This window comes from Carassius auratus, unplaced genomic scaffold (genome assembly GCF_003368295.1).
Source record: "Carassius auratus strain Wakin unplaced genomic scaffold, ASM336829v1 scaf_tig00215499, whole genome shotgun sequence".
NCBI lineage: Eukaryota > Metazoa > Chordata > Actinopteri > Cypriniformes > Cyprinidae > Carassius > Carassius auratus.
This window is the reverse complement of record NW_020528113.1, coordinates 1-56219: the sequence shown is the minus strand read 5'-3', so window position 1 is coordinate 56219 and position 56219 is coordinate 1. Positions and strand designations below refer to the sequence as shown.

At 40.3% G+C, this 56219-nt stretch overlaps 2 long non-coding RNA genes across 2 annotated transcripts; both read right to left on the bottom strand.

The window, feature by feature from the left end:
- Positions 1-14699: 14699 nt before the first annotated feature.
- Positions 14700-19005, bottom strand: LOC113094912 (uncharacterized). The gene is made up of 3 exons (XR_003288226.1): positions 18333-19005; positions 17829-18135; positions 14700-17748 (listed from the first exon to the last, which is right to left on the bottom strand). It is a non-coding gene; the product is annotated as an uncharacterized LOC113094912 (long non-coding RNA).
- Positions 19006-20001: 996 nt separating this feature from the next.
- Positions 20002-32750, bottom strand: LOC113094913 (uncharacterized). Its single transcript, XR_003288227.1, has 5 exons — positions 30299-32750; positions 28190-28278; positions 27380-28085; positions 26707-26865; positions 20002-23234 (listed from the first exon to the last, which is right to left on the bottom strand). It is a non-coding gene; the product is annotated as an uncharacterized LOC113094913 (long non-coding RNA).
- Positions 32751-56219: the final 23469 nt, after the last annotated feature.

Here is a 56219-nt window from a genome sequence, read left to right as displayed (position 1 = left end):
TATGTTAGGACTTCCAATGATCAAGATTATGTCAGCTTTTACAGCTTTCTGAGTCCAGTAATGTTGAAATAGTGCTTTGTTCAAATGAAGTGAAATCAAGCCCAAATCTGCTCAAAAGCTTTTCTCTCTATTAGAGTAACTGTTTCATTCAGTATTCAGTGCAAGATCTTGCCAAACTGAAAGAATGCTTATGCCTTATGAAATACAATGTTTCTGCAATGCTGTAAAAGACAGTTTTTAATGTGTTAAGAAGTTATATGCACAAAAACTATGTTAGGACTTCAATGATCAAGATTGTCAGTTTACAGCTTTCTGAGTCCAGTAATGTTGAAATAGTGCTTCTGTTCAAATGAAGTGAAATCAAGCCCAAATCTGCTCAAAAGCTTTTCTCTCTATTAGAGAAAGCTGTTTCATTCAGTATTCAGTGCAAATCTTGCAAACTGAAAGATGTTTATGCCTTATGAAATATAATGTTTTCTGCAATGCTGTAAGACAGTTTTTAATGTGTTAGAAGTTATATGCACAAAAACTTATGTTAGGACTTCAATGATCAAGATTGTCAGTTTACAGCTTTCTGAGTCCAGTAATGTTGAAATAGTGCTGCTGTTCAAATGAAGTGAAATCAAGCCAAAATCTGCTCAAAAGCTTTTCTCTCTATCAGAGTAAGCTGTTTCATTCAGTATTAAGTGCAAATCTTGCCAAACTGATAGATGCTTATGCCTTATGAAAATACAATGTTTTCTGCAATGCTGTAAGACACTTTTTAATGTGTTAGAAGTTATATGCACAAAACTAATGTTAGGACTTCAATGATCAAGATTGTCAGTTTACAGCTTTCTGAGTCCAGTAATGTTGAAATAGTGATTCTGTTCAAATGAAGTGAAATCAAGCCCAAATCTGCTCAAAAGCTTTTCTCTCTATCAGAGTAAGCTGTTTCATTCAGTATTAAGTGCAAATCTTGCCAAACTGATAGATGCTTATGCCTTATGAAATACAATGTTTTCTGCAATGCTGTAAGACAGTTTTTAATGTGTTAGAAGTTATATGCACAAAAACTAATGTTAGGACTTCAATGATCAAGATTCTCAGTTTACAGCTTTCTGAGTCCAGTAATGTTGAAATAGTGATTCTGTTCAAATGAAGTGAAACCAAGTCCAAATCTGCTCAAAAGCTTTTCTCTCTATTAGAGAAAACTGTTTCATTCAGTATTCAGTGCAAATCTTGCCAAACTGAAAGATGTTTATGCCTTATGAAATACAATGTTTTCTGCAATGCTGTAAGACAGTTTTTAATGTGTTAGAAGTTATATGCACAAAAACGTCCCAAGGTTACATATGTAACCCTAGTTCCTTGAGGGAATGAGACGCTGCGTCGATATCGCTTTGGGGAACGTCCCTGACGAGACCGGCTCTGAACATCGTGTGCAATCTGTCCAATGACGTCACGGAGCGGGGTGACGTAGCGACCAGGAAGCTATATAAGCACGTGCCGTGCAGCTGGCTTCAGCTTCGAGTAGGGAAGCAAGCGCCGGCAGGGGTGCCGGGAGTATGGCTCTGAGACGCAGCGTCTCGTTCCCTCAAGGAACTAGGGTTACATACGTAACCTTGGGACGTTCCTTTTCGGGAACTCGAGCTGCGTCGATATCGCTTTGGGGAACGAGGTGCCCACGCTGCCAGACTACCAAATCCCTGCCTAGTGTGTATCCGAAGAGCACAGCTGAGGCGAGAGAACAGAAGAGCCCGGAGCGGCTCGCATATCAAGATCGTAGAATCTGAAAAAATGTAGAAGGCGTGGACCACCCCGCAGCGTTGCAGATGTCCACTAGGGACACACCTGCTGAGAAGGCCTTGGAGGCCGCCATACCCCGAGTAGAGTGAGCCTTGGCCCCCAAAGGAGGGGGTAGACCAGAGGACTCATAAGAGACGTTGATAGCCTCGACTATCCAACGGCTAAGGGTCTGCTTGGTGGCAGGAGACCCCTTGTTAGTAGGACCGTAGCAAACAAGCAATTGGTCGGATTTTCTCCACAGGGCAGCTCTGTGGACGTATGCGTCGAGTGCTCGCACTGGACACATACAGTTTAGCTTCTCTTGGTCTGGCTCCCGAAAGGGAGGAGGACAGAAGGCCTGCAGTACGATAGGCTGTGGTGTAACAGAGGGAACCTTTGGAACATAACCCGCTCGAGGGTATAAGAATGCTTTGGCCATACCAGGGGCAAAGTCTAAATAAGTAGGGGCCACCGAAAGGGCCTGGAGATCTCCAACTCGTTTTAGCGAGGTGATTGCCAGTAGCAGGGCAGTTTTCAGTGTCAGATGTCTATCTGAGATATCTTGTATTGGCTCGAATGGAGCTTTACAAAGAGCCTCTAGAACCACAACCAAATCCCATGGGGGAATACGGGACCGTACTGGAGGTCTCAGCCTCAGTGCACCTCGGAGGAAACGTGTAACTAGGGGGTGTCTACCCACTGACTGATCATTGAAAGGGACATGGAAAGCAGCTATGGCCGCCACGTACACCTTTAAGGTGGAGTGGGATAACCCCGCAGAGAGCCTAGCTTGTAAAAACTCCAGAACTGTACCAACTGGGCAGTTAACAGGGTCAAGGTGGCGATCTCTGCACCATGAAGTAAAGAATGACCACTTCAGGGCGTACAGTTTCCTCGTAGAGGGAGCTCTGGACTGGAGGAGGGTCTCAACAACCTCGGTTGAGAGACCAGCTGCTAACAGTTGTGCCCCCTCAGGGGCCACACCCACAGCTTGAACACCTCCGGGCGAGGGTGGATTATCGTGCCCTGCGCTTGTGAGAGTAGGTCTTTCCTGATCGGTATCTCCCACGGAGAGCCGTCGAGGAGCGAGACTAGATCTGAGAACCATATTCGGCCCGGCCAGAACGGGGCTACTAACAACAGACGGACCCCGTCCTGGCGTACTCTCGCCAGAACTCCCGGGAGCAGAGCGATAGGGGGAAAAGCGTACAGACGAAGCCTCGGCCAGGTCTGTACCATAGCGTCCAGTCCCAGAGGAGCTGGATGAACTAGAGAGAACCAGAGGGGACATTGCGATGTCTCTTGAGTCGCAAAGAGGTCCACCTGAGCTTTGCCAAACACTCTCCATATCTGCTTCACCACCTCGGGGTGAAGCATCCATTCCCCGGGCCTCGGCCCCTGCCTCGACAGTATGTCTGCTCCCACATTCAATCTCCCAGGAATATACACTGCTCTGATCGAGAGGAGTTTGCCCTGGGACCAGAGAAGGATCTGGTATGCCAGCTTGTACAAGGGGCGTGAGCGCAGACCCCCCTGGTGATTGATATAAGAGACCACTGATGTGTTGTCGGTGCGCACCAACACATGGTGACCTCTCAGGTCTGGGAGGAAATATTTTAATGCTCGATAGACTGCTAACATCTCTAGGCAATTGATGTGCCACTTCAGATGGCGCCCACTCCACAGACCGCGGGCAGGGTGGCCACTCATGACCGCACCCCAACCGGTGAGGGACGCGTCTGTCGCTAGCGTTACACGGCGACGAAGAGCTCCCAGCACCGGGCCCTGATTCAAGAACCAAGGTTTCTTCCACATGTCTAAGGCACGAAGGCATCGCCGCGTGACCTTGATAACTCGAAGTCGATTTCCCCTCGGGGAAAACCCCTTGGACTTGAGCCACCACTGTAGGGGTCTCATGTGCAGCAGGCCAAAAGGTATCACGTTGGACGCAGCTGCCATGAGCCCTAGCAATCTCTGGAATTATTTGACAGTGAGTGACTGGCCTTCTTTGACTCTCTCGACTGAAGTGAGGATCGACTCGATCCGAGCAGGAGACATACGTGCCTGCATCGTGGTCGAATCCCACACTACGCCTAGATAGGTGGTTCTCTGAACTGGAGAAAGTACACTCTTCTTGGCATTTAGTCTCAAACCCAGCTCCCCCATGTGTGCGAGAACGACATCTCGATGTCGAACCGCCATCTGCTCTGATCGAGCTAAGATCAACCAATCGTCGATATAATTCAGAATGCGGATGCCCTGCATACGGAGGGATACCAGAGCCGCATCTACACATTTCGTGAACGTGCGGGGTGAGAGTGCAAGGCCGAAGGGAAGTACTCGATATTGATAAGCTTTGCCCCCGAAAGCGAACCTCAGATACTTCCTGTGTTGTGGAAGGATGGATATGTGGAAGTATGCGTCTTTGAGATCTATGGTGACAAACCAGTCCTCGGATCTGATTTGAGCTACAACCTGCTTGACAGTGAGCATTTTGAACTTCAGTGACATAACTGAGCGGTTCAGGTGACGTAAGTCTATGATCGGACGCAACCCCCCATCCTTCTTTGGAACTATGAAATACCGGCTGTAAAATCCGGATTCCCTGTCTAGAGGAGGGACCACCTCGATGGCCTCCTTCCTTAATAGGGTATTCACTTCTTGTTCCATAACCAGAGCCTGCCGGGGGCCGACCACAGTCGGTGTAACCCCGTTGAACTTCGGTGGTGGACGACCGAACTGAATGCAATAGCCTTTTTCTATTGTACGCAGGACCCAACGAGATACATTTGGCAGTAGCTTCCACGCTGCTAAATAATCTACTAAGGGAATCAGTCTCTCGAGACTGACCTCTGGTGTAAGAGGCCCCCGAAGGGGCGGCGAGCCTCCTAGCTCCGCTGCGCTCACGGGCGGAAATAACTGGGAGTAGTGCTCGCGGGAGGCCACTGCGCCCTGAAACTCTGGCAGGGTTGGCAGACCGACCTCCTGAGGGCACTGAGGTGAGGCGGGCACCGTATACTGAGGTGGACTGTGCTCTACCCCAGTGGGGGCTACCCTCTGGACCCTGATGTCAGGATCTTTTCGTCGAGGACTTCCGGGCCTCGATAACTGTTCTTAAATCGGGTTTTTTAGCTCTGGAAGTCCCCGACTCAGCGCGTCGCTGGGGCCCTCGGTCCCGACGTGGGGGAACACGAGCGGCGACACTCTCCCGCCCAGATGCACCACGAGAGCGACGAGGGAGGAAATTCTGGAACGCCGCCGCCTGTTTGCGTGCCTCCTGGAACCTGTCGACGACAGTGTTGACTGTGTCGCCAAACAGGCCCGAGGCTTGAAGCGGGGCGTCCAGGAGGCAGACCCTGTCTCGTTCTTTTATCTCCGACAGGGTCAGCCACAAATGCCTCTCCGCGGCCACTAAGGCTGCCATAGACCGCCCAATCGCGCGAGCGGTCTCTTTAGTGGCGCGGAGGGAGAGATCAGCGGTCTTTCTAAGCTCTTCGATATCTTCAGACTTAATCCCCTCTCCCTCATCGATATCTCCCAGCAGGTCGGCCTGATAACCCCAGCCTGACCTGCAGCCACATAACCTTTGCCCACAAGCGATGATGTAACTCGCAGCGGCTTAGTGGGCAATGCCGGAGCCTTTAGGGACGATGCCGAGCCAGGTGACAGATAGCCCGCGAGCGTCTGTTCAACCCGTGGCAACGTCCTATAACCCCGCTCTCCCAGCCCCATCACGTTGCCATAATATAGTGAATCGGGGCCAAAGAGGCGTGTCGAATACGGGTGTTTCCACGATCTCGATAACTCATCATGGAGATCGGGAAAAAATGGTAGACTCCGGCGTGGAGGTGGTTGCCTCGGCCGCAGAAAGCGTTCATCTAGCTTGCTTTTCTGCGGCTCAGTGTGTTTTTCTGCAGGCCATTCGATTTTTAATCTATCAACTGCGCGTGTAACCACCTCCAAAAGCTCCTCATACTGGGGCGACAGGGGTGGCGAATCCCCAGCAACAGTCTCCACGTCAACCTCCTCGGAGGAAGAGAGGCGGAGAGCTGATCCCTCACCCTGGGGGGAAGAAACCGACGAGCGTGCTTCCGAACCCAGGGTTTGGGCGCCTGATCTGGCAGATGAGGAAGGAGATAAGGACTGGCCCGTCTCCATTCCCTCTGACAGATCCACCTGCGAACCCCACGAGTGCAGCAGCCGCTCTGCCTCGGCAGAAGCGGGGCCAGCACCGCGAGGAACGCTGGTGAAGGCTCCCTCCTCGAAGAGAGCCCTCCAGGATCGAAGCGCCCGCATTGGCAATCGCTCGCAATGCGGACAGCCGCCTCGAGAGCCGACTCAGCGTGCTTCGATCCCAGGCAAGCCACGCACAGATTGTGTGTATCCCCGCTCGTGATGTAGCGAGGGCAGAGAGGAACACACAATCTGTAACGTGGCTTGGAATCGCCCTTTAAATACTTGGTCTTTTGCTTTGCTTTTGGCATTATTGAGCTGTATTAGCGATCTTTTAATGGCTAAGAGACAGACAACAATAAATAGGACCAACGGGAAAGACTTTTTAACATGCACACACAGAGCGCTTGCTGACAGAGCGAAGCTGAAGCCAGCTGCACGGCACGTGCTTATATAGCTTCCTGGTCGCTACGTCACCCTGCTCCGTGACGTCACGCCCGTCTATTGGACAGATTGCACACGATGTTCAGAGCCGGTCTCGTCAGGGACGTTCCCCAAAGCGATATCGACGCAGCTCGAGTTCCCGAAAAGGAACTAATGTTAGGACTTCAATGATCAAGATTGTCAGTTTACAGCTTTCTGAGTCCAGTAATGTTGAAATAGTGCTTCTGTTCAAATGAAGTGAAATCTAGCCCAAATCTGCTCAAAAGCTTGTCTCTCTATTAGAGAAAGCTGTTTCATTCAATATTCAGTGCAAATCTTGCCAAACTGAAACATGCTTATGTCTTATGAAATAAAATGTTTTCTGCAATGCTGTAAGACAGTTTCTAATGTGTTAAAAGTTATATACACAAAAACTTATGTTAGGTCTTCAATGATCAAGATTGTCAGTTTACAGCTTTCTGAGTCCAGTAATGTTGAAATAGTGCTTCTGTTCAAATGAAGTGAAATCTAGCCCAAATCTGCTCAAAAGCATGTCTCTCTAATAGAGAAAGCTGTTTCATTCAGTATTCAGTGCAAATCTTGCCAAACTGATAGATGCTTATGCCATATGAAATAAAATGTTTTCTGCAATGCTGTAAGACAGTTTTTAATGTGTTAGAAGTTATATGCACAAAAACTTATGTTAGGACTTCAATGATCAAGATTGTCAGTTTACAGCTTTCTGAGTCCAGTAATGCTGAAATAGTGCTTCTGTTCAAATGAAGTGAAATCTAGCCCAAATCTGCTCAAAAGCTTGTCTCTCTATTAGAGAAAGCTGTTTCATTCAATATTCAGTGCAAATCTTGCCAAACTGAAACATGCTTATGTATTATGAAATAAAATGTTTTCTGCAATGCTGTAAGACAGTTTTTAATGTGTTAGAAGTTATATGCACAAAAACTAATGTTAGAGCCTCAATGCTCAGGATTGTCAGTTCACAGCATTCTGAGATCACTAATGCTGAAATAGTGTTTCTGTTGAAATGAAGTGGAAACAAGCCCAAATATGCTAAAAACCATCTTTATCAGTTAGTTAATGTTGCTTCATTCCATGTTAAATATAAATCGTGCCAGAATGAAACATGCCTTTGTCTTGTGATTAGAAATGCTTTTTGCAAGACAGAAAGACAGTTTTTAATGTGTTAGAATTCCTACGCACATAAACTTATGTTAGAGCCTCAATGCTCAGGTTTGTCAGTTCACAGCATTCTGAGATCACTAATGCTGAAATAGTGTTTCTGTTGAAATGAAGTGGAAACAAGCCCAATATGCTAAAACCATCTTTCTCAGTTAGTTAATGTTGCTTCATTCAATGTTAAATACAAATCGTCCCAGAATGAAAGATGCCTCTGTCTTGTGATTAGAAATGCTTTTTGCAAGACAGAAAGACAGTTTTTAATGTGTTAGAATTCATATGCACGTAAACTTACGTTAGATACTCAATGCTCAGGTTTGTCAGTTCACAGCATTCTGAGATCACTAATGCTGAAATAGTGTTTCTGTTGAAATGAAGTGGAAACAAGCCCAAATATGCTAGAAAACCATCTTTCTCAGTTAGTTAATGTTGCTTCATTCCATGTTAAATACAAATCGTGCCAGAATGAAACATGCTTCTGTCTTGTGATTAGAATTGCTTTTTGCAAGACAGAAAGACAGTTTACAATGTGTTAGAATTCCTATGCACATAAACTTATGTTAGAGCCTCAATGCTCAGGTTTGTCAGTTCACAGCATTCTGAGATCACTAATGCTGAAATAGTGTTTCTGTTGAAATGAAGTGGAAACAAAGCCCAAATATGCTAAAAACCATCTTTCTCAGTTAGTTAATGTTGCTTCATTACATGTTAAATACAAATCTTGCCAGAATGAAAGATGCCTCTGTCTTGTGATTAGACATGCTTTTTGCAAGACAGAAGACAGTTTTTAATGTGTTAGCATTCCTATGCACATAAACTTATGTTAGAGCCACAATGCTCAGGTTTGTCAGTTCACAGCATTCTGAGATCACTAATGCTGAAATAGTGTTTCTGTTTGAAATGAAGTGGAAACAAGCCCAAACATGCTAAAAACCATCTTTCTCAGTTAGTTAATGTTGCTTCCTTCCATGTTAAATACAAATCGTGCCAGAATGAAACATGCCTCTGTCTTGTGATTAGAAATGCTTTTTGCGAGACAGAAAGACAGTTTTTAATGTGTTAGAATTCCTACGCACGTAAACTTATGTTAGAGCCTCAATGCTCAGGTTTGTCAGTTCACAGCATTCTGAGATCACTAATGCTGAAATAGTGTTTCTGTTGAAATGAAGTGGAAACAAGCCCAAATATGCTAAAAACCATCTTTCTCAGTTAGTTAATGTTGCTTCATTCCATGTTAAATACAATTCGTCCCAGAATGAAACATGCCTCTGTCTTGTGATTAGAAATGCTTTTTGCAAGACAGAAAGACAGTTTTTAATGTGTTAGAATTCCTATGCACATAAACTTATGTTAGAGCCACAATGCTCAGGTTTGTCAGTTCACAGCATTCTGAGATCACTAATGCTGAAATAGTGTTTCTGTTGAAATGAAGTGGAAACAAGCCCAATATGCTAAAAACCATCTTTCTCAGTTAGAGAATGTTGCTTCATTCAATGTTAAATACAAATCGTCCCAGAATGAAATATGCCTTTGTCTTGTGATTAGAAATGCTTTTTGCAAGACAGAAAGACAGTTTTTAATGTGTTAGAATTCATATGCACGTAAACTAAGGTTAGAGCCTCAATGCTCAGGTTTGTCAGTTCACAGCATTCTGAGATCACTAATGCTGAAATAGTGTTTCTGTTGAAATGAAGTGGAAACAAGCCCAATATGCTAAAAACCATCTTTCTGAGTTAGAGAATGTTGCTTCATTCAATGTTAAATACAAATCTTGCCAGAATGAAAGATACCTCTGTCTTGTGATTAGAAATGCTTTTTGCAAGACAGAAAGACAGTTTTTAATGTGTTAGAATTCATATGCAGGTAAACTAACGTTAGAGCCTCAATGCTCAGGTTTGTCAGTTCACAGCATTCTGAGATCACTAATGCTGAAATAGTGTTTCTGTTTGAAATGAAGTGGAAACAAGCCCAAATATGCTAAAAACATCTTTCTCAGTTAGTTAATGTTGCTTCATTCCATGTTAAATACAAATCGTGCCAGAATGAAACATGCCTCTGTCTTGTGATTAGAAATGCTTTTTGCAAGACAGAAAGACAGTTTTTAATGTGTTAGAATTCCTACGTACATAAACTAATGTTAGAGCCTCAATGCTCAGGTTTGTCAGTTCACAGCATTCTGAGATCTCTAATGCTGAAATAGTGTTTCTGTTGAAATGAAGTGGAAACAAGCCCAAATATGCTAAAAACCATCTTTCTCAGTTAGTTAATGTTGCTTCATTCCATGTTAAATACAAATCGTCCCAGAATGAAACATGCCTCTGTCTTGTGATTAGAAATGCTTTTTGCAAGACAGAAAGACAGTTTTTAATGTGTTAGAAATCCTATGCACATAAACTTATGTTAGAGCCACAATGCTCAGGTTTGTCAGTTCACAGCATTCTGAGATCACTAATGCTGAAATAGTGTTTCTGTTGAAATGAAGTGGAAACAAGCCCAATATGCTAAAAACCATCTTTCTCAGTTAGAGAATGTTTCTTCATTCAATGTTAAATACAAATCTTGCCAAAATGAAAGATACTTCTGTCTTGTGAATATAAATGCTTTTTGCAAGACAGAAGGACTGTTTTTAACAAGTATGCTGATTATTATTTATATATTCTTTGCAGCGACCGCCTCCTGGATTTACCTGAACGTGCATGGCCAATATCTGAAGAGGACCATTTTAAATACTATAACATAAAATGTTTGTTTCAGTGGAAAAATGTGCCTGCGTTAGAGGAATTTTTTGGAAAGATAGACAAAATGTTTAAGTGGTGCAAGGTGTTTGACAGATAAAACAAACAAAAAGTGAAACGGTTTCACCCTGAATGGTGTGTGTCCAGCCGGAGAGGGGTTCATGTGGGTACAATCCACCACCACCTCCCCACGCTGGTCCATCTGGCACCATTCTGTGTGAGCTCAGAGATGAGATGTACATAGTGGGAGGTCTGGCAGTACTCTGGACGAAACTTGTGGATGAAACTTGCGAGCAGGCCATTTACGACGTTGTTGACAGCTGAAAGAAGAGTACACCAGGGGCCTGTTCTTCGTACGTCGCTAACTCAGTTAACTGGATTTGATTGGTGACGATTTGGCGTGATCTTGGATCGTTTGGTTCTTCGAAGCTCATCCCGGAGCTGCTGTCATAGCAACAGGTCCTTAAGCTTAAACCTGCTCGGGAGCAGGCTTATTTCATTGCTTATTTAGATCGCTTCTTTTCAAACAGAACTGATTCTCAAAATATATGTCTGCTACCACCGCTACTTTATTACAAGAGTATCCTACTGATCCAGGGACAATAATTTAGAATAATAATCATTAAAAAAATTATTTGAAAATAATATAAAAATGCTGTGTAGTCCATAACAGCCTACTATAGACACAGCCAGTTTTACTCATTGAAATATTTATTTGTCATAAAATGATTACTTCATAATTGTATTAGAGTCTTACACACATGCTATACAGATAATAGAGTCATGCATTATTGTGAGTGATGACTGCTATTATAAGAGTGGCTTGATGGAGTGCAGGAGATGCAGATAACATGATATTGACCCTTAAGAAACTTTCATTAATGCTGTCACGTAACAAATCTGTCCAAATGTAAAATGAAATGAATAGATAATTTCTACATTGAAATAAAAATGTAAAGACTGCATAACTATTATAAATTGTGAATCTAAATAATAGGTAATCATGAAAAAAATAAAATAAAAATAAAAACATGTATCTATTATCTGTTTCATGTATCTATTATAACATTTATGTAGTTTTGTTTGCTTGGCTGTTTCCTTATAAAAGTCCAGAAATTTGTCAACTTTTTCATCGGGTGTCATTTTAAATTATATGACGTCTTTACATTGTCGTCTTGCCACCAGCCAATCGCTGCACTGCTGATCATGGTTTCGAGTATCGATACATATCCCCTTTTAAGCCAACACATGAACGCGCAATTATCTCAGATAACTAGTGGTGGAAATTATGATTCTTTCTAGAGATTTGTTCCTTTTTTAGTTAATTCACCAAATTGATTCATTCAGAATCGTTCAATGATTCATTCAGTTATCATTTCTTCGTATTACAAAAAATATGTCAGCAGGTTGCAAAAAAAGAGTGTATTATGTGTTATTTCTTTAGTCAACGAACGTATTCACTTGTTACAAAAACTGATCTGGCTTTATTAAAATGTGTGTATAATTGCATTTAATATATAAAGTCTAAGTAAGTTGTTTAGATGAACAAAGCACAAGGTTTTCTTGCCTAATTAGCATTTTAATTGTTTGCTCAGACAGTTTGTATATTATATATTCACATTCATAAATCGGGGATTAAACGTGAAGTTGCTAAATACCAAAACAAGCGTATGTGCACAGTACTGTACCTTTGCATTTTCCGAGATTGACATGCTAAATGGCAGACTAACCCGGTTTACTCTCATTCATTATGTTCACGAACAAGATAAGCTATGTAACAGTTCATTTCATTCACGAACGACATGTATCCGTTCTTTCAGCTCGTTCACAAATGACATGTGTTTCAGTTCAGTCATTTCATTCACGAACGATAAGATCTCTAGATCTAGTTCAGACTCATATGAAACTCATTCATTGAATGGTTTATTCGTTCACTACATTGAACAAATCACAAACTCTGTCACATCTCATACTCGAAGGCTATTGGCTCGAGGTTGAGTAATTCTTTGACAGGATGAAATAGTTCAGTTACCCGGTTCACCGCGCTACTGTGGAGGGAGGAAATTCACTGAACAAGAAATATGAGTCAGTGGATTAAGTGAACGAGAACGATTCATTTACCTAAAAGATTCGTTCAAAAAGAACGATTCGTTCACAAACGACACATCACTACAGATAACTCAATCCAGCGATACTAAACATACACAACAGGTGTGTTCGAAGAACCCAATTAGCCAGATCATGATTAGCATGATGATATCATCTTGGATGTGTCATTTGATCTCGGATGTAATAAGCGACGTTCGAAGAACGGGCCCCTGTTGATTGTTCACCGTGAAGCTTACACTGTGATGTGCCTGAGAGAAAACAGAGATGACCATCTGATTTTCACCAGTAAGAACAAAGTATTTTAAAGTTTTGTTTTACAGAACATCACAGTTATATATGACATGATAATAAGGCCTGAAGTTAGGAAGAACATTTTAAGGAAAATATAATTATATTTTCATAATTATTTTTTCCTTCTCAAACCTTGTCTGTGGTGTAAAAACATCCCTGGCCAAACGGGGTGCATCACAATTACTGTAGTAACCATGTTCTGAACATCACATCCTTAATCATTCTCTTTTATACACTAGACTCAAAATAACCGGACCCGACGGTTCTAATATACCGGACGGATCACCTGTTGGTTTAATAAACTATGCGGGAGCATGTATATTCTCACAGGTGGATGTCTCTCTGTGGGATTGTCTGATAACCCAGAGTTCCAGTACCTACCCCTACAGGTGTTTGATTGAAGCTCTGATTAATTTTGGAAAAGATACACTCGAAAGTGTCTTTTCAGCCGGTTTGTTCTACAAAGATACACCGGGTCACGTGGATGCTACTGACCCTGCTGGAGAAAATATGGGGTTAATGAAGAGAGCTGCATTTACCAATGCTAGTAATGTGATAGAATTAGTAGCCCCCTTCATAGTGACATTTTCTTTCAAGAAAAGTTTATGTTGAATGGGGTAGATATAAAAAGGCGCTTCTAGGCACTGTTGCTAAATACCCCATAGACCGTGTGTGTGTGAAGAATTTTTCTATCCCAGCTGGTTCTCGCATATCTAATCAAGAAAATCTTTTTCTCGGGACACAACCAAAATCAATAATTTTAGCAATGACTGAAAATTCAGCCTTTTCAGGGGCGTATGATAAAAACCCCTTTGCTTTAAAACATTTTAACCTCAAGTTTTTGACTTTATATCAAGATGGTGTCCAAATTCCGTCCAAAACGTTTCAACCGGTATATGAGAGCGGATCAGCCGTTAGGGACTTTTATCAACTCATGACGGCTACCGGAAGAAATCTTAAAAATCAACCTCTTGTAATAGATCGTCAGGATTTACTAAATGGATGCAAGCTCTACGCCTTTAATTTGTCCCCTGATGAAGATTGTTCGAATCATGTTTCACTAATTAAATCAGGGAATATTAGACTAGAAGCACGATTCAGACAACCTCTCAGACAATCCATAACCATTATCGTATATGCGATTTTTGATTCAATTGTTGAAATATCCAATCGAAGACAGGTGTTAGTGGATTATTACTGAGGAGGAGGGAAAATGAATACGGTTCGACTAACGTCTGTAATGGATAAAATTGATCACAATACAAGTTTTTTAGGAGTGCTTCCCAGCGATTATCTACCCAAAGTGACCATAAAGAATACTCCGTCTATGCTTATTTTTAACTCAGACCCCTCCACAAAACCGGGGTTGGATTGGTTAGCAATTTACATAATCAAGGATGACGTGAGCTGCTTTTTTGATACCTTTGGAGGATCTCCAAAAGACCCCCGTTTTCCAAAGACCGTACAAACCTTTTTAAAAAAACAATTCTATCTGTGTACAATACTCTACCAAACAGGTTCAAGACTTCACATCAAATACTTGCGGACAACATTGTGTGTTTTTTCTGTATCACATGTCAAAGGGTTATGATTATGAAAATGATGTTAAACTGTACGATGATGATCTGATTAAAAATGATAATATGGTTGCATGATTTGCAAAGAGACTGAAACCTTCTCTCTGTGATACATTTAATTGTATTAAGTGTGTACAAAAAAGGTGTTTGTAGTACGCCTAGAACTGTGCTATTATTTTATGTTTATTAAATAAAAATGTTATGTAATCTTGAACCTATTAACAATATGGTTGTACTGTATAAATAAAGACAACGTATAGACAGACCTCTTTTTCCATCTTTTTTTTATTAACATCAAAAACTTAATACATAACACAACATAATTATTTCAAAACATATTTACACACACACTCACAAAAACAATTAGAAAGATAACCAGGCAGTAGTATCGAGTGAGGGTGAATTAAACAACTGCCCACCAGCGGCAGTAGATAGTGACATAGTCTTTGACGTGTGCTTTTTACGAACCCCTTTTTTCATGGGATTAGGCGATTTTCTTTTTAAGGGTTTCAACTATGCGTTTAACCTGCGGATTCGTGATTGTGGAAAATGGTATATAACATTCTCTTTAAATACAAACTCGCCAGAATTTGTCCATGAATACACTTGTTTGGCATTAGACATTTTATTCAGAATGAATTTGATGTTGTTTAAACTTCTTTGAGAGATTTCGTCGACATCTGATCCTCGCCTTCATCATGCGACGGTGAAGCAGTAGGTGCACTAACAGGTGCGGTGGCAGGTGCAGTAGCAGGTGTATTAGCAGGTTCATCGGCATGAATAGTGTCCATTTTCGGTAGTGAAAGAGTTAAAGTACTACTCTCCAAATCACCTTGTTTTACTATAATTAAAAACCTCTGTAAGACGCTGGAATAAAGTTTAGCCTTCCCATGTTAATCTAAATCACTCCTTTGCAATACGTTTCTTATAGCTGTATCTAAATCGTTCTCCACAGCTTGTTGAATTGTCTCACGAACACCTGCAGTTCTTAATTTATTCATCTGATTCTGAGGGATTAGGTAAAGCTTTTCGGCATATTCCATTCCTAATGCTGTCTGGAGGTTATTAAACTAGTGATAAATGGTATTGCCACACTTTACAGAGGTACAAGAAAACCGCCTCGTTGATCAATCAACCGTTTTTTTTCTTTTGATGTTAATCTTTTTACTAGTGGCATATGTGATCTCCTGTTTTATCTTTTTTAACCTCCGGAGCTGGTTGGTGTTTAGAGGTATGTTACTGTGAAATACATTAAGAGCTACCTCACACAGGGATATCAATTAGCTGATCTGACGTTGACTGTAAAATAATGTGGTGTTGTCTCGGTGAAGCCTTATATAATAGTTTTAAAATAGGTAAGTTTGAAAATCACTCATTTTCACCAACAGTATCCACCATAGTCTTTTCTGTACATACACCACCTGTTGATCTGAAAACAATCCTGATCTGAGTTGAAAACACGCTGGTGTTTTAGCTTTAAAGTCAATCAAAAGGAATCTGTAAGGTTGATTGGTAGCATCCTTCTAACAATCCATAAAGAACTTTGTATTTCCTGGGTAAATCTGACGTCCTAAAGTATTATTTGCATCGAGTCTCTTGGACTCTTGTACAAAATAAGGTAGTGAGTATTCAGTGTGATAGTCCTGCTGGTTTTACCGTGAAAAAAAACAGGTTCTGGGTTATCAATATGATAGAAAATGGTTTATGATGAACATATTGTGTGAAAGCGCGCAAGAGTTCATCGTTTGAAAAGGCTTGCCACATCAGAACATCACAGATAATTAATACATTGACATTAGGAGGTAATAAAGTTTCATCCGTTAAAGAGTTTGTAATACCTTCAATACATTTTATATCATACAATGACAACAGTTCGTCATACAAAGGTGGCCAACAACTGTATAAAAATACAATACTGTCAATTTTTACGTTGATCAACTTGTGTGCATTACACAATACATTTTTTATAAAGAGACAGTCTTCCCGCTTCCGGATGGGCCGATTAGGCTGATTAAGGCTGAGAAAGGGTTTTGCAATCGAAAGTCAAAATCCTCTTCAACATACACATTTTGTGTGCTAGAAATACCATTAGTAGCCATAAGGAAGTGTGCTGTAATCGGGTAGTAGCACTCGCTTGTCATATACAACTTAGAATCTTTTCAAAACTGCTCTATTATGCAGCGTGAACTTCTTTTTATTCCACACAATGGTCTCTGTGCGCGTGAGCAGGTGGCTAGTGTCACGTGATGTTACATACCCCTGCATTTCTTAACCATTAAATCGAGGTCTTGTGACAATTGTAAAATCACCCACGTACCTCCTTCTCTCACTAGTCTATCTATGTAAGGCTGACTGAGACCCATATCTGGAGCTGTGGGATCATAACCTGAGGGCTCGTTATTAGAAGGTCCTGCACCGAATTGATCATCGCTGTTTATAGCTGCACCCAACCATTCATGTTGTTCGTCTATAAGCTCATGTAATCTATCTATCATGTTAAGAGGATTAGGTGGTAACATCTGTAAATGATTGTTAATAATTTCACGTAACTGTTGTGTATTGTTTTGAAAATCATATCTGGGTCTTAATGATCTCTGATCATCTTCTGAAGTGTGGGTATGTAAATCATCTTTTACTACTCATTTTGAAATATTATTTATTTATTTATTTTTAAATCGAAAACACACCCTCTTTTCAAGTTTAAAGACAAGCGTGCACACTCCTGAAAACACCAACCCCAATTCACAATGTGACATAACCAGATAACAAAAACAGAAACATACAGTAAGTATAAATTCAAAACACCTTTTTCTCCGCAAGTAAAACAAAACCTAATATGGGAGACAATAACATGCAATACTTTAAGGTATAAATCAATGACATCAACAAACAATATTAATAAATGAAAGAAACTAGTGATAATGATAATTCACTATCAAGAACAGAACAATAATAAATGTAAGAAATACCTGACTATAATAATGACTCATTGTCAATAACAAACAATAATGTAAGAAATATTCGGTGGTAATAACGAATCGATGTCAAAAAATAAACTAATAAAAAATAATAATAATAAAAACAACAATACAATACATATCAAGGGCGATCACGCATAACACGCTGGTACAAATCTGATAACATTCTTTGCATAAGATTTAAAAGTTCTTTGTTGAAACTGCCGAAATACACCATATAGCTGTTCGTGGCAACGATCTCTTCTGCACCCAGATAGGACAATGCTTGACCGCTCAAATCAAAAAGTGTGTCAAACTGTCGATTAACACGGCGAAGCATGTCATAATCGAGCCTTCTATTTAAATCACGTTCACGGAACAGTTCTTGAGGATTTTCGTGAGGTAACTCTTCCGTTTCCTCCCCGCTTGCCGAATCGTTAAAAGACAACTGGTCCCAGTCATCTAACATCGAATCAGTCCAGGCTGTTAGTCTTCCTTCATCATATCCTTGCTCTGTAAATGCTGATAAAGGTTTTATTATTTTGTTGAATAAAACGCAAAACATAAAACGTAATAATAAGATTTTCTGCTTTAATACATACCATTATTCTCCGAAGTCCTTTAAACGACTGTTAGTTGGAATATCATCCGTTTCCCGTTCCGGTAACCTCAAACATTTTACCCCCTGACCCTCTGAGTGACGCGGCCTACATGTAACGCTAACTTCAGTGCGAACGCTTGAGACATCTGGGAGGTTGTGAGAAGCTCCTTCGGAAGCCAGAGCGTCGGCGGGGGTGGGATTCGTGACATGTCTTAGATCGTGTTATGATTCGGTACTAATCACAACCTCTTGTGAAATGTTTTCTGGAGTAATTATCACCGCTTGATTGTCGATAACAGCTTGCTCGTCTGTCAAAAAAAAAAAAAAAAAAAACATATCTCATTATTATTATTTATCTAGTAATTTTTAACTTATTGAGAAAAAGGCTTACTGTTATTAACAGCTCATCACAAGCAAACAACACATCCTCATCAACTGTAAGAATGGCAATGGTTTTATTATTAGATATTGAATAGTTAATAAAATAAAGATGGAAAATACTCACATAACTCTTCAAGGATCTGTTCCAAACCTTCATCGAAATCCTGATTCTCAAAACCACCTAGAGATCATCCATGAGACATTAAACAAATATTCACTTTAAAATATATTTAAATAATTTATATAAAAACTCACCCTGGTAGTTGCCTGCCATTGTTTTGTTTATTGTTGGATTTGTAACGTAGCACGGCTTGAAGATAATTTGCAGGTAATGAGCATGACAAATCCTTTATTGTTTAAAGGTTGGGTAGCCCTGTGGGTGTCTCTTGAGAACACCTCTAAAATCTAATAAACTTCAGTAGAGGAGGCCCTAAAAACATACATCTTTAATACTCATACACGTTGATTTATGTATATGATTTTTACAACTTGACTGAATGTATCTGTAACCGGCATGATCTACGCCAGACACCGTCTGACCTTTATCACATATCCTGGTGGGTAAAGACGGCCTTTCATTTCAACGGGGGCTAGATACGACATTAACTTCGCTTGTTTGAAATGCACGGATTTTTAACAACTCCAAAATCAATGCATTGATATCTGTTTAGCGGTTCTCCCCACAAAGTATTGTGAATCGTTTGCGATTAAAAGTTATTGTGTCTTACATTGGAAATCAAAGATCTTAAAGTCAAAAGTCAATAAGTCAAAGTTTTAATAACTTAAAAACCTCATAAGTGTGTGTTTGTGTGTGTGTGTGTGTTGAGGCTTGCATTGATGCTTGCATTGATGCTTGAAAAAATAATAAATGTAATTACAGTAAAACTAAAACTGTCCTATATATATATATATATATATATATATATATATATATATATATATATATACGATCATCTTTCTTGTTAAAACGTACATTGGGTTCTTTGAGTGGATGGGTTTTTGGCCGGTTAAATGACAAAGACCCCTTGAAATTAGTTAGTTTCACAAGCCAGTCACACAGACTCCAGATACCACACGTTCGCGTTTCGATGCACAACTTGAGACTATGTTCTTTTTCCTTGCCATATTGTTAAACCGAGTACTTTTGATGTTGTACTCGGAAAGTGTGTGTGTGTGTGTTAATTGACATAGCTTGAGAAATTAAGATTGACAAAAATAAAATATCTATCGACGGAATAGTCTAGATTTAGAAAAGTCGTAGATTAGAGTAATTAACTTAATATGTAAAAACAAATAACACTTGTTCCGATGATAATTTTTTTTTTTTTTTTTTAGACTAAAAGTAAATAAAAATCATATAAGCCTACATCATTTAAAAGTAAAAATGTATCTTATGTTTAAACAGATATAATGTTTTTGCTAATTAAGGACTGATGTCTATTTCTAAAAAAAAAACTACTTAGTTGAATCATTTTAACAATTAAATCTATTTGATGCTGCTATCACTCCTCCAGCGCTAGAGAGGGCAGGGCTGTAGGCGTGGCTTTTCCGAAGCATTCCCGAGCCTCATTCTAAGTGTGTCAGCGGTGCTGTGAGGTCGACTCAATGGAGATGGCTTAACACTTTGCTGTGAGAACTTTTTTTCTTTTGTTTAAAGTCTTTCTCTCTGTCAGTAACAGTCTCGATTTTGAAAATGGTAGTTAGTGGTACAGTACTGCATAGATTTGACAAGTATCTTGTCTGGTGTGATTTATTTTAGATCAGCGTAAATGCATACCATCTTTTTTCTTTTGTTTTAACTTTTCATCCCGACGTGACAAACACCAACTTTTCTGGTTTGTATCGCTGCTTTACATTCGCTTCTTTTTTTTTAGTTTGAGGTAAGGTACAAATGCTATAAAACTCTGTAACCTAGTTTTCTATCTGGAAACAAAACACCTTTTTAAATTGTAATGCTACAAGCTCTCACGTCTTTTTCATGTGTTGCTTAATGAAACATATACGTTTTTTGACTTGTTTGGTTGTTTTAGATAAATAACCAGTAACCTAGTTTTCTTTTTATTTAATTTGTAACAACTTTAACACCGTTTTTACATTGTTTCCATTTAGTTTGTGTTTATAACCTTTTTCTTGAAATGCACTGTGTATGTAAAACCTTAATAAAATCTTGCCTTATACCATTTTCATGATTTCACCATTTTCAGAGTTTAAAAAGCACATAGATCCCGACACATTTTCCCTCCCTCCGAAATTCCTTCTTAGGTTCATAAGTTCATATTTAGGTCACTGGACTGTACAGGGAGGGGAGGGCGTGTACAAACAGGTGTCCAGAACAGATGGCTTTTATGACCCTCATCAATCAAATTTTTGGAGACAAGCCACACTGGATCCTCTCTTACTGCCTTTTAGTTGCTCCAGGGGGCTACTATATTTACTAAACTGGACCTTAGCAATGCATATCATCTGGTCCGCATCCGTACTGGTGATGAATGGAAGACTGCTTTTAATACTCCCACTGGCCATTATGAGTATCAAGTTATGCCTTTTGGTTTGGTAAATGCTCCTGCAGTATTTCAGACTTTGATTAATGATGTGCTAAGAGACATGCTAAACAGACTTTGTATACTTGGATGACATTCTTATATTTTCCAAGAACCCCCAGGAACATGTGCAGCATGTTCGCCTTGTCCTCCAGCAACTCCTGAGAAACCATCTCTTTGTCAAACTGGAGAAGAGTGAGTTTCATGTTCAAAAGGTTTCCTTTATGGGTTCCATTGTGTCTAAAGGTCATATCCAGATGGACCCTGCAAAAACCCAAGCAGTTAGAGATTGTCCTCATCCCACTTCCGCCAAGCAGTTACAACGTTTCCTTGGCTTTTCCAATTTCTATTGAAAGTTCATTCGAAATTTCAGTGCAATTGCTGCTCCACTTATGGCTCTTACTAGAAAGAGTATTAAGGGTTTCCTGTGTACAGATGAGGCCGAAAAGGCTTTCTGCAAACTGAAAAACAGATTCACCTCAGCATCCATATTTACCATCCCAGAACCTGAGTCACCCTTCATAGTGGAGGTGGATGCTTCAGAGGTAGGAGTAGGAGCTGTACTTTCCCAGCGAGCCATAAGAGACAACAGGTTGCATCCATGTGCTTTCTTTTCACACAAGCTCTCATCTGCGGAAAGTAATTATGATATTGGTGACAGGGAGATGTAGCGGTCAAACTAGCATTGGGGGAATGGAGGCACTGGTTGGAGGACACTCCTTTGATGTATGGACAGATCACAAGAATCATGCCTATATCCAAGACGCCAAGAGACTTAACTCTTGCCAGGTCCAATGGGCTTTATTCTTTAACCTCTTTGATTTTGTTCTCTCCTATCGACCAGGTTCAAAGAATCAAAAGCCTGATTCTCTTTCCAGGCAGTTTGACCCACCCAACATGATCTCAAGCCCAGTAAGGATCATTCCCCCCTCCAAGATTGTGGCACCAGTCAGATGGGGAATAGAGTCCATTGTCAGAGAGGCACAGCAGCAGGAGGCTGACCCAGGTAATGGGCCTGCAGGCCGTCTCTTTGTACCTAAAGCAGTGTGGTCTGATGTTTTGCAGTGGGGACATTCCTCATCAATTGCATGCCACCCAGGATCTAGTACCCAGCCAACATCTTTATGTGGGGCCCATATGGTTGTGAAATGGGCTGAAAAATGGGCCCCATGTAGGATTGTCCGCGGGTTACATAATAGCCCCATGTTAATTGCCCAGATGAATTTCATGTAGGATTGTACTTGGTACTAGTTGGGACCCAAGTGGGCAACATGCACAAAACCCATATTGGTCCCAGCTTTATCGCAGTCAACATTTGTATGTGGGGCCCATGTGGTTTTGAAATGGGCTGAAAAATGGGCTCTGTGTGGGATTGTCCGTAGGTTACATAATGGCCCCATGTTAATTGCCCAGATGGATTTCATGTAGGGTTGCACTTGGTACTAGGTGGTACCCAAGTGGGCAACATGCACAAGACCCATATCGATCCCAGCTTTAACCCAGTTGATATTTGTATGTGGGGCCCCTGTGGTTTTGAAATGGGCTGAAAAATGGGCTCTGTATGGGATTGTCAGTGGGTTCCATAATGGCCCTATGTTTATTGTTCAGGTGGATTTCATGTAGGATTGCACTTTGTACTAGACGGGACCCAAGTGGGCAACATGCACAAAACCCAGCTCGGTCCAAGCTGTCAGTATTAGTATGTGGGGCCCATGCTGGTTTGAAATGGGCTGAAAAATGGGCTCTATATGGGATTTTCTGCAGGTTCAATAATGGCCCCATGCCAACTGCCCACATGGGTTTCATATAGAATGGCACTTGTAAACAGGTGGGCCCCTTACTGGGCAACATGCATAAGACCCATCGTGGTCCCAGCTTTAGTTTTTTTTTTTTTTTTTGTGGGTACTACAAGGTTACTGCATGTGCTGAAATATGGGCTGAAAGTGGGTTTGTTCACGGGTTCCATGTTGGCCCAAGCAACTTACTCATTTAGGTTTTATGCAGGATCTTCCGGGCTGTAGGTGGGGCCCAACTAGGAATCATATGCATGTGGCCCAACTAGGGATCATCTGCGTTCCATCTAAACGAGAAGCAACACCACACATACAAGTTTTAAAGCAGTAGAGAACACAGTGAGACTGAAATATGTTCAAAATCCAGCTTTATTTAACTAACCATCATGTCATGTTTATGTCACAAAGGCACAAAACTATTTTAGAACCAGCCATAAGTGTTTGGGAAAGCTGCCAACCCACCATATCTGAGAACACGATTGTCAGAAAAAAATACAAGAACTACAACAGCTAGATGCAGCTACTTATAACCTTATAACCTTTTCAGTCAAATTTAAACTGCAGCCATCTTTTGGTGCATTCTTGATGCCCTTTGTCCTCCTCTGTCTCTTGCTCCAGTAAACCATTTTGACAGTGCTCTCTCAGCTTCTTGCTGGTTGACCTTTGATGTCAGGGGGTTGTTCTTAAGAGCCTCTGCAAAAACAAATGAATTTTTAATACAAACAAATTAATATTACAAATAGGGATGGTCTTATCAATTTGCCGCGGATCAATAGCAGCAGATAATCCAATTATGGATGACTCGATTCAGTAGTTATTCAATTTGGCGGATCTAACACATGACTCAAAAGTTTATGACAATGATGTCATCAAAAGTGTAGAATTATTACGAGGTCGCAAGAAATCAGTGGTGGACAAAGTACACAAATCAAGTACTTGAGTAAAAGTACAGATACATATGGTAAAATATTACTCCAGTAAAAGTAAAAGTACTCCTTTTTCAATTTTACTCAAGTGAAAGTACAAAAGTACTCAATTTTTTATGTACTTAAGTAAAAAAGTACTGCAAGATAGATGTTTGCAATTTTATATAGGCTACTTAATTTAATTTTATATTAGCAAATTTTTTATAATCCTACTGCTCAAAATACCTTGGATTTTTTCAAAATAACTATATGGAGTCAAGATATATTTTTGTTGTTGATATGGACTACGCTGATGAGAGTAATGTTCACTGTGAAGCTTACACTGTGATTTACCTGAGAGAAAACAGAGCTGACCATCTGATCTTTACCAGTAAGAACAAAGTATTTTAAAGTGTGTTGTTTTACAGAACATCAAAGTTACAGTACAGACCAAAAGTTTGGACACACCTTCTCATTCAAAGAGTTTTCTTTATTTTTATGACTATGAAAATTGTAGAGTCACACTGAAGGCATCAAGGTCTATTTGACCAAGAAGGAGAGTGATGGGGTGCTGCGCCAGATGACCTGGCCTCCACAGTCACCGGACCTGAACCCAATGGAGATGGTTTAGGGGTGAGCTGGACCGCAGACAGAAGGCAAAAGGGCCAACAAGTGCTAAGCATCTCTCGGGAACTCCTTCAAGACTGTTGGAAGACCATTTCAGGTGACTACCTCTTGAAGCTCATCAAGAGAATGCCAAGAGTGTGCAAAGCAGTAATCAAAGCAAAAGGTGGCTACTTTGAAGAACCTACAATATGACATATTTTCAGTTGTTTCACACTTTTTTGTTATGTATATAATTCCATATATAATTCCACATGTGTTAATTCATAGTTTTGATGCCTTCAGCGTGAATCTACTATTTTCATAGTCATGAAAATAAAGAAAACTCTTTGAATGAGAAGGTGTGTCCAAACTTTTGGTCTGTACTGTAAATATGACATGATAATAAGGCCTGAAGTTAGAAAGAACATTTTAAGGAAAAAATAATAAAAGAATTTTCATAATGATTTTTTCCTTCTCAAATCTTGTCTGTGGTTTAAAAACACCTATGGCCAAATGGGGTGCATCTCTTCCCACTGATAATTACTGTAGTTACCATGTTCTGAACATCACATCCTTTCTTTTCTAACCAGATAGGTGGCTGAATAAAAATATTTGGACATTATTTATAAAAATTACATCAACTTAGCACCAACAAGCTTATTAGCTAGACAGTTAGCATCAGCTAACAATATTTACTTATTTTCAGTACGATGAACATTCATGTCTGTCTACTCGTCTAGTTAATCCAAACAATATACATATGTATAATGTTACTGTAGATAAACAATATAAAAACAGACGTCACAAAGGACATTTTAATTAAACTGTTAACATTACGGCAGCGATGAATTTGAACGTGCACAAGTTATTGTATTTAATCTGTGTTATTTTATGGTTTTTTTTGTTGTTGTTGTTTTTTTTTACCTAGAATTGATGTGTCTGCATCTTCTGCACTCGAGCATTTCAGTGGGCTTAAATAGATCACGCTTTACAATGGATTTAGTTCCCAAACAACTGACAGTTTTGACCCAAATATGATTTTCAGTTACAATAATTAATCCAAAATTTTGATATTAATAACTTACTTTTAGCAACATCAGATGCACGCGCGCTCACTAGATCTCCCGGTTCTTACTTCTGGAGACTCGCACTAAACGGTTCATTTGAATCAGTGAGTGGTAGACTCCAGAACAGCTGCAATCGGATCATTCTAATTCGTAAACAAATTGTTTGGTGTGATTCGCAATCCGATTTAAAAGTTTATTTTGAAAAGGTTCAGTTCGTTCATGATGAATCAGACACCGCTTCTGCGTGTCGGAGCACATGATATTATATAGGGAGTAACGATATGTTTTATGAAATGTAGTGAAGTAAAAAGTACGATTTTATGCTTTGGAATGTAGTGAAGTAAAAGTAAAAGTTGCTCAAAATAAAACTACTCCAGTAAAGTACAGATACTTGAAAAATGTACTTAAGTACAGTAACGAAGTAAAGCTACTCCGTTACTGTCCACCACTGCAAGAAATATATACACATTTGGTGTGTATTGTCGTGGAAATTCTAATTCAATAACAATTTATAGAGACTGAGAATGAAACACCAAACAGAGTTTTGTCTTTGTATTGCTTTAATTCTCTGCAGAGAATGATCTGGTTTACACACAGCTTGAGTCTGTGTGCAAAGAGATAACACACAGACTCACAGCACACTTTTAATAGTATAAAAGATACATTGAAGGACAGATTAGGACCTTTGAGCCAATCATGTTGCTCCGTGCACATCACCCCATAACACATGCACATCTCATGCACATTACATGGTAGATGTCTGGTTACTCTCAAAACTGCCAGTCCCTGATAAAGTTTCCCCTTAAATGTTGTTTTTCAACCTAAAGCAATTATGTGCGCAGGTTACAGAAAATAACTCAATGTCCCTATGGACTATTTATACTACATTATTCATTGTATGTTAAAAATATAGTTAAATGAGATTAATGCAATCAAATAACAAGATAAAAAAATTCCATAACAGTATGTTCTAAAGAAATGCTATTTGGAGGAACATTAGCTTGTGTGATTACCTGCACCCCTCTTTCTATTTAAAAATAAATAAATAAAATTGTCTAAAAGTTTAATGTACTGGACTATTTAAATAAAATAGATTTTCAGACTATTATTTTCATATGTCGGGATTTACCGGCTTAAGTAGGCATGTGGGGAGGAAACTGGAAGGAATAGAATTCAGTAAATAAATATACTGTAACAGCAGACATTCTGTCTGCAGATTTTAAAATGAAATTAGTAACACTTTACAATAACGTTCTATTTTTTGTTAGTTAATTACCTTTATAACAATGACAAATAGTTCTAAAGCATTTATTAATCTTAGTTCATGTTAATTTCAACATTTACTAATACATAACCAAATTAAAACATTTTAGCTGTTAATATAGTTTAATGAACCTGAGCTAATATGAATTAACAATGGTTAGTTGTGTTTTCATTAAATAATGAACAATACTGTAACAAAAGCATTACTCACTGTTAGCTGATGGTAGTTAATGCATTAACCAATGTAAACTTATTGTAAATTGTCACCATCAAATTTAAGATCATTATTAACAACTGAAGTTTTTACTTAGTTAATTTACTTACCATACACAACGTTGAAAATACGCAAATCTTTAAACTTTTTTTCCCATGACGGCCAAACAAATTCTACTCCAATGCCAGCTCATTTAAAAAGACGTATTTCATCATTCTTCTCGTTGCATCATCTATACTTGCGCCACCCACATCTACCACCATGGCAACCTAAGGATGAGAGCCAAAGACAGAAAACAAAGGTTTACATAAACTGCAAAAACAATAAGCTAAGATTAATAAAATAAATTCCTGAAAGTATACAGAAAATTAGTTGCAATAGATATTTTTATAGCAATCTATGCAATCTATGTACAAATTCTTACTGATATTTAAACTTTATTTTAGACTTAAAAGGGTATAGCAATAAAAAAAGAAAAAGAAACCACAACAATTTATCAATTAAAATAAAATTGTGAGACTGTCCTCCAACAAAAAACGACCATATAGGTCGTTTGTGCTAGCAACTTATTACAACCTATATTTACATTTTAAAGTTAAGCGCCCTCTAGCGGGCATAAAAATAATGACAGTATCGTGTTGCGTCTGTCGTCATGAAATTACAATTGTAGTATACACTCTGATGGGTCATATTTCAGGGATTTGGACAAACGACCTATAAGAGTGTATTGGTTGGAGGACAGGTTGAAAATTGTAGGCCTTATAACATGTAATGTAAACTTACAACAGCAGACATGACACTACGATCCCCCAGCTTCTGATCAAGAGCCTCAAGGTCAGCCTGGGTTTTCAGAGGTAAGTCCACTCCTTCAGGAACCTCTACCATTAATCCGTCTTGCTTTTTCAGCAGGGCATTCAACATCTTTCCATGAACACGTAGTGTCTCCTTCACTTCTTTTAAAACTGTTAGAATTTTAGTGAACATGGCTTCACAAGTTGGGCTGGCAACTCCTCAGGCTGTGGGGCTGGACACTCCTCGGGCCGTCGGGCTGGTAACTGTAGCTGGGGAGCTGGCAACTCCTCGGGCTGTGGGGCTGGACACTCCTCGGGCCGTCGGGCTGGTAACTGTAGCTGGGGAGATGGCAACTCCTCGGTCTGTGGGGCTGGACACTCCTCGGGCCATCGGGCTGGTAACTGTAGCTGGGGAGCTGGCAACTCCTCGGGCTGCGGGCCTGGACACTCCTCTGGCCGTCGGGCTGGTAACTGTAGCTGGGGAGCTGGCAACTCCTCGGGCTGTGGGACTGGTAATTGTAGCTGTGGGGCTGGTGCCTCGTTGGGCAGTGGGGTTTTGGAAGTAATTGCTCACTTCTCTCACTGCTGGCCAAAGGAGTTGGTTTGGTGGAGTGGGTGGAAGCTCCTCTGAATAATCTGAATTCTCACTTGATTGCAGTTGAGTGCTCAGTTGACTCTGGAGGATTTTTGCACTTGGCCTAGAGAAGTTTACACAAACATATAAGACACACTTCACCTACTACCTTCATATTATTTCTAGAGTGCATGGAATTTGACCTGCATTGCTCCAAATAACACCTACCTTTTTTTTTCTTGAGATATTTTCTGTGTCTGTCAAGTCTGATGAATACTCAGCTTGGTGGAGTTTAACCCTAGCTTCGGCATAAGATGCTATAAAACACAATGATACACAAAAGGAGTGAGGCAGATTTTGAAATTCACATTAGCGTTTAGTACCACAATATTTGTTCCAGAATATATGCAAATAACTATAAATCAGATTTCACATCTTGTTTGCAAAGTGCTATTGTGGTTGCAGGTTTTCTTTCCTATCTATCAAGAGCACATCTGATTTAATTAATAAACTGTGTCAAGCCTGGTTTGATCCTGTAGGAGTGAAAACCTATAGTTACAGTATTGTTCAAAATAATAGCAGTACAATGTGACTAACCAGAATAATCAAGGTTTTTAGTATATTTTTTATTGCTACGTGGCAAACAAGTTACCAGTAGGTTCAGTAGATTGTCAGAAAACAAACAAGACCCAGCATTCATGATATGCACGCTCTTAAGGCTGTGCAATTGGGCAATTAGTTGAAAGGGGTGTGTTCAAAAAAATAGCAGTGTCTACCTTTGACTGTACAAACTCAAAACTATTTTGTACAAACATTTTTTTTTCTGGGATTTAGCAATCCTGTGAATCACTAAACTAATATTTAGTTGTATGACCACAGTTTTTTAAAACTGCTTGACATCTGTGTGGCATGGAGTCAACCAACTTGTGGCACCTCCCAGCTGTTATTCCACTCCATGATTCTTTAACAACATTCCACAATTCATTCACATTTCTTGGTTTTGCTTCAGAAACAGCATTTTTGATATCACCCCACAAGTTCTCAATTGGATTAAGGTCTGGAGATTGGGCTGGCCACTCCATAACATTAATTTTGTTGGTTTGGAACCAAGACTTTGCCCGTTTACTAGTGTGTTTTGGGTCATTGTCTTGTTGAAACAACCATTTCAAGGGCATGTCCTCTTCAGCATAGGGCAACATGACCTCTTCAAGTATTTTAACATATGCAAACTGATCCATGATCCCTGGTATGCGATAAATAGGCCCAACACCATAGTAGGAGAAACATGCCCATATCATGATGCTTGCACCTCCATGCTTCACTGTCTTCACTGTGTACTGTGGCTTGAATTCAGAGTTTGGGGGTCGTCTCACAAACTGCCTGTGGCCCTTGGACCCAAAAAGAAAAATTTTACTCTCATCAGTCCACAAAATGTTCCTCCATTTCTCTTTAGGCCAGTTGTTGTGTTCTTTGGCAAATTGTAACCTCTTCTGCACATGCCTTTTTTTTAACAGAGGGACTTTGCGGGGGATTCTTGAAAATAGATTAGCTTCACACAGACGTCTTCTAACTGTCACAGTACTTACAGGTAACTCCAGACTGTCTTTGATCATCCTGGAGGTGATCATTGGCTGAGCCTTTGGCATTCTGGTTATTCTTCTATCCATTTTGATGGTTGTCTTCCGTTTTCTTCCACGTCTCTCTGGTTTTGCTCTCCATTTTAAGGCATTGGAGATCATTTTAGCTGAACAGCCTATCATTTTTTGCACCTCTTTATAGGTTTTCCCCTCTCTAATCAACTTTTTAATCAAAGTACGCTGTTCTTCTGAACAATGTCTTGAACGACCCATTTTCCTCAGCTTTCAAATGCATGTTCAACAAGTGTTGGCTTCATCCTTAAATAGGGGCCACCTGATTCACAACTGTTTCTTCACAAAATTGATGACCTCAGTGATTGAATGCCACACTGCTATTTTTTTGAACACACCCCTTTCAACTAATTCAACTAATTGCCCAATTGCACAGCCTTAAGAGCGTGCATATCATGAATGCTGGGTCTCATTTGTTTTCTGAGAATCTACTGAACCTACTGGTAACTTGTTTGCCACGTAGCAATAAAAAAATATACGAAAAACCTTGATTATTCTGGTTAGTCACATACTGCTATTATTTTGAACAATACTGTATATCAGCCCTTTATGTATTACTTTGGAAAACAAAGATGTAAAGAAATGAACACAAACATAAAGAGTTCAAGGGTCAAATAACCAATTAACAGAAGCAAAGTATAGCAGTATTTATTCTACTATATTTAAATAAAGGAGGAAAATCAGTTACCTGCGCTTCCCATTACAAGCACGTTACACGCTATCCAGTTGCTGGCTGGTGGTGCGTGCTCTTTTACAGCCTTCGTTACATTGGATAGTGAGACTGGTGGCCACCAGCATACTTTTCTCTCTGTGCCCTTGAACCACTTGAATGGAATTATGTCCATTTTCTTGCAGCCATCGGAGTCAACCTCATCCACAAACTCCACAACACTGAACGAGGACACCCTGCAGAGTTCAATAAATCATGTACTGTGTAGCTGAGGCAAAGCCACAAACATATGATAAAGAGGCAATAAAAGCAGCAGTTTAGTGAAGTCTGTCACTGGAGCACTGGAAAGCTGACCAGACAGTTTTGATAGCAGACAGACTCCAAGTGATGTAGAATCAAGGGGGTAGTTGAAAAAACATGTCCCTGTCTGAAAAAGTTCATACACCACATGTGTTCCTCCAGTCACAGTGGAATGCACAATGTTCCGCTCAATCCCAACTCTTCCCTCAAGTTCAAAACAATTGGTACCAATGGAGCTTGAAATCATTGTGTCTTTGTGTTTGAACATTTTGTATTGAACATACTGATGCAGCTGAAATTCTGTCAGCATTGGTCCAAATTCATGAGGCTGTGTCAGTTTAACATTTTCAGGCATTTATTCGGACATGTGAGCAAATAATTGCCTTTCATAAACATGCCTGACAAATTGTTGCACAGGATTCTGTGGTCTTCTCACAATTTATTTCAACTGTCCCAAATAATTCTCAAATGGAAAACATGAAACTGAATCCAGAGGGCCATACTTTTTAGCATTATCTGCTAAATGTAAAAGACTGTGTGTATTGTTAACCAGATATTTTGTCCCATATATCTTCTCAAAGTTGGTAACACAACATCTTAATAATTTTTGGGCATACCCATAGAATTCTCTACACATAGGAGACAAAAGTATTCTCATAGCAGATGACAACACAAGAAAGTTTTTGTACTGTTGACGTGGTAATCTTTGAAAAAGCACAACAGGCCCTGTATATAATAAAAACTGCCTGAATTCTGTAGCCTTCCATTGGCTGTACTCAGTCAAAGAACGTGGCTTTCTGGAGAAGCTTCAGGGTAAGCTTGGTCTACACAGTTTCAAGTGATCAGAGATAGCAGATAGAGTAGAAGATGAAACCCGACACTGCAATGGTGCCTTGAACCACAGAGCAATTAATTTACGGACAATGCCCAAGCAAACTAAATGCATATAGTCCAAAGGAAAACTGGAAACCATGCCAATGCCTAGGCCCTGGAGAGGTGATTTAGAGTGGTGGTGCTCTTCATCAAACATTTGATCAAACTGAGTGTCTGTTCTTAGGCTTGAATCCATTTCAGGAAATACAACTTTACCATCAAGATAAATACCATACTGCGTGCAACGCTCACAAAAACTGTAGCCACCATGTCCTTTGACACATTTTAAAAAGGCTCTTGCTGGGGTGTCACAGATAAACGCATCTGGCAGTGGTACATTGTAGTGTTTACCATTAAAAGTTACACCAACTCTTGTGACAACTTTTAAATCTTCTATAAAATCATGCATGTAGGCGATTCAGGTTTACAGGGACCTGCATATACACTATTTATAAACACATTTGCCTTTGGTAATTCAACTATTTGAGCTAATTTAGGCCAAAACTGCATATTAGAGCTCCTAGAAAGAGGTAATCCATCAACATTCACATGAACAGTCAATGTATCTGTTGTCAGTTCACTCTCGCTTGTAATTTTAAATTCTGAAATTATTGCAATTGTAAGGCCAAAATGATAGTAGCTACCCTGACCCATCTTTTTCACATCACATTCTTTCACTGTGTAGCAGTAGGCATTAGTTGTGCCTATTAACGCTCGGCTGGATGGTGATTTAGCTCTAGTTATGAGGACTATAAAGGCGGTTGGTGTACGTAACCTGGGAGGGCATTGCACGTGACGTCATGTCATTGTTGTTGTTCCGGCACGGTGTGCAAGAGCTGGAGAGTGGACAGCGGAACTAATCGCCATATACTCGGCGGCGCTCGTTGTTGTTCGAACTTCTAGAGAAGCGGATGAGTTTCGTGGGTTCTTTAATGACATGCTGTTCAGGTGTGTTTCATATGCCTGTTTAAGGTTATGGTGGGTTGTTCGTCATCATTGTCGTTCACTGGACGTTTTAATCAGAAGTCCGGTTCAACATACGACTGCTGAGTTACCATAAACTTACTGCAGGCTGCTGTTTTGCTTAACTTCAGGGATATAAGACTGCTGAGTGACCATAAACTTACTGCAGGCTGCTGTTTTGCTTAACTTCACGGATATACGACTGCTGAGTGACCATAAACTTACTGCAGGCTGCTGTTTTGCTTAACTTCACGGATATACGACTGCTGAGTAGGGGTGTCACGATTTCGATTTTAAATCGAAATCGATCGAAATTAAGTCACAGTCTCGAACTTCGAATTAAAAAATGGAATCGTCGATGCTGCCACGCCCCCATGTTGTATGACGGCAAATCAATGACAAAAATAACCGAGCATTCAACTGATGCTGGCGCGCGCGCTATATGGCTTCCGCGAGAGGAAAACTGAATCGGATGCGAAGAAACGGGAGCCCGCGAGCTCATTTCAAACTCTCGCGCGCGCGTGACATGTACTCTGCGCGCAATAAAAGCCCTCGCGCGCGCATGCTCATTCCCCACATCCTCGCGCTCGATCATCTCACCTCTGCTCGCGCGAACAATTTTATTTTTGTCAGTCGTGGGGCGGGGCTTGCTGTTTTAGTTGTTATCTCAAATGTCATTGGTTATTCCCCTTTTCCTAAAGTCAGTATTCGACGCCTGTTAGAAAATGAGTAATAATTCACTTGACTTGACCCATGACTTCATCAGTGGACCAGATACATGCGAGTAATCATTTATTTTGCTTGTTTAATTTATTTTTGTCTTTAATGTAATTTAATGCATTGTTTATAGAGTAGATCTTTTGTAGATACTTGATTCACTGGAATTCTTCTGATTGCTAGTGATTGCAGTCTTGTAATAAGAGATACACATATTTTACAGACTGTAATGATGCACACACACACACACACACATACTGTACATACATACATATATATATATATATATATATATATATATATATATAAATCTAAATGAATGACAGTGAAGTGTTTAACAAGTGTTTTATCTTTAATCTTTTAAATAGATACATCGTAATATTTGAAGGTTAGTTTAGTCATTTTTTATTGTTTTTGTTTGTTTTGTTATGAACTTGAATGTCATCTTTTGTGACTGCACTTACAAAAGAGAAACTGGATGGCAGTTTATTTTAAGTTTTCAATTGACTAAAGATATAAGTTATTGTTACATTATGTTGTTAATAAAAGTTTTAAATTTGACAGTGTAATGTGGTACATTGCAAACAAAGGTCAGATATTATATTACATAAAAGTCTAGTTTGAAAAATGACAATCTGTGCTTTAAAGAGAATAAATGTAAAAATTGAGAATCGAATCGAACCGTGACCTTAGAATCAAAAATGCAATCGAATCGAGGATTTGGAGAATCGTGACACCCCTACTGCTGAGTGACCATAAACTTACTGCATGCTGCTGTTTTGCTTAACTTCACTGATATACGAACGCTGAGCGACCACAAACTTACTAGCCCATGTGCTGCTCTACTGTGTAGCCTTATTAACTAGTGTCATTGCGACATCTCCGACCTCGACGGCACCAGGAACGTTAACTTTTCTCTTTCATTCTAGGAGAATTGGTACGGATGTTTCCATTACCCGGGAGTTGATTTTGGGTGCTCAGAATTTAAAGGGCTGTATTTAAAGTGGCTTTTGATGCTTATTATTCGTAGTCATCACTGTTCATTGTTGTTTTGAATTAAGCTTCCTTTTGTAACAACATTGAGTTTTACAGAATAATTAACTCAAATGATATATAGGGAATTTGAATAATTAATCAGGAATATGATTAATTTATATCTCAGATGACAGTTACATTAAATTTGATTGATTATGAAAAATAGCTCAATTGCCTATACCAATAAATAATCACAGGGCACTGTAACTTACTCATTAATATGTCAATATTCCATTCTTCATACCAATTATTGTGATATCTCTTACTGTAAATTACTGCAAATCAAACAGTGGTATGTCCAGCAAACCACTGTTGACCTATCGATTTTCAATAAAGTTATCACGCCTTATAATTCAAGGAAAAGTATTCTCTGGCCATGAAAATATTATCCTATCCTTATGATAAATTTAGTTTCTAAATTTAGAGCTTGTAGCTATAGATCAGACATCTCAGTGACTCATAATGTGAGTGGGGTGGAGTCCAAGCCAATCGTCAGTATATGGGTTTTTAATAATTAAACTAGTAATACATCAAACTACAAATCACACAGAGTAAATATGCCTACGACAATACAAACAGTAAGCTTTACAAGACATAACGGAATCCAAAGAAAAGAGAGAGAGAGAGAGAGAGAGAGAGAAAATAGAATGAGATCACATAAGGAGCTCAGGTATGGAAATCATAGTCAGTAACTTTTGGAAGCCAACAACGATCAGATCACAGCAATAATTTAAAGCAGCATTTAAATCTCCATAGAGAAAGTGCTACTTGCAAAGTGTCCAATGTGCGTGGCGTGAGATCGGCGTCGAGCTTGTGAGCTTTGCGCGCTTGTCCTTTTGAAAACAGAGGGCGTGTGCCAGAGGCCATGTGACGTGCGTGCACGCTGCGCTTGATCTCGGCGTGAGCGTGGAGCACGTGGTCCTTTGTTCTGTCCTCGCGCGGTATTTGAAAGGTTCAACAAATAATGTTCCAGAATTCGTCTTCCTTGCGTGGAGAGGCGAATAGTTGAATAAACTTAGTAAAGAAAAGAAAAGAAAAGAACGAAAGCTTCCAAAGGAGCCATTAAAATGTTTTTTTTTTTCTCTCAGCCCCTGTGCTGAGGGGGCTTGCGCTATGAGCGTGGCCTAAGGCCGTGCGGAAGCAACGTTGGTCGCACAGGAGAGCAGCGTGTCCGAGAACGGAGAAAGAGTAGAAGAGAAAGAGCGGACCTTGTTCGGTCGTTCTTATGGCTTGAAATGGTTCATGCCCCTTTTTCGCGTAAACAGCCAATGAAAGTCCGCGATCTGAAGCGGAGGGAAAAGTTCCTTTGTCTCTGTGGAGACAACCCCCTGGAGATCTAGGGCTTGTCCAAATTCCAGGGATTATTCTAGCAAGTTTGTAATTCAGATCACATACATTTTTCATTACTTTGCTCTAGATAAATGGGTCTGTCAGAGCATGACGATCACAAAGATACTAAACATAATATATATAAGTGATCAAAACATGAAGTTACATTCAAATGCAGAATTACACATATTTAAAGATTTGATTAACACATGATAACACTGCAAATAGTCCCAATTTATATGGGCAACATCTAAATGTACCAAAAGGGAATACGTAATACATTTATAAAACATAAAAACAAAAAGGTAATGAATACATTCCATAGAATGCATTGGGGAAAAGAAACCAGTGATTTGGCTTCTCTCCTCTCCTGTTGTCCAGGGTGGTCGTAAAGTTTTACGACCTGCAAAAGTGGGGGTTACATACACATGACTATTTGAGAAAGTTAAAATGAGGAGCGACATTTCCTAAAGTATAAGCTAGCAACTTATACTCTTCACATAACAAGAATTAACCATTTTATGCAATCCATAAACATATTTAAAATACATATTAATAAGGACTTACAAAAGTAAGGAACTTATACGAAAGGTTTCCTTTGTGTTCAGGAATGTGGTTGGGGGTTTTCATTTCTTCTTTGAGGCTCGCCCACGTGACTCTGGAATTTCTTGTCGTAAAATAATTTAAGTCCAGCCAGGCTGGCGCCAGGCTGAATTTAACCCATGAATCGATGACCTGCATATGTGTTACATCTCCCCCTTTACGTCAGATGAAGTCCCTGTGTGGACATCATCGGACGGCAATCATCAGGATGGGCAGATGACAGGTGAATCGTGATGGTCATGTAGCAGGTGGGTCATGATGGCAGGTGGTTCCTGAAGCTGAGGATTCAGCTTGATGAGGTTCGGTGTTGTCTTTGACTTGGCACCCCCTTTCCGGGGATTCCATCGGAGACCTCCAGCCACAGTTGTCTTGAGTTTGGCTGTAGAGGTTTGCATCTCGTTGAGTATCCTGTATAGGATGAAGGTCACGCCAAGAGTCAGGGCGGGACCAATGACGGTGGAGATGCACCGTGAAGTGTCGGGAGCAGTCCAGACTCGGACCGCAGATGACGGGTTCAGAACGGGCTGTCGAGGCTGTGCTTGGAGGGCTGTGTCGACAGGAGTAATGTCAATGTGTTGGGTGGTACCTTTAGTGCTTGGTCAAGCAGGTTGGCACAGGTGGCGGTGTCATGCTGGTCATAGGTCAGCATAGCTGAGCGCACAGGAGTGTTGACAAGCCATCTGTTACCCACAATCTCTGCTTGCGTTTCTGTGGCTTGTGTACGAGGCTTGGCTTCGGCAGGGCAGCACGTATCGCTGACCCAGGGTTGCAGCTCGCAGATTCCTTCAGAGTTGTTCTGAGGAAGGGTTTGCTAAGGCAGAGATAATGAATGTCTTTGGACAAAGCACACATGTGCATGTTTGGGGCCAGGTACAGCTGTCTGTCGCTGTCGTGGTAGGCCACCACATTTGGAATGTGTGTTTTGGTGTGGGTGTTGCTTTTCCACATCCTGACACTGACAATGTCTTTAGGTCTGTAGACTTGGCTTGACTCGCTGATGGGTTGGTTCAGGAGCACGTTCACTTCTCTCTGTTTGGGGTTGACGTGCCGTAGGAAGGCGCTATCCAGAGAGTTGGCCAGGTGTATTTGTTGCAGGTCAGCTGGCATGGTGATGGCGTAAGACGGCACAGTTAACACAAGGCTTAAGGGTATCATGTACGGTGGGGTTTTACTCGTGGTTAGGCTGTCATTGGAGGAGGTAACCTCCCACAGCATGTCTGTTGTTAACGCTGTAAACAGCTGAGTCTGGGTAAAGTCCTTCTGGAAGACAGTAAACAGTGGTTTTAAGGAGTTTACGGTCTGGTTCACTGCATTGACACTGGACATAACAATGTTAAACATTCTGGCGGCAGCAGCGGCTCTAAGCAAAGCTCCCGGGAACTGTTTGGAGCGGTGGTGGTGTCCACTTAACTCCATTTGTGTAACAGTCACTTTCTCATGTTGGCTGAACATGTGTTTTGCATCGGCCTCAGTGTGAGTGAGGGAGTCCTCTCTCAATCGGAACCTTGTACAGCTGTATTCGGTTACAGTGCTGGGGTAGCGTGCCCTGTCATCGGTAGTCAGGAGTCTCAGCGGTTTTCTCGGTGGCAGCTGTCCTCTCTTTGGCTGACAGCACGGCACGGCAAACCACAGCAGCATCCTGGTACAGATAATAGTGAGAGAGAGAGAGAAAGGGGAGAAAGAAACAAACAAGGCCTGTCTTTGGTTGGACAGGACAGTCTCTTTGCTTCGTGGGCGGCGACTGGGTTTAGCTCGCCCTCGCCCATGTTTTGCCACATCTTGCTGCTGGCATGACGCTTGCTTCAGTGTTTTGTCAGTGGCTCTGGTGCTGCATGGTGCAGCACATGCTGCGTCATGGAAATATATTGGCATTATCCCCCTTTTGCTCCGTGGCATTACAAGCCCTGGCATTGTGATGTCAGACGGTGCACAACCCACAATATTGTTCTGTGCATGCAGCATTGTTTGTGTATCATGCAGTGGTCTGGGGCTTTGGTTGTCAGTGACTGTAGACTGGTTGCCAGGGTGGATGGAGGGGTCTGAGAGGTGGTAAAGCAAAGTCATTATCGAGGTTTCAGAAGCCCGCATGTCCGCTATGTTGGTCTGTGTAGACAACGGAGCCAGCGTAAGCGATTCTGAGGTAGGCAGTTTAGCTAGTAAAGTCCTTATGCTGTGTGTAATCACTTCAACCTTGAATGTGGGTGGGTGGGTTGGGAGTGACCACAGAATGTTGTTTAGTGTGCCAGTTTTGGCAAGGGTGTCAGTGTGATCTTTAAAGTCCTTGTCTAGACTTGGTAACTTCGAGTGTCCTTTTACCTTCTTCCAGTACACGATCACATTGTGTGTTTTTGTGATGTTATCACATTGCTGGAACAGGTGTTGGTGTTTGACATGCTTGTTGTTTGCAAGTGTGAGTCCGAGTTCCACACATTCAGGTGAGGATTGGAAGAAACCCAGCGTGTGGTGTAAGGTTTGACCACATTGCAGGTTGAGCCAAACAGCGACCCCTTTGGTGTAAGCTGGTACCACCGTACCCTGTTTGTTGATTAAGGTACAGAGGCATGAACTTGAGCCTGTCGTTAGGGCGTTGTACTCATGGCTGGCTGTTGGGGTTCCCGTGACCTCTGTGACCTGACCGTCTGGCTCTGTGGGAGTTCCCGTGACCTCTGCGACCTGACAGTCTGGTTCTAGGTGAGATGAGATCACCGTCAGGTGAGATGAGATCACCGTCAGGTTTGATCCTGTGTCGATCAGGTCTTTCCTGTTGACTCCTTTTCGGCCCACCCCCTTTTTGACAAGGCTGCCCAGGAATGTTGGCATCAGGGCAGGTGTGACGATCGGTGGGTGGTGAGGACCGGTCTTGTGTAGCTCGCTGCGAAGGCAGGTAGTCAAAACGGCATTTTCTGGTACCTTGTGTTTGTGGTACCTGGTGTGAGGACCTGTGCTGTCTCGTTCAGGGTGTGCAGCTGTTGACTGTGGAGCTTGGGTGATGCTGTCACCTTGTGCTGTGACAGTTAGCTCTGTGGTCTGTAGATGACGGGCAGTGTTTTGGGTGCTTGGCTCATCTTCCTTGCGAGTTTTCATGTGAAGAAGATCTTTCAGCACCCTCAGGATCTCTGCTGTCTCAGACGTGGCTGCACTGTGTTTTTCTGACGTGGGCTCGGAACGGTATTGACTCTCTGTAAAAATGTCTGTGACTGTGGTGTTGTAGGGCGCCATCTAGGGTTAACTCCAAGCAGTGCTCAGAGACAGAGACTTTGGGTTTTTTCACAGTCTTTTCACAAATAGTCTTTTGCTTGGTGCAAGCTTTGTGGGCTAGGTTCCATAACTCTTGTGTAGTCCTGTTACGTGGACACGCTGGGACTCTGAGATGAAAACTCCAACTGGCATGTAGGTTTAGGAGGAACAGAGTTTTTAAGTTGACATTCTGTTCCATACCTGGTTCGTTGCATGCTCCGAAGTAGGCTTTTCGTAGCTGACTACAGAAAGTCTGTGGGTTTTCAAATCGGCCCTGTTTGAGGTCCATAGCAATGAGGAGCCCATGGTCTGAGTTTGGATCAGAGAATTCAAGAATCAAATTCTGTAGCAGTTGCTGGTAGTACGCTTTGCCAGTCTCTGGTTGACGATCCAGAAAGCAATGCACATTACGGATGGACATGATTTTTAACAGGTACAATGTGTTCACATCTGTCACGTTGGCGACAGTTTGCAAATGAAAGTCAATGGCTTGTAAAGAAGCATGAACGTCATGTCCTCCTGCAGGATCTGGATTGAATGTAGAGATGCTTCTGGCTAGCTTGTGAAGATCTCTGTGAGCAGTGCAGGGTTTGGTGACATGCATTCTCTGGAAGGGTTCTCTCCCCTCCGTTGTTGACAGGTGTTCTTGTAAGCTGGCTGGTGATTTCCTTAGAAGTGAGCTTACACCCCCTTTTCCAGCTCTGGGTTCTTGGCTGAAATGGTTGGAGTGGCGGCCCGGGAGAAATTTTGTGGTGTGCGTTTCTCCGATGCAGCCACTCTGTAATCTGTGAGATTGTCTCAGTTCTGTGTGAACAGTGTCAAGTTCATCTTGGAGCTCATCTCTCTGCAGAGTAAGCTTGTTGAATTTAGCTCGGGCCGCTTGCAAGTGTGTTTTGCAGGCCCAGGTTTTATAGTCTCTTTCTTTCAGTTCAGTCTCTGCTCTTTTTAGGAGAGCGTCGCCTTGCTGGAGTTTTTTGTTGAGTTCTTTTCGGGCTTCTCTCTCCAGCTGTTCTCTTTGATCTGTGTCGAGGCGAAGATCTTGCAGGGCATTGTGAAGTCTTTCAACTCCTTTCTGTAGCTCTGGATCTGTGTCGTCCTCTTTCTCGCGCTGGTTCTGGGTCTCGAGGAGGAGCTGATCCAGATGACTCTGGGTTGGGGCCTGGTCCTTCCAGGCCTCCTCCGCGGTGTTGCTCCGTTCACTGAGCCGTGCCTGGGCGACGAGAATGTGAACTAGGCTTCCGAAGATCCTGGCGAATTCTCCGTAGAAGTCGTTTTGGTTTGGATCGCGTGCCATCAGATCATCTAGCTCGGTGTCTAGTTGCTCTGGGTGCTGCAGGTTACTGGCGTCCTTGGGCAGGAAGGGGGTCGTCACTGCTTTCAACCATGTCGAGAGGTGGCCCCCGTGGACTGCTGGACTGGATGCCTGGAACATCCTGGTTCTCTGTCGGTGAGAGAAACACAGCACACACACACAAAAAGACCAATGCAAGTTCGTTCTACGTTTAACGAGCTATATTCATACGGACTGTGCCGTTCATGAGAATTTTGGGGCTGACTGATGCAAACAGTCAGACAGTTAAGTAGCCAATTAACTTGGGTCAACGAAGGACCTGAAATGGAGATTCGACAGGCAGTAGTCTAGCGGGTCGTGTGATGACACCGGCTGCTGGTGGTCGCTCTACTATTTAACTTCATTGGTGGCTCCCAGGTTACTGTCTCTATGTGAAATGAAAGAAACAAATCACAACAGAACAGAGGGTAGAAAAAGATCAAAGTGAAACACAACACTTGAAATGAGATGAAAACAATAGAAACACAATGTGTTAGTGGTAATAAGGAGGCCTAAGCCTACTGCTAGGTTTTAAGATAGGGCCAACAGGTGAGTTGGGTCTGGGTAGGAAACCTAGGAATATTGTGTGGCTTAAAGAAGCAAAAGGGTCAAACACTTAAAATATATCCTGGGGAATATCTAATATTCTGTGGCTTATAATAAGTGGATGGGTTTTATCACATTTGGTTCACCTGGTGGAATCCAGCGGCACGGTCAGCCTCCCTGGCGCTCCCAAACACTCAACCGCAGTGTCCCTGGCCCTCCGTTACTCTGACGCTGCGCCCTCTCAAACAGCTTGTGACTTTAAACACAACCGACAACAACAAGATGTCAACCGCCAGACAGCACTACAAAATTGGGCTGTTCCCCAGAACCCTTTCTTCGAAAAGAAAGTGGCCCCCGATTTAGGCCCCGGTTTAGGTACTGGTCCCAGATATTGCGTTGTGTGTCGGCTGGACTGATTGATCACCGTTGGAGTGCCAAATTGCTGATGTCTCCACTGCGTGCCGCAAACGGACAGAGATAAGAGGGACCGAGTTTCACTCACGGCCAGTGTTGGTAACGCCGGTCGGCCCCCTTGCTCACTGGAAACCTGAGATGACCGTCCAATCACCAAGGGAGTTCTACAATCATATACACAAAGGATGAACAAAAGAAACTTAAAGTGAATTAAGGTATGGTTTGTTTAATCATCAACTGAGTAAATATATATGTAGCAATGAGAGGTAACAGCTTTACCTAATAATGATAAACAAAAACAAAGGAATTATGATAATCATGGTAATTATCAAAATAACCTAAGTCAAAGGGAGAAGAAAAATAATAGAAATCAAAGTAAAAGACAGGAATGAAACAAGGGAGAAGGAGTAGCTGGTTTTCACCACAAGGGGGGGGGGGGGGTACTGCTTCTCTGTCTTTAACCTGCTGAGCAGAAAACTTAATTCAAATTAAAAATTCAAAACTGGTTTAAATCAAAATTTAAAATAAGCATGTATGAATTAAAAGGAAAATCTGAATAATATCCTATAATAACCCATGATAGCTTGTAAGTTATCATTAATGATCATGAAATTAATCAAACAGTGTGAGATTAATCAAGGAGGGTAAAAGTGGACATGCAGTTCAAACAGAATGGAAAAGACAGAGGTCTGTTAGTCGATTTAACAGGAGACTGCCACTAGATGGCTTACCTTCTAAGTGGGTCAATCAGTGGTTGACCTGAAACATCTAGATTTCCACTATTAACAATTACATTTTAATTCAAATCATGTTTGAAACAAACTCAAAGTAAATGTAAACAGTCAAAGGCAAGGAACATTCTTTTGTTTCCCTGTAATAATATTCGCACGAGCAAAGCTGTAAATGCAAATATTTATCGAGAATTTAGACATCTAATTCAAATACATCAAGGGGAAAGATTATCAATTAGAGTGCATTATCTGAAACGGCCACGGGATGGCAACTTTGCACTCATGCAAGCTGGAATCAGAAAGCAGGGCGTACCCTGAAATTTCTAACCCACACGTTCCCTCTGGTGTTTAGAGAGCGGAATTACAATTTCAATATGACTTTAAAATTAAAAGAAATTATCTGATCGTTTGTCAGGCTGATTTTCTGCATCAAAAATCACAAGTAACAAACCAAAGGTTTTAATCTATGAGGTGCTATATTAACATAGGATGAAGGAAGGATCCGTTCACTTCCAAAACACAAATGTAACAAAAACAGGAATTTTCCAACTGTTGACTCCAATAAACATTTATCAAAATAGCACTTATGATTTAAATGTTTTAGGTTTAAAAATCGGGTAGCTAAGCCAATTTTAGACCAGGAGTTTTTATCGTTTTATTTTTGAATATTACTGTGGTTTACCACGAATTCAATAACGATATTTAATAAGCAAGGCCTTTTTAACTGAATCAGAGGAACATCGCTCATGTTCAGATTTACATGTTGCAACTAATAAAAGATTTCTTTATCTTTTAATTATTCATATTAAAATGTTCTCACTGTAAAAAGATTTTGGTCTTTCTTAACAGGATACTTTTAACATTATACTGCAGTTTACTTCATTAAAAATAACAGTGACTATACTGTTAAGTTTCTACAAATATCTAGCGCGCTGACTGACCAGCTTTTTGCCTCAGTCAGTTGAGTGAGTTCGCGTCTTGCGACTTATCTCACAAGTAACGTTACATAATTTCATAGCGCACGTGCAGAAATTATTAAAAACCATATACACAGATTGATTGCTCACAAAACGAAGTTTGAAATGCCTGCATTCTCCACCATAAAATGTAACAACATTGAGTTTTACAGAATAATTAACTCAAATGATATATAGGGAATTTGAATAATTAATCAGGAATATGATTAATTTATATCTCAGATGACAGTTACATTAAATTTGATTGATTATGAAAAATAGCTCAATTGCCTATACCAATAAATAATCACAGGGCACTGTAACTTACTCATTAATATGTCAATATTCCATTCTTCATACCAATTATTGTGATATCTCTTACTGTAAATTACTGCAAATCAAACAGTGGTATGTCCAGCAAACCACTGTTGACCTATCGATTTTCAATAAAGTTATCACGCCTTATAATTCAAGGAAAAGTATTCTCTGGCCATGAAAATATTATCCTATCCTTATGATAAATTTAGTTTCTAAATTTAGAGCTTGTAGCTATAGATCAGACATCTCAGTGACTCATAATGTGAGTGGGGTGGAGTCCAAGCCAATCGTCAGTATATGGGTTTTTAATAATTAAACTAGTAATACATCAAACTACAAATCACACAGAGTAAATATGCGTACGACAATACAAACAGTAAGCTTTACAAGACATAACGGAATCCAAATAAAAGAGAGAGAGAGAGAGAGAAAATAGAATGAGATCACATAAGGAGCTCAGGTATGGAAATCATAGTCAGTAACTTTTGGAAGCCAACAACGATCAGATCACAGCAATAATTTAAAGCAGCATTTAAATCTCCATAGAGAAAGTGATACTTGCAAAGTGTCCAATGTGCGTGGCGTGAGATCGGCGTCGAGCTTGTGAGCTTTCCACGCTTGTCCTTTTGAAAACAGAGGGCGTGTGCCGGAGGCCATGTGACGCGCGTGCACGCTGCGCTTGATCTCGGCGTGAGCGTGGAGCACGTGGTCCTTTGTTCTGTCCTCGCGCGGTATTTGAAAGGTTCAACAAACAATGTTCCAGAATTCGTCTTCCTTGCGTGGAGAGGCGAATAGTTGAATAAACTTAGAAAAGAAAAGAAAAGAAAAGAACGAAAGCTTCCAAAGGAGCCATTAAAATGTTTTTTTTTTCTCTCAGCCCCTGTGCTGAGGGGGCTTGCGCTATGAGCGCGGCCTAAGGCCGTGCGGAAGCAACGTTGGTCGCACAGGAGAGCAGCGTGTCCGAGAACGGAGAAGGAGAAGAAGAGAAAGAGCGGACCTTGTTCGGTCGTTCTTATGGCTTGAAATGGTTCACGCCCCTTTTTCGCGTAAACAGCCAATGAAAGTCCGCGATCTGAAGCGGAGGGAAAAGTTCCTTTGTCTCTGTGGAGACAACCCCCTGGAGATCTAGAGCTTGTCCAAATTCCAGGGATTATTCTAGCAAGTTTGTAATTCAGATTACATACATTTTTCATTACTTTGCTCTAGATAAATGGGTCTGTCAGAGCATGACGATCACAAAGATACTAAACATAATATATATAAGTGATCAAAACATGAAGTTACATTCAAATGCAGAATTACACATATTTAAAGATTTGATTAACACATGATAACACTGCAAATAGTCCCAATTTATATGGGCAACATCTAAATGTACCAAAAGGGAATACGTAATACATTTATAAAACATAAAAACAAAAAGGTAATGAATACATTCCATAGAATGCATTGGGGAAAAGAAACCAGTGATTTGGCTTCTCTCCCCTCCTGTTGTCCAGGGTGGTCGTAAAGTTTTACGACCAGCAAAAGTGGGGGTTACATACACATGACTATTTGAGAAAGTTAAAGTGAGGAGAGACATTTCCTAAAGTATAAGCTAGCAACTTATACTCTTCACATAACAAGAATTAACCATTTTATGCAATCCATAAACATATTTAAAATACATATTAATAAGGACTTACAAAAGTAAGGAACTTATACGAAAGGTTTCCTTTGTGTTCAGGAATGTGGTTGGGGGTTTTCATTTCTTCTTTGAGGCTCGCCCACGTGACTCTGGAATTTCTTGTCGTAAAATAATTTAAGTCCAGCCAGGCTGGCGCCAGGCTGAATTTAACCCATGAATCGATGACCTGCATATGTGTTACACTTTTTTGTCTATTTATTATTATGTGAATGTGTGTTTTGTTTAAATCTTTTTGACTCAAGTGCGGTCTTCGTGGCCCGGTACGATTTAAACAAACACCTGGTCTTTATTTTCCTGAGGCCGTTTAGTTATCCAATTGTTCTCCTGAGAGTACCCTGATTGAAGTGGTGAACGTGTAAAATTCAACAATGTGGTGGGGTAACGATCATCTGGAATGTATCTGTCTATGACGAGAATGCTTGTTATCACACTGGTTTGAGACGAACATTGTGCATTTGGGTCAAATAGTTGTTTTTGTGTATTTCTTTTTTTTGTTTTCTTTATTTTGTGGTGTATGAGTCTGATGTGTGTTCTTTATTGGAGGCCTGGGCGGCAAGGAAACTAAGGGCGGCAGCCTTCCTCATCTTGTTGGTGGTGTTTTGGAGTAATTGCTGTGCCACCCGGAGGTGTGTGACTGAGTGCACGTGTGTTTGTGGTTTTCTTTGTTTCTTTCTTTTTAGGAGAATAGAGAGGCCCCTTGGGTTGAAGGATTTGGCTGCCGTCCCCAATTTCCGTCGCCAGGAGCGTCCAATTTTGTATATCCTTTTTTTGTTGATGGTGGTTTTCTTTCTGTGTGATTGTTTGGATCATTTTAATTAATAAAAGTGATTTTACTGTTTGTACCCCACCCATGTCTCGTGCCTGACTCCAGCTGATACGAGCCTGAGAGCCTTGTGTGCTCCTAATATGTTAAGGGCGAGTCCCTGGTAAAAAAAAAGCCCCCAGGGTGGCGTAGTTGGTCTATTTATGTTGTGTTCCTGTTCTAAGCGCTCGGTCGCCACATCCGGCGCAGTCGGCAGGGTTTCAGTTGTGTGGTCAAAGGTGGATACAAGGGTGTAAAGTTGTTTGTTGCTGTATTTGTTGTATTTGTCTTTGTGTAGAACAGTGGTGACTGGTTTGTGAGTATTTTCTTGGGCCCTTATGGTAAGTAAATTCTCTGCTAAATTATGGAGGACGAGTTACAAGTAATGAGGGATTTAATAGTTAAATTGAAGGCCGAAAATGAGAGACTGTTGCAGGAGCGGCAACCAGTTGGTTTGTCTGATCCTGGAACAGCCTCTTCTAGCATGGTACCACCAATTCTACCACAGTTAGTCGGTGCTGGTGCTGCGGTGACGGAGAGACTGGTGTTTATACTGTTAACCTGCACCCCAACGCCCTCGTCCTCAAAGCCTCACCACTCACACGTGTCAGTGATTATGAATAGATTAAATGAAACAGGACAAATTCAATCTTGACAAACTATGTATCATTATAAATATCTAAGCCTCAAGCATCAACGACAGATTGCTGTTTTTCAATAAAGACTGTATTTGCTACATTTGTGTAAGCAGTACACATAAAAAAATGAGCAAAGAAAACTCTGTACATACCAGATCCGTCGTACTAACGAGTCATAAACACATCCAGAGCTGTAAATCCCATAAATCCAGAGCTGTAAGTTAGGAAGGTAAGGGTCCACTGAACAACATCTCATGAAGCACGTTTAGTCCAACGAAGCAATAACGTTGTAATATGGATCATAATTCCTTTGTTTACATTTCATTTCTTCAGCGACAGAATTATTTGCGTCCGTTATGGAATAACTCACGGTCGGAAACTGCGTCGTGGTAGTAAAAACACGGAATGGTTTTGCAGCGTACAGTGTCACAAACAGAATGAAGCGATCCACCGGAAAAAAAGAATGTATGAAAAATAGGCGGAAGATAGTTTATTTGAATTTGGCGCTCCCTCCTGGGACCATGTGACGCGCTCTGACGAACCTGTCAGCTGATGGAGGCGGAACTTACAGCGATCGTCTTTTCATGGCTATCAAAGTGAACGCGTCTATATGAATAGAGTGAGTGGATTATTTACTTTGACACATTTGTGTTATTACCATCTGTATAAGTGGCCATCAGCACATCAGCACTTATTTGCTTATTTGCAACGTAATTCATTGTAAAAGATGAACTTTTAGCAATCTCAGGAAGTTCTGTAATGGGCAAGCAAAGTTAAATCTTTTTATTTTATTAGGGCCCGAGCACTGCAGTGCGAGAACCCTAATGGAATTGCTCCATTTATTATTATTAGGGCCCGAGCACTGCAGTGCGAGGACCCTATTGGAATTGCTCCGTTTATTAGGGCCTGAGCACTGCAGAGCGAGGACCCTATTGGAATTGCTCCGTTTATTAGGGCCCGAGCACCGATGGTGTGAGGACCCTCTTGGAATTGCTCCGTTTATTATTATTATTATTATTATTATTATTATTCTCCAAAATGAATCACATTTTTGAGGGCCTAAACATGCTCGAAAAGTCATGAAACTTTGCACACACCTCAGAACTGGCGAAAATTTACGTCTGATATGGGTTTCAGAAGTGGGTGTGGCAAAATGGCTCAACAGCGCTACCTATACACGTTCAACGGTGTGCGCCTCGAGCTACGTTTCATGTACATGTATGAAAATCGGTATACACATGTAAATCTCCAATACCTACAAAAAAGTCTCTTGGAGCAAAATCCGAAACCCAACAGGAAGTCGGTTATTACTAATATTTTGAGCAAATTTTGTGTCATTTTTGTCATTTCCATGCGTTGTATTTTAACGAACTGCTCCTAGAGATTCATTCAGATCAACACAAAATTTGGTATGCCTAATCTGAAGGCCTTTGCGATGTTAAATTGCGAAGCTTTTGAGTTTTCGTTAATGGGTGTGTCCGTGGCGGCCTGGCGAATTTCGATGATTCGCCATGAAACAGGAAGTTGCTATAACTCAGACATACAATGACCAATCTGCCCCAAACTTCACATGTTTGATGAGACTCCTGACCTGAACATATTGACATGCCCATATTCAGTTATAGTCGTAGCGCCACCTATTGGCAACAGGAAGTGACATATTTTACACTGCGACGAACTACTCCTAGAAATTTTATGACATCAATGTATTTTTTGTGGTCAGTCTAATCTAAAGGCCTGTGCGATGTTAAGTTGTGAAGATCTTGAGTTTCCGTTAAAAGGCGTGTCCATGGCGCCGTCACGAAGTTCGATGTCTCGCCATGGGAATAAAAGATGTTATAACTCAGGCATAAAATGCCCGATCTTCCCCAAACTGCACATGTGTGATAAGAGTCCTGTCCTGAACACATCTGAATGCCATAATTCCATCAGGTACGGTAAAATGGCTCGATAGCGCCACCTATACACTTTCAACAGAGTGTGCCTCGAGCTATGTTTCACTTACATGTACAAAAATCGGTATACACATGTAACACACCAATACCTACAAAAAAGTCTCTTGGTACGAAATCCTAATCCAAACAGGAAGTCGGTTATTTAGAATTTTCTCTGCAAAATTGGCGTTGTTTTTGCCATTTTCAGGGGTTGTACTTTAACGAACTCCTCCTAGAGATTTATTCAGATCAACACCAAACCGGGTCAGTGTAATCTTAAGCCTTTTGCGATGTTAAATTGCGAAGATCTTTAGATTTCGTTAAAGGGCGTGTCCATGGCGGCCTGACAAATTTCGATGTTTCGCCATGAAAAAGGAAGTTGCTGTAACTCAGACATACAATGTCCAATCTGCCCCAAACTTCACATGTTAGATAAAACTTCTGCCCTTAACAGATCTACATGCCCACATTCAGTTATAGTCATAGCGCCACCTATTGGCAACAGGAAGTGACATGTTTTACGCTGCGACAAACTACTCCTATAATTTTTTTGAGATTAACATATATTTTGTGGTCAGTCTAATCTAAAGGCCTGTGCAATGTTAACTTTTGGAGATCTTGAGTTTTTGTTAAAGGGCGTTTCCATGGCGCCATGACAAAATTTGATGTCTTGCCACAGCAAGAGAAGTTGTTGTAACTCAAGCATAAAATGTTCAATCTTCCCCAAACTTCACATGTTTGATAAGAGTCCTGGCCTGAACACATCTGAAGGCCAATATTCCATTATAATGATAGCGCCACCTGCTGGCAACGGTAAGATTGGCACATATATGGGATATACTTTGATATATTCCACTTATATTTAAGACATTAAATGCATATTTCTCAACGTTCACCTTTTTACTAAAGCCACACTATGGCGGTGAGCCCGGGTGCGAGGGCCCGTTCATCGCTGCTTGCAGCTTTAATTCTTCTTCTTCTTCTTCTTCTTCTTCTTCTCCGTAATGAGTCGCATTTTTGAGGGCCTAAACATACTCCAAAACTCACGAAACTTTGCACACGCATCAGGACTGGCGAAAATGTACATCTGATATAGGTTTCAGAAGTTGGTGTGGCAAAATGGCTCGATGGCGCCACCTGTTAAATTTCAACGGAGTGCGCCTCGAGCTGTGTTTCACGTACATTCATGAAAATTGGTACACACATGTAACACACCATTACCTACAAAAAAGTCTCTTGGTACAAAATCCAAAACCCAACAGGAAGTAAGTTATTTTGAATTTCCTGTATGATTTTTGTGCAGTTTTTGCCATTTCCATGCCTCGTCATTTGACAAACTCCTCCTACAGTTTTAATCGGATTATCTTAAAATTTGGTCAGGGTCATCATAAGACCTTTGTGATGTTAAATTGCGAAGGTTTCGAGTTTTCGTCAAGGGGTGTGTCCCTGACGGCCTGACAAATTTTGATGTTTGCCGTGAAACAGGAAGTTGCTGTAACTCAGCCAAGCAATGTCCGATCTTCCCTAAACTTCACACATGTGATAGGTGTTCTGTCCTGAACAAACACCAATGACCAAATTCAGTTATAGTCATAGTGCCACCTGCTGGTAACAGGAAGTGACATGGTTAACACTAATACAGACTCCTAGGAACATATTAAAAAGTGTCAAAAAGTGTTAAATAGGCTGGTAACATACTAGATATATACTAATACATGCTAGCAACACTTAGCTAAGTGTTAAAGCATGCTAATAATGTAGTGAAAAAGGAAGTTGCTGTAACTCAGGCAAGCAATGTCCGATCTTCCCCAAACTTCACTTGTGTGATAGGTGTTCTTTTCCAAACAAACACCCATGACCAAATTCAGTCATAGTCATAGCGCCACCTGCTGGTAAAAGGAAATGACAATGTTAACACTTTTATGGACTCTGTGGAACAAATTAAAAAGTGTCAAAAAGTGTTAAATAGGCTGGCAACATGCTAGAAACATAATAAAACATGCTAGCAACACTTAGCTAAGTGTTAAAGCATTCTACTAAGTCAGTGAAAACCCAGCTAGCAGGGAACATTCTCAGAACTTTGGCTAACATTCCGTAAAATAATTTTTAATGTTTGAAAGAAAACATTTTACTGTAATGTTTAAAAAATGTTCTAAGAATGTTTATAATTTTTTTTAAATGTTCCTATAACGTTAAGTGTAAACAAAGATAAAACATTCTTCCTGCAACATTTTGAGGATGTTTTGAGGATGTTGTTGAGGTAACATATTATAAAATGTTCTGAAAAACACATTAGTAGAATGTTTCAAGAAAACAAATGAAGAACATTCTCTCAGTCACATTAGTAGAACGTTCTAAGAACATCATTAAGGCTTGATGTGATGAAATGTTTTGTTTAAAACATTCTTTTAATGTGACGGTCTAACAAAGATAGAACATTTTATCCAAAACATTTTGAGGAAATTTTGAGGATGTCGCTGAGGTAACCGATTATAAAATGTTCTTAAAAACACAGTGGCACAATGTTTCAAGACAACAAATGAAGAACGTTCTCTCAGCCACATTAGTGGAACGTTATAAGAACATCGAGACTTGAGGTGATTAAATGTTTTGTTTGAAATGTTCTTCAAATGTGATGGTTTAACAAAGATAGAACATTTTATCCGCAACATTTTGAAGATGTTGTTGAGGAAACAGATTATAAAATGTTCTCAAAAACACATTGACACAATGTTTCAAGACAACAAATGAAGAACATTCTCTCAGCCAAATTAGTAGAACGTTATGAGAACATCATTGAGACTTGAGATGATGAAATGTTTTATTTAAAACGTTCTTCAAATGTGATGATTTAACAAAGATAAAACATTTTATCCACAACATTTTGAGGATGTTGCTGAGGTTACAGATTATAAAATATTCTCAAAAACACACTGGCACAATGTTTTAAGATAACAAATGAAGAAAATTCTCTCAGCCACATTAGTGGAACGTTATAAGAATATCTTTGAGGCTTGAGGTGATGAAATGTTTTTTTTTTTTTTTTAAACATTCTTCTAATGTGACGGTCTAACAAAGATAGAACATTTTATCCGCAACATTTAGAGGATATTGTTTAGGTAACACATTATAAAATGTTCTCAGAAACACACTGGGAAAATGTTTCAAGAAAACAAATGAAGAACATTCTCTCAGTCACATTAGTAGAACAGTATTAGAACATCATAGAGGCTTGAGGTCATGAAATGTTTTGTTTAAAATGTTATTCTAATGTGACAGTTTAACAAAGATAGAACATTCTTCCCGTAACATTTTGAGGATGTTTTGAGGATGTTGTTGAGGTAACCGATTATAAAATGTTTTCAGAAACACATTGGCACAATGTTTCAAGATAACAAATGAAGAACATTCTCAGCTACATTACTAGAACGTTATAAGAACATCATTGAGGCTTGAGGTCACGAAATGTTTTAACAAAACATTCTTCTAATGTGACGGTTTAACAAAGATAGAACATTCTTCCTGTAACATTTTGAGGATGTTTTGTGGATGTCGTTAAGGTAACAAATTATAAAATGTTCTCAAAAACACATTGGCACAATGTTTCAAGATAACAAATGAAAAACTTTCTCTCAGCCACTTTAGCAGAACGTTCTAAGAACATCATTCATGTTTAAGGTGATCAAATGTTTTGTTTAAAACGTTCTTCTAATGTGATGGATTAACAAAGATAGAACATTTTATCTGTAACATTTTGAGGATGTTGTTGAGGTAACAGATTAAATAATGTTCTCAAAAACACATTTTAACAATGTTTCAAGGTAACAAATGAAGAACATTCTCTCAGCTACATTAGTAGAACGTTAAAAGAACATCACTGAGACTTGAGATGATCAAATGTTTTGTTTGAAATGTTTTTCTAATGTGACGGTCTAACAAAGATAGAACATTTTATCTGCAACATTTTGAGGATGTTGTTGAGGTAACAGGGTATAAAATGTTGTCAATAAAACATTGTGACAATGTTTCAAGATAACAAAAGGAAGAACATTATCTCAGTCACATTAGGGGAACGTTATAAGAACAACATTGAGGCTTGAGGTGATAAAATGTTTTAATAAAACATTCTTCTATTGTGATGGTTTAACAAACATAGAACATTTTATCTGCAACATTTTGAGGATATTTTGAGGATTTTAAAGATGTTTTGAGAATGTTGTTGAGATAACAGATTAAATAATGTTCTCAATAAAACAATGGCATGAGGTTTCAAGATAACAAAGAACATTCTCTCAGCCACATTAGGAGAATGTTTTAAGGATGTCATTGAGGCCTGAGATTGTGTAATGTTTTTATAAAATGTTCATGTAATGTGACTTAATAAAAAAGCTAGAACATTTTATCTGCAGCATTTTGAGGATGTTTTGTGAATGTTGTTGAGGTAACAGATTATGTAACGTTCTCAATAAAATATTATTACAATGTTTCAAGATAACAAAGTAAGAACATTCTCTCAGCCACATTAGGAGAATGTTATAGAAACATCACTGAGACTTGAGATTGTGTAATGTTTTTATAAAACGTTCTTTTAATGTGACGTACAAACCTGATTCCAAAAAAGTTGGGACACTATACAAATTGTGAATAAAAATAGAATGCAACGATGTGGAAGTTTCAAATTTCAATATTTTATTCCGAATACAACATAGATGACATATCAAATGTTTAAACTGAAAAAAATTATAATTTTAAGGGAGAAACAAGTTGATTTTAAATTGCATCAACACATCTCAAAAAAGTTGGAACAAGGCGATGTTTACAGCTGTGTGGCATCCCCTCTTCTTTTTATAACAGTCTGCAAACGTCTGAGGACTGAGGAGATGAGTCGCTCAAGTTTAGGAATAGGAATGTTGTCCCATTCTTGTCTAATACAGGATTCTAGTTGCTCAGCTGTCTTAGGTCTTCTTTGTCACATCTTCCTCTTTATGATGCATCAAATGTTTTCTGTGGGTGAAAGCTATGGACTGCAGTCTGGTCATTTCAGTACCTGGATCCTTCTTCTACAGAGCCATGATGTTGTAATTGATGTAGTATGTGGTCTGGCATTGTCATGATGGAAAATGCAAGGTCTTCCCTGAAAGAGACGACGTCTGGATGGGAGCATATGTTGTTCTAGAACTTGGATATACCTTTCAGCATTGATGGTGCCTTTCCAGATGTGTAAGCTGCCCATGCCACACGCACTCATGCAACCCAATACCATCAGAGATGCAGGCTTCTGAACTGAGCTATGATCTCCATTTGGGTTGTCCTTGTCCTCTTTAGTCCTGATGACATGGCATCCCAGTTTTCCAAAAAGAACTTCAAATTTTGATTTGTCTGACCACAGAACAGTTTTCCACTTTGCCACAGTCCATTTTAAATGAGCCTTGGCCCCGAGAAAATGCCTGCGCTTCTGGATCATGTTTAGATATGGCTTCTTTTTGACCTATAGATTTTAAGCCAGCAACGGTGAATGGCACAGTGGATTGTGTTCACTGACAATGTTTTCGTGAAGTATTCCTGAGCCCAATGCCGGACTGGCCATCTGGAGCACCGGGACTTTTCCCGGTGGGCCGCTGACCAGTGTGAGCCCGCCTGAATGCACGTGAATGCACGTGAATTGTTTAAAATGCTTGAATCGGCAAGATTTAGAAACAAGTGCAAACGATCAAGATCAAGGTTTTGTTCAACAAAATAAATGATTATTTTAAAAGATTGACTCAAAAGAATCATCTGTTCATGAATCGGATCATGAACTTGTATTACCGAACCAAAGATGATCTATTATTGAACATTTCGAATGAATAAAGGCTTCAAGTTCATCTTTAAAGCACATAAAGCTATCGTTTGACTTTATAAATTTCTATTTCATGCATGATTCGTATGGATCTGTTAACTGAATGCAAAGTGTGATTTCTAGGAGATTGTTTGTGTCGTGGTGAGCATGTATTGCTCACTAGGAGTCGCTAAATAAACAGCTGCTGCACGCAGTTTTTTTGTTTATTTCAACGGAGGACAGTTGCCCTATTGGTTAAAATTCCCAAACTGTTTACTTAAATATTAAATTAATAAATTACATCAGAACAGGGGCGGATGCGTTAGGATGTGGTGGGCTGCTGTGGGCCAGAAAGTCCAGGGCCACTTTTTGGTACCAGTCCGCCCCTGCCTGAGCCCATGTTGTGATTTCCATTACAGTAGCATTCCTGTATGTGAAGATCATGAACATCCAGTATAGTTTTCCGGCCTTGACCCTTACGCACAGAGATTGTTCCAGATTCTCTAAATCTTTGGAAGATATTATGCACTGTAGATGATGATAACTTCAATCTCTTTGCAATTTTTCTCTGAGAAACTCCTTTCTGATATTGCACCACTATTTTTTGCCGCAGCATTGGAGGAATTGGTGATCCTCTGCCCATCTGGACTTCTTAGAGACACTGCTTCTCTGATAGGCTTTTTTTATACCCAATCATGTAGCCTGTTGACCTAAAAAGTTGCAAATTGGTCCTCCAGCTGTTCCTTATATGTACATTTAACTTTTCCGACTTCTTATTGCTACCTGTCCCAACTTTTTTGGAATGGTTAGCTCTCATTAAATCCAAAATGAGCCAATATTTGGCATGACATTTCAAAATGTCTCGCTTTCAACCATGGGCGTAGGTTTGTTCTCAGCTTTGGTGGGGACTCCCCCATACAACCCCCAAATTCTTTTGTTGTAAGATACCAGTGATTTAATGATTTCCTTTTTTATTTCAGACTGTTGGCAATACAGAATATCACAATACAGAAGTGAATCTACTTCATCTCATTATATTGTGCCATGACCCCGATATACCATCCTGTATACTGTCCCTAAAGAGCTAGTATAACTGTATAATCTCAAAAATGCATTCTCAAAAAAAAAAAAAAAAAAAAACACCGGAGACTGTGTAATGCTGAACAATCAAACGTTTATTAACATAAATTATTATGTACATTAGTATTTACACTAACAAAAAATACTCTGCCACAAGGAAACAAATCTAAATTAAAGCAAGCAGCGATGAACAGGCCTTCGCATGTCATGATTCTGTCACCAGTTCCTGTTAGACTTTTATTTTGACAACTAGCATCCAGCTTCCTGTTCCTGGCCTTGTAACTCCTCTTTAATTTCCCTCATTGGTTTCACCTGTCTCACTAACTATATAAGTCAATCTTGCTCTTACCTCCTTGCCAGATTGTCTCATCAGCTCATTGGTGAACATTCCAGCCAGTTCCTAAATCAGATTCTTGAAGCCTGTGTGAACTCTACCCTGCCTGGAACCTGAATTGTCTCTCTCTGCCTGAACCTTTATCAAGAGGTAGTATTTGATTGACTAGTAAAATTTGCTTGTCTGGATTTGGATTGTCAGTTCATTCTGGATTTGGATTTGGATTGTGGAATTGATTTGGATTGGAAGAGGATAAAGGAAATTGGATTGCATTGTCTTTGTTTGTTCTCTACT